The sequence below is a fragment of the Stenella coeruleoalba genome (genome assembly GCF_951394435.1).
Source record: "Stenella coeruleoalba genome assembly, chromosome: 2".
Lineage (NCBI taxonomy): Eukaryota > Metazoa > Chordata > Mammalia > Artiodactyla > Delphinidae > Stenella > Stenella coeruleoalba.
Genome location: NC_137147.1, coordinates 121,590,450 through 121,662,538, shown reverse-complemented (window position 1 = coordinate 121,662,538; position 72,089 = coordinate 121,590,450).

Here is a 72,089-nt window from a genome sequence, read left to right as displayed (position 1 = left end):
ATTTGAGTAGATACTTCAGAAAGATATATGGATGGCAAATAAGCACATGAAAGTTGCTCAACATCATCAGTCCTTAGAAAATGCAAACTAAAAACACATTGATCTACTATTACACAACTAATAGAATGGCAAAAATTGAAACCAATCATACCAAATGTGGGTGGGAATTCGAGCAACTAGAACTCTTATATACTGTTGGTCGCAATCTAAGATGAAGCAGCCACTTTAGAAAACAGTGTGGCAGTTTCTTGTGGGAGGCGGGATGAGAGGTAGCAGGAAGAAAATGTGTGGAGGTTAGGGGAAGGGGAGAAAAAGGGGTTACAAAAGGGAGCAAGAAAACTTTTGGAGGCAACAGATCTGTTCATTATCTTGATTGTAGTGATTTTTTCACGTGTATACATATATCACAACCTACCAAGGCTCTGGCTTTTCTAGGGTAGAGGGTCTTGTATGCCATGCTTGGGATCTGGAACTTGATCCTATTAGATGGTAGGATGAAAGGATGTTCAACAGGGAGGTGACATGGTGGTACTGACTTTTTAGATAAAATGCTTTTATGGTCATGAGGTAGTACTTGAAGGAGACAAGGCAGAGAAGCCAAGGTGGGCCTGGGCTAGAGTAGCCATAGTAACCACAGAAAGGAGGAAAGGGTTTGGAGACATGGCAGAAATGCTTTAGGAGTGATGTGCCAAGGAGATTTCCAGGGTTTCAGTGAAGAAGATGGTGGTTGATTGTATTTGTCTTCGGTCTATGTGCATACATGGTGGTAATGAAGGGGCCAGTAGTAGGGTGATGGCAAAACTGTCAGATATTTGTCATTCCTGATTCAAGAAGTCCTCAGGATTGGGGGAACAGCAATGAGGGAGAGAAAGAAATTGGGCAGATTATCTCTTCCCCTCCCACTTCTCCTTCCCTTCCTTCTCCTTTTCCCTCTGGCTCTGAGCAGGCCCCAACCTGTTTCGTAGGTACTAACTGGGCTGCAAGGAAATCCAGGTGCTTCTGGAACTGGAAATAATTGTGAAAGATGATTACTAAGTCATTGATCTTGAACTCCTGGGCATATTTTGTTTTTGTACATGAGCCATGCCCTCTGGGGTTAGGATACTGCCTTCTGCTGATAACAGCACAGGGACACTGATGAGCATCCACTCTCATGGACACATGGGTCCTCCAGAGCCCTTTGAATTCTTCCCATTGTTTGCATTTTGCTCTTCCTGCCACTCAGTTTCTTGGGTGGATAATAATCTTTCCAACATCCAGCCTAAATGACTTTGTTTGAAGGACTTTGTATTTCCATGATGGGCTGAAACCTAAAGGTACTTAGTAGCTCAGTGGAAGATGAAAGGTGCTGAATTTTAATCAAGGGATTTTTTTCTTTCATTTTCCACATCGCCAGATATAGTCCTCCTTCTGCCTTTCGTTTTATCAGATATTTACAGCACCAAGTGGCACTTAAACTAGTGTACAGTGTCACTCAGTCTGATTGGAAATGTACAGCATGGGAGACTCCAGTGTTCCTTGGCTCCAGATGTCATTCTCAGAATGGTTAAGCTAAGAGATTGACTCTAGCATGCAAAATGTGTAGATGCAGGCTTGAAAATATCGAAGTGGGTGATTCTTCTGGGAGACTAGCTTTGAATGGCAGGGGGGAGGTGGCCCACAGCTCTTATGAAAGATACCAGCACAACTACTGAGCTTTTCTCCAGAGGTTTAAACAGAGTACTAGGTGTCAACACACACTTCATTTCCATTCACAAGCATTTCTTGTTAAGTGAAAACATTATTTACTAAAGGAAGTAGAATCCCCACATTTCAAGTATCAAAATATGCTGATACTTCTCTCATCCTGAAAAAACCAACCCAAGTCAATTTTTCTTGACACATTTACCCAGCTAACTACCACTTTTTTTCTCTGCCCCACTTAGACCAAATTTCTCAAAATAGTTGTCTGTATGCTCTGTCACTAACCTCTTGCCTCCTCTACTTCCTTATAGGATAGACTCTTATCAAGGTCAAGGGCAACCTCCTTTGGCCAGTTCTCAGTCCTCATCTCAGGTGACCATGATCAGCGTTTGATATGCTCTCCTCACTTGTCTTCTAAGATGCCCAACATTTCCTTGGCTTTTCTTCTGTCTCATGAGCTACTTTTCTTCAGTCTACTCTACTGGTTCTTCTTCTTTTCTCTAAACTCTTGCTTTTGCTTGTACCAAACTCAGTCCTTTGTCCTCTTCTCTATCTAAACTCTGCTTATGGTCAGAATTTCATTTTATGGCCTTTTATACTATCTACATGCATGTGATGGGCAAATTTACATCTCCATCCTAGACCACATTCCTGAATTCCAGGCCTTTATCTTATGCTGCACCCTGGACCACTCACATCTCCCTTCAAGAAAGAACTATCCTTTAACCTGAAGGAGTACAGTTGGCCGTAAGCCTCCAGCTTCTGCCCTTTCAAGATCTGCTGCCTTATTTGAGCTGAAGCCATGCTCTCCAGAGCCAGTCCCCAGCCAATGACTAAAGACAGTAAGGTTATGTAGGCCTGGCCATTTCTGCCCAACGCGGGAATTCTCTAACTGGCAAATAATTCCAGAGCACTCTGCTGGCTTGGCCAAGACTTGTCAGATCTGCCTCGTAATCTGTACCTCTCCTTGCTAAATCCTGCTTCTTCTCTCTTTAATTATAGCAAGTGTTGCTTCCAATAAACTTTGTGGACTCTCAACTCTGTCTCACTGTCTGCATCCTGGAGAACCCCACCTGAAAATAGCCAACTACCTACAACAGATTTGCTAGTTTGTCTGTTAGACACTGAAACATAATATGTCAAAAATCAAACTCCTGTTCTGCCTTACTTAACCTGCTCCATAGCAACCTTTTTTTTTTTTTTTTTTTTTTTTTTTTGCAGTACGCAGGCCTCTCACCGTTGTGGCCTCTCCCATTGCGGAGCACAGGCTCCTGACGCGCAGGCCCAGCGGCCATGGCTCACAGGCCCAGCTGCTCCGTGGTATGTGGGATCTTCCCGGACCGGGGCACAAACCCGTGTCCCCTGCATCAGCAGGCGGACTCCCAACCACTGTGCCACCAGGGAAGCCCCCATAGCAACCTTCTTTATCTCAGGGGATAGCAAGTTTATCCTCCAGAAACTCAGCCAAGAACCTTCTTTCTTTCTCTCATGATCCACCTCTAATCCATCAGAATGTCTTTGATGTGCTGGATCAAAACATATCCAGACCGTGTACATTTCTCCCTGTCCACTGCCTGGACCTTGGATTATGGCAGTACCCACTAACAGGACTCCCTACTTCTTCCCTTGCCCCTGTAGTTGACTCAGCCTGAATATCCTTTGAAACTGTCTTAGGTCAGTTACCCTAAAGCAGACTACAAGATAACAGTTCAGGAACACTTTGGTTATTTAAGGAAAAGCTCCCCAGAGAAACAAATAAGGGAATGAAGAGAGGGTAAGGAAGGGTGTGATTGTGATAAAGTTTCAGCCACAGCCTGATCCAGAGCAGGGGTGCTCTGGAATTCATTTGTCCCCTAGAGTTTGTCTATCTTGAAGGAAAGGTACTGAGCACTAATTAATTACAGGTTCCAGGCTACCCAGAGAGATATAAATCCTCAGGCACTTCTTTTCCTCTGTCCTGGAGTCAAGGCCTCAGTTGTCCAAGGACAATTCTCCAGAGAAAAACCAGAGGTGAGTTTGTGAGAAGAAAAACACTCAGAAGTCACGGGAGGGGTGCACCAGAGGGGCCAAAGAATTGGATAAAGCTACAAATGTTTGTTATAAAAACATAAGTCAGATTATTTCACCTATTTGATCATAACCTGCAAAGATTCCCTATTTCCCATCTAATAAGCTTAAGTCTTTTCATTGGCCTGTTAAGTTCTGACATGCTCTGTACCTCACTCACACTACCTGTCTCCTCTCATCCACTGCTACTTTGCTACTCTTCCTCCCTCATTTCCCTCTGGCCACACTGGGCTCCCACTATATTTCTAACTCTCCAGGCACTTCCTCACCACAGGACCTCTGAACTGGTTGTTCCCTCCCCTGGAATGCTCTTTCTCTAGATAACTGCATTATTATGTCTTCTACTGCTCATATAAATCTTTGTCCAAAGGACATTTCCTCAATGAGGTGAGATTTCCTCAATTTCTTGAGTCCCTTAATTAAACCTGTAATCTACCTTCACTGTGACCCACTGCTTTTTTTTTTAATTGAAGTATAGTAGATTTATAATGTTAGTTTCAGGTGTATAGCAAAGTGATTAAGTTATATATATATGTGTGTATATATACACAATATATATTCTTTTTCAGATTCTTTTCCCTTATAAGTTATTACAAAATACTGAGTATAGTTACCTGTGCTATGCAGTAGGTCCTTGTTGGTTATCTATTTTATATATAATATTGTGTATATGTTTATCCCAACCTCCTAATTTGTCCCTCCCCCACTTCCCCTTTGGTAACCATGTTTGTTTTCTATGTCTGTGGGTCTATTTCTGCTTTGTAAATAAGTTAATTTGTATCATTTGTATCTTTGTTTTAGATTCCACATATAAGCAATCATATGATATTTGTCTTTGACTTATTTAACTTAGTATGATGATCGCTAGGTCCATCCATGTTGCTGCGAATGGCATTATTTCATTTTTTTTATGACTGAGTAACATTACATTGTATATATATATACCACACCTTTATCCATTCCTCTGTCAGTGGACATTTAGGTTGCTTCCGTGTCTTGGCTGTTGTAAATAGTGCTGCAATGAACGTTAGGGCCCATGCATCTTTTCAAATTATAGTTTTCTCTGGATGTATGCCTAGGAGTGGGATTGAAGAATGTGATCCATTGTTTTTCTGATCCCTCTCACTCATCTATTTTTTCTGTAGAATTTACCATCTTATAATACACTATAATAACGTAGTTGTTTATTATGTTTATGGTGTCTCTTCTATGCCATGTCAGCTCCAGGATGTCTGTTTTATTCACTGATGCAGACCAAGAACCTATAATGGTACCTTGCATGTAATAGGTTTCTCAATAAATAATGATTGGATCGACACTAAAAAGTCGAATAAGGATTGATACTCCCTGTTGGACATCCTAACAGCTGCTACTTAAAGTGGTAAATGTTTTTAAACTGCTGTATTTCACTACTTTGTGAACTAAGGTACACACTACACCAAGGGTGATTTCTTAAGGGTGCTTCTTCATGATGCTTAGTTCTGGAGGAATGAGTTAGGACTTTGGATGAATAAAGCAAATGTCCTAGGAAAAAAGAGGTTCACCGTTTTATCCTAAAGGCCAGTGATATGCTGATGCAAGCTGCCTGAGGGTGGAGACATGTGCTTTTTCCTCTGTATATTCAGCTCTTTTCTTCCCTGTATACTTACATGCATTGAGTAAGTATTCAATAATTACATGTTGAATGAATGAATGAATGTATCATCTGTTTGTCTTTTCTTCTCTTATAACTTTCTTTTATCCAAGCTGGGAGAGGTTCATTTGACCAGTGAGACCAGCTCTGACCCAGGTCCAAGTGTCAGTCTTGCACCTGACCAGTAATTTCACTGCTGGTCAGTCTTGGTGTGGTTCTGCTCTGGTTGTGTGCTAGGAACTGTGCTCTTTGCGGTCAAAGCCCTGGTCTTAGAACAAAGCTTCTCCGTGAGTTTCTGGACACTGCTGTTATATCCTCTGCTTCTGTCCTTTGCCTGCATAATACCTTCAAGAATAATGTTGGCTCTTATTCTTTCAAACTGAGCCCCCTTCTTTTTCCTACTATCCAACACACACACACACACACACACACACACACACACACACACACACACACACACACACACACACACACACATCCCAGGACCTCCTCTGAGGACAGAACACAGATGGCTGCTGATGAACTTCCTTCTTGCTTGCTTTATGGTGCCTCCCAGCCTGGTCTCTCCCAAATGACCTATCTCTGGACTTTAAATCCTGTGATGATTGTTTGCCTGGAATGTGACTTGTTTCTGGAAATTTTAGTTTTTGGTTCTGTATCTGGCTGGATGTTCCCTTATTAGCAGCTTCTAAAGCTCATACCCCCAACATCTATCCCTATGTTACTTACAAAGCAGATACATTTTTAGGTTTTAATTTGGTCTACCTTGTCCTATTATAATTAACATTTCTCACCTGGCCAGGCAACCAGAAAGCCTGGCCAGACTTACTTTCTGGCTTACATAGAAAGTAAGCCATACGTTAATTAGAGAAACCCAGATGTAACTTAAAAATCCAGTCTCAAATTTGTGCAGACCCAATGACTAGATAGAAACAGCTTTACCTGTGTTAAAGTATCATTGGGATGACTTGGTTCTGCCTCTGAAGCTCCCTCCATTTGGTCAACATGAATATCTCTAGACACACCATTCACTTTCTGCTTTAGAGTTTGACAGACTTGAGTGGTTGTAATGAACACAATCAGGAATTCTGGAGCTCACATTCCCCTTTGATCAGGATTTCCTGTGACAGTCCCCTGTGTGCTGCATCAGGAGATTCCACATCTATTTCAAGACTGCAGTCAGTTTGTGAGACCCCCCCACCCACCGCTCGCTTCAAAGGATGTTGTTGGTGCAGCACATACAAATGAGGACACCTGCCGTCTGCATTTCAGGAAAATGGATGATAAGGAAGAAAGATGCTGTTTAAGCTAATGATTTGCAATTTCATCAAATCGCTTTGAAATGAGTATTTTGCATTTTTAAAAGGCTCTATTAACAATAGAACCACTGAAATATCCTCATAGTGAAGAAGGTGGGCTAGACTGGCTCGTGTCTAGGTTATAAATACAGCTATTATTGAGTTCAGATTTAATAAAGCTAACATTTCTCTTTTGGTTCCTATTTCATGATGAGGCAAAAAAAAAAAAAAAAAAAAAAAAAAAACTAGAGTCATGAGGTATTTGTATAGGTAAGACCCTAAGAGGTCACTATTCAGGAGTCTTCAAACTATGCACACGGAGTCCCAGAATTCTCACTGTTACTTCCAGGGGTAGGACAGGGTAGAGTACAGACTGTTGAAGTTTGGGACAAAGTTGTTAAATAGCCAAGGCTTTGGGTCAACAGGTCCTCTTTTCCTGGTGTAAATATTAGTGTTGTTATTTCTTTTGAATAAAAAGACTATTATTTTAAATAAACTTTATTTTTAGAGTATTCTAGGTTTATAGAAAAATTGTTTAGAAAATACAGAATTCCCTTAAACCCTCTCACCACTTACAGACGATTTCTCCTATTATTGACAGCTTGCATTAATGTGGTACATTTGTTACAATTGATGACTCAATATTGATACATTATTAGTATTATTTAATTAGAATAAAACTAACCAAAAATAAAATGAACACCTATGAGATTACATTTATTTATTTATTTTTGGATACATTATTATTAACTAAATTCCTAGTTTACATTGGATTCACTTTTTGTGTTGTACATACTGTGGGTTTTGAAGAATGTGTAATGATGTATATCCATCATTACAGTTTCATACAGAATAGTTTCACTGTCTTAATAAAACCCCTGTGCTCCACCTATTCATCCCTCCCCAAAAACCCTGGCAACCACTGACCTTCTTACTATCTCTATAAGCTTGTCTTTTCCAGAATGTCATATATTTGGAATCATACAGTATGTAACCTTTACAGGCTGGCTTCTTTTACTTAGAAACATATATTTAAGGTTCCTCCATGACTTTTGGTCACTCGATAATTAATTTTATTTTATTGCTGAATAATACTCAATTGAATGGATATACCAATTTGTTTATTGATTCATTCAATAAGGAAGGACTTCTTGATTGATTACAGTTTTTGGTAATTTTGAAGAAAGCTGCTATTAACATTCATGTGCAGAGGTGTGTGTGTGTCTGTGTGTGGATATAAGTTTTCAGCTCATTTAGGTAAATATCTAGGAGTGAAATAACTGGATCACATGGTAAGTCTATATTTATTTTTGCAGGAAACTGCCAAACTGACTTCCAAACTGACTGTACCATTTTACATTCCCATCTGCAATGAATGAGAGTTCCTGTTACTCCACATCCTCACAAGCATTTGACATTGCTGGTGTTTGGGATTTTAGCCCTTCTAGCAGGTGTGTGGTACCATGCCATTGTTGTTTTAATGTGAAATCCCCTAATGGCATCTGTATAACTTCTTTAGTAAGGTGTCTGTTCAGATCATTTACCCATTTTTTAAACTACATTGTCCATTTTATCATTGTTGAGTTTTAAGTGTTTAATCAGTTTGAGCTACTAATTTAGAATAAGAAAACTAAGATTTTACCTTCATATGTATTTGGCTTTATAGATTCCTTCTCTAACACTCTTACTTTCTTTGTGTAGATCTGAGTTTATGACCTATATCATTTTACTTCTCTATGAAGAACTTCTTTTAATATTCTTGTAAGGGATATCTACTGACAGCCAATTCCCTGAATTTTTGTTCTTATGAGAAATACTTTATTTCTTTTTCATGTTTGAAGGATAATTTCCCTTGAGTCTTATTTCTGTTTTTGGTTTTTTAAAAAATTCAATATTTTATTTCACTCCTTTCTTTTTGTGTGTTCACAGTTTCTGAAGAAAACTATGATGTAATTCTTGTCCTTGTTCATCTACAAGTAAGGTAATTTTCTCCTCTGGCTTCTTTCTAGATTCTCTTTGATTTTCTCCAGTTTGAATATGATATGCTGAGGTTTAGAATTTTTCCTATTTATTCTGCTTAGTGTTCTCTGAGCTTCCTTAGCTGTGGTTTGCTGTGTAGCATTAATTTTATAAAAATCTCAGATGTTATTTCAAATATTTCTTTAGTTTCTTTCTTCTTTTTTTTTTTATTATTATGTGTGCCAACAAATTAGATGACCTAGGTGAAATGGAAACATTTCTAGAAATACAAAAATTACATAAATTGACTCAAGTATAAATAGAAAATGTCAACAGACTTATAACAAGTAAAGAGTTTCAATAAGTAATCAAAAACCACCCAACAAAGAAATGTACAAGACCAGATGGCTTCACTGGTGAATTATACCAAACATTTAAAGAATAATGAACATTAATCCTTCTCAATCTTTTCCAAAAACAATAAGAGGATGGAACACTTCCTAACTCTTGATTCCAGTACTGTTCTGATTACAAAGCCAGATAAAAACATAACAAGAAAAGGAAACTATATACCAAAATGCCTTATGAAAATAGATGAAAAAACTCTCAACAAAATACTAACAAACAAAATCAACATCATATTAAAAGGATTATTCATTATGACTAAGTGGGGTTTATTCCAGGAATTCAAGGGTGGTTCAACATAAGAAAATAAAAAAAGTGTAATACCTCACACTAATAGGACAAAAGAAAAAAATTCACATGATGATCTCAATTGATTTAAAAGAGGCATTTGAAAATTCAATGCTCTTTCAACAAATTAGGCATAGAAAGGAACTTCTTTAACATGATAAAGGACATTTATGAAAAGCCCAGAGCTAACATATATTCATTGATGAAATGTGGAAAATTTCCTTTCTCCTTAAGGTCAGGAACAAGACAAGGATGCCAATTTCCACTTCTATTATACAATATTGGCCTGGGAATTGTAGACAGAACAATTAGGCAAGAAAAAGAAATAAAAGATGTCCATAATGGAAAGCAGGAAGTAAAAGTATCTCTTTTCAAAGATGACATGATCCTGTACATAGCAAGTCCCAAGAATCCACAAGAAATTTCCAAGACATAATAAACTCAGCAAAACTGCTGGGTACAAGAGTAAGACACCAAAAATCACTTATTTTGCTATATTTCAGTAATGAACAATGTGAATGGAAATTAAGAAAACAATTCCATTTACAGTAGCAACTGAAAGAAGGAAATAACTGGGAATAAATTTAATGAAGGAAGAAAAGGACTTATACACTGAACACTATAAAATATATCTGAAAGAAGAGGCCCTAATAAATGGAAATACATCTCCATGTCATGGATTGGAAGACAAAATTGTGTCAATACTACCCAAAGTGATCTACAGATTGTAATCCAAACAAAATTATGACACTTTTTTTTTAATAAATGGAAAAGCCAGTCTTCAAATTCACATTAAATTTTAAGGAGTTCTTATTAGCCAAAACAATCTTGAAAAAGAAGAACAAAGTTTGAAGAATTACACATTCTGAATTCAAAACTTACTACAAAGCTACAGTAATTAAAACAATGTGGTACAGGCATAATAGATGAAAGGATGAATAAAATCTGGTATATACATGCAATGGGACATTATTCAGCCAGAAAAATGAACAAAATGCTGATTCATGTCACAGAATGGATGAATTTTGAAAAAACTATGTTAAGTGAAATAAGCCAGTTACAAAAGTACAAATATTTTATGATTTCACTCACATGAAATATCTAAAATATGCAAATTCATAGAGACATAAAGTACATTAGAGTTTACCAGGAGCTGAAGGAGGAGAGGATGAGGATTTATTGCTTGATGGGTACAGAGCTTCTGTCTGAGATGATGAACAAGTTTTGTAAATATATGGGGGTGATGGTTGCATATCGTTGTAAATGTAATTCATGACAAGAGTTATACACTTCCTCTTCTTTTTTCTTCCTCCTCCTCCTTTCCCTCCTCCTCTACCTTCTAACAGCTTTATTGAAGTGTAATTTTTATATCATAATATTCATCCATTTTAAGTGTTCAATTCAGTGAATTTTAGTAACTTTACCATGGGGTGTAATCATCACTATAAATAAGTTTTAGAATATTTTCATTCCCCCAATGTGATTGCTCAGACCCATTTATAGTTAACCCCTTCCCCCACACCTACCCAGTTCCTGCCTCCAGTCCCAGGCAACCAATAATCTAGTTTCTATCTCCATAGATTTTCCTTTTTTGGGCATTTGAAATGTAATTTTACAATATTTGGTCTCTTGTGTCTAATTTCTTTCATCTTGGATGATGATGATGTTTGTCCATGACATAGCACGTGTCAGTAATTTGTTTCTTTTTATTATTGAATACTGTTCCATTGGACGGCTATACTACATTACTTCTATCCATTCACCAGTTAATGGACATTTGGATTGTTTCCAGTTTGGATTATTAGGAATCACGTTGCTGTGAACACTTGTGCACATGTTTTCACTTCTTTTGGGTGTATACCTAGAAGTGGAATTGCTGGATCATGTGAAAGTTTTATATTTAACTTTTGGAGACACTGCCAAATTGTTTTACAACCTAGCTGCACCATTTTACAATTCCACCAGCAATGTGTCAAGTTCTCATTTCTCCACATCCTCTCCAACATACGTTATTACCTGTCATTTATTATTGCCATGCTAGTATGCATGAAGTGGTATTTCACTGTAATTTTAATTTGCATTTCTCTAATGACAAATAACGTTGAGCATCTTTTTTTTTTTGTGCTTCTTAGACATTTGTATATATTTGGATAAATGTTCAAATTTTTGCCCACTTTTTGTTTGTCTTCTTACTATTAGGTTGTAGATCTTCTTTGTAAATTCTGGATACAAGTCTTTCATCAGTTGTGTGCTTTGCAACTATTTCTGAGTTGTTTGATGAGAAGTGTGTGGAGGCCACTGAGTGTGGGCTAACAATGGTGGGAAGCACTAGAACATAGAACACCATGCAGCATGGCATCCACAGCTCTTTTTCCACAAACGGCATTTCTTCTAGTAATGTCTATTTATGTGAAAAGTCAAGCTATTTATATTGTCAATTGGATACAGGGAGTGTCTCTTGGATGGCAGGAAACCATGCAGACATTCTTCCCTGCTAGATTTGGAGGTGGGGTGGGCTTGTGGGGGAGGGAAGTGGCTTCTTGTATCAACTGATAACAAAACAAGCTCCCAAATAAATCTTCCAGCTGGTTACAAAGAATTTTATAATACAGGAAAAACATGGCTTTGAATATACATGGATTACTTATTCCTTATTGGTATTTTACTGACATCTCCTGAAGTGTGTGGCCTGTAGGTGTGCAGAGCACAGGTATACAGGCCTGCCTGTTATATACTTCTTTGGAATAGGCCTTCAACATCTGTCAGACAATGTATTTCAAAGTCATGACTTTCTTCATTTTCTCTGATCTGGTTTGAAAACACTTGTCATTTTGTGAAAACAGTATTTTTTAACGTGTGAAAAATGAGAATAGAATCAGTTTTGTAAAATAAATACAATTCACTCTGGCTCTTGGAGAGTGAACAAATGTAGTGTTGACACAATGCTTGGAACTTTCCTTTTACTAATTTCCTTTAAGTACTTACGTCCTTAGTTGGGTATGTAGCTACCCAGAGACTTACAGGGCAGTTTTTCCATAGTGTTCTTCTCTTTCTCACTTTGTTTCAGTTCGTCACCCAAAATAACCTAAAATAAATAGCATCCTAAATGTAATTAGCATCCTAATATGAACAGCACCCTAATATAGTGTCCTAAATTTCTACCTAAATTAAAAGCCTAATGCATTACTTTCCCACTTTTCTGAATCTGCTTCCCCACTTGTTTGACTGTTTCATTTTTCGGTGGGAACATTCCACAGAGTAATACACTTGTGGCTAAAATTCCAGAGAAACCTTGTGGAATCCAGTGAGATGATCCTTGCAAATGTTTTAGCTCCTCAGGGAAAATCTAGGCTATTAGGAAGCATTAGGTCAGTTTAATTCTATTCCATTGGTAAAATTTCCATTGTTTTGTGTGAAAGTTGTGAATTCTTTCTTCCTTCCTCACTGGCAAACTTTAAGCATTCATTAGAGTGGGGCAGTAGGCATGTGCTCCAGCATCATTCCCATGTTAAATTTCCACATTCCAGAGAGGGACAAACAGGTATAATTGTTAAAATTGCAGTCATATTGTTAAATGTATGTGAAAACTCTTAAATATGTTGTGACACATAATTCCGTTTTTTTTCCTCTGGGACAATAGAAGAACTTCATCTTTCATAAAGATAGAAAAATGGAAAATAAAAACAAAGACAGTGAGCATGAGTAGAAGGACCTTTTCCTGCTCAAATTACTACCACACCACAACCCCCCTTTGGGGCCTTCCCATTCCTCTAACTTTTTTTTTTTAAGCATTGATCCCTTGAAACAGGATGCTCATGAAAATCAAATCAAGATGAAACAAAAAAATGGTAGCAATTATTCATACTTCTTTTAGGTATTTGACATTTCTCTTCTTAAAAGAACTCAAAATTGCTTCTACATATTGATTTGCACCAACAATACCCATATGAAGAAGAATGGAGCTAATTAATCACTCAGCATTAGATCCAGGAATACTGAATCACTGAAAAAACTACCATGAAACCCTACCTAAGGCTGAACGTGAAAGAGTTGTTTACTATGTTTAAGTAAACTGAATCACTTTAAATACACTAAGAGGTTTGTATATTTACAAACAGGCTGAACTATAGGAAGTGATCAAGCACAGTATTTCAGTGTCGGTAACTGTTCTGATGGGCTTGTTCTGTGAGTATGGAATTTAGCATGTGTCCCTGCACTTGGAGCATGGCTGCCCCTTTCTGTGCTGCAGGGCATACTCTTCACACCCATGGTAGTGGTGTGGGGGGAAAATAAGGAGGGAAATAGGCTCATGACTTGGAGGTCATCTGTTGGCCCTTTATCCTCTTCACCCAGTGATCCTCAAGGAGCTAGACCCTATAGGTGATCAGAAAAAAGGTCATCCTGTTCCTGAAATCTTACCCAAATTGAGCCCTGTTGGAGATCAACCAAGATGAAAGCAGTATCTGATAAACATCATAAAGAAGGACCAAGTTTTGATTTTATGGAACTAACATATTCCCTCATGCCACACACAATGAAGAAGTTCTCACATTCTTGGTCTTTTGGGGTCCATATATCTAGGTCTATATCTGCATCTAAATCTATATTATATATCTATCTATCTATATATATATCTATATATATATATCTATATATATATCTTCTCCCTCTTTTCTAACGTTTCTTTAATCTCCCGTCTTTCTCTCCAAGAGCCTCTTCATTACCCGATTACTCTCTACTTCCATCTGTCAGTCACCTGCTCCTCTTCAGAGAAAGGAGTCATAATGTACAGAGATGGGTACTTGTTCTTGCTTGTCCTTTCACTTATGTGATGCCACGACCCACTTCAACTACTTAGAGTGTAACAGGTCAGTTTGCTTTAAAGTTTTCAAATTAGCCCCTAGTTAGCCTCCAAGTTCAGATGAGCAGGATCTTCAGCTTATTCAGGCACCAATCATTTGTTTAAGAACTCGGGGACTTAGTCAGTCTGCAGGGACCAGTTCTGTTCATGATCCTTTGTCTATAGATAAGTGCTGAATCGAATCCGTTTGTTATCAGGTCCCAAGGCCCTGGCTGCCACTGTTTTGGGCCTGTGAAGAAGGCACTGTTGATGCAGGTAGCTGCAGAAAACACCAGGGATTTTTTTTGTGAGCAGGTGGTCCATCTCTCTAGTGTCCTTCTTGGCCAGGGTATGCCATCTTGGGCTCTTCCGGTTACAACCCTTCAGGTGATACTTGTATGCTTAGCCAACCCCTGCACATTGTTGATCGACCACCTACTGTGCTTTCCTTCCTCATTAACTATGCTCTTAGCACACTTTCCTTTCTACTCCTTGAACCCCCAAGGCTTATTGGCTCTCTAGAATATCTGTCCAAAAGATTCCTCTGCCTGGAAATGTTTTGCCCCTGCTCTCAGTAGAAGGTAAGCTCCTTGGGTGCCCAGACATAATCTGTCTTTTAAAATTCTGTATTCTCAGTTCAGAGAACATTGCCTGGTATATAGTAGGTAAACATTAGCCATAAAAAAAACCCCAGGGCTTCCCTGGTGGCACAGTGGTTGAGAGTCCGCCTGCCGATGCAGGGGACACGGGTTCGTGCCCCGGTCCGGGAAGATCCCACATGCCGCGGAGCGGCTGGGGCCGTGAGCCATGGCCGCTGAGCCTGCGCATCCGGAGCCTGTGCTCCGCAACGGCAGAGGCCACAACGGTGAGAGGCCCGTGTATCCCAAAACAAAAAAACAAAAACAAAAAACCCCAAAAACACTGGTAGTGAAGAGAGGGGACAGAAAATTGACAGACTTATATCTATAAGAAAATATGTTTGAAAAAATAATTTATCTGAATAAAGGTTCTTTCTTTCCTCCATTGTTCTATTCCCTCTGTCCCACTCCCTCTTTTCTTTCCTCCTTTTCTTAACTTGGTCTTTATTTGTACATTGTTTAAAAATGGAGCCAGGTAGATACCAGAGAATAGCATGTAGAAAATTTAGGCATTGTGATTCATTGTTCTTGGCTTATTCACTTTATGCTTTTTTTTTTTGTTTTTTTTTTTTTTTGAGGTATGCGGGCCTCTCACTGTTATGGCCTCTCCCGTTGCGGAGCACAGGCTCCGGACGCGCAGGCTCAGCCGCCATGGCTCACGGGCCCAGCCGCTCCGCGGCATGTGGGATCTTCCCAGACCAGGGCACGAACCCATATCCCCTGCATCGGCAGGCGGACTCTCAACCACTGCGCCGCCAGGGAAGCCCAGCTTATTCACTTTAAACTGACCTAAACAAATTAATAGAGTTATAATTGTCATCTTGTTGTAAATTAGGTTTTATATTAATCGAACATATATAGTTAACAAAGGCAAATAGTTCTACAAGTCTTAGAATGATAGATGGCTATTTATTCTGATAGTTTCCTCCATATTTCTAAAAATATTTAATATATTGATTTTTCAAATTTTTATATATCATCTATTAATATCCTGCTATGAAGTATTAGTATTTAGTTCTCTTTCACTTTCCCTCTCTCCCTCACTTGCATTAACCTCCTCCAGTGCTTCTAATATTGCTAAATCAATATTAAGTGTTTACATTATTATGCCTATGAAATACTGTTCACAGACAAACTACCTAGAGTTCCACAATTAATATACTCTCTTGTGAAACTTTTGGTTTTCTTGTGAGTTAAAAATTGCATTAGTTGCTTAAATTTCTATGCACCCATCATTTATTTGTTCTTAAATTCTCTAACAAAGCTGTAAAGCTCCTCGTAATAAGAGAAAACACATCCAGTAATATATCAGTTCCAGTTTTTTTTTTTTTTTTCTCTTGAAGACCTTCCTCCATATTCCTGATCCAAATTGGGAAGGTTGCACTCTAAGCCAGTGATCTGCAAACTTTTTCTGTAAAGGACCGGATGGTAAATATTTTAGGTCTTTGTTGTAATAGTTCAATACTATCATTGGAGCAAAAAAACAGCTGCAGACAATAATTGAATGAATGGGCATAGATTTGTCCAAATAAAACTTTATTTAATCAGAGTGTCATCCTGCTACCAGAGTTTTTTGACTCCAGCCCTAGGTTCACTTTCCAGTTATCATCATAGACCTCTTCTCACCATCAATCTCAGAAGGCCATTCATGTCCCTCCTGTATGGGAGTCTCCATTTCTGAAGCTCATTTTTTCCTATTTCTTGGTTTCTTCTCTTGTTTTTTTTTTTTTTTTGCTGTACGCAGGCCTCTCACTGCTGTGGCCTATCCTGTTGCGGAGCACAGGCTCCGGACGCACAGGCTCAGTGGCCATGGCTCACGGGCCCAGCCGCTCCACGGCATGTGGGATCTTCCTGGACCGGGGCACGAACCCGTGACCCCTGCATTGGCAGGTGGATCTCAACCACTACGCCACCAGGGAAGCCCTCTTCTCTTGTTTTAATGAAACTTATCTTTCAGGAGATTTCAGATAAAAGTTGCATGGGATGTAATATTTTAAGACATCAGTTGAATGTAAATGTCTGTATTATCCTCTCGCACCTGCTTAGTGGCTTCTCTGGGTCCAGAATTTTAGGTTGGAATTCACTTTCTCATGATATCAGAAGGCATTGTTCCATGGTATTCTAGCTTCCAGTGCTCATTTTAACAAGTCTGTTGCCGTTCTAGATTCCTAATTTTTTTTGAACCTGGCTTGATTTTTTAATCTTTTTTTTCTTTTCTATGAAATGTTTCAGATATACTAAATGTTACAGATAATAGTATGAAAATATCCATGTTCTTACTACCTAGCTTAAAAAAAAAGAACAAAATAACCCAGAGTGCAAGTTGAAATTCCACATATATCACTACCCGATCTCATTTCCCTATTTTCTTTACAAAGGTAATCCTAGTTGGTGTTTTAATGTTCCATGCCTTTTAACTTTTATTATCTAATAATGCATCCATACACAATATATAGTATTAATTTTCATGTATTCAAACTTTATATAAATAATATAATGTATGATGTTCTGAGACGTGCTTTTTTTCTCATTATGTTTATAATATTTACTTGTGCTGACATATGTAGTTCCACTTACTTTTATTCCTATAATGAAAGGACATGAGTTTTAACATCAAAATAACCCACCAAATAGCTGTTGCAATGAGTACTACACTAAGGCACATCATTATGACATTTTAGAATGCCAGATATGAGATCCTAAAAGTTTCCAGAGGAAAAAAAATAGGTAATCTGGTGTGTTGGACATCTGTTTGCCCTTAAATCCAGTCCTACTTTTCTGTGCTTAGGGAGATAAAAGCCTGCATTTCTTAGACTCTTGACAGGGGTTCTAATCATGTTCTGCAATAGAAAACACTGGCATGAGATTCAAAGAGGAGAGGAAGCAAATAGCCACAGCAGTGCCTCTTTATGGCCCCACCACAAGCTGTGTGGTCCCTCCTGTGATGCAGAGACAGTGCAGGCCAGGGGGTCCAGCAGGGGTGATGGTAGCTTCCTCATCTGCATAATACTTACTTCTCTTTGGAGGATTTCCTTTCTTTCTTTGTTTCTGCACCTCTTCTGTCTCTTTAGTAATCAATTCCCTGTATTCAATATGTCTCTGTTTCCTGACTTTTCCCTGCCTGATACACTTGCTTTATGCAATATGACTGAGGAGCACTTCTAAAAATACTCCTATCAAAGCACCTAGCAGTGCAGATGAAATGTAAATCTTCTTTATTTAATATCTATATATATCTATATCTTCATTTAAATGCTTGATTTAGTAGAAAAGAAGGTAAAGGAAATATTCTCAGGACAAAATCAGAGTAGAAAATGAATTTTAAAAAGTCTGAAAAAAACAAGTGTAAGTGAGGATTTGGAGTAACTGAGCCCCCATTACCTACTGAAGGGAGTGTAAATTGATACAACTATAATGGAAATCAGATAGTAATAACTAGCTAAGTTGCAGGTAAACATTTCTAAGGACTCAGCAATTCTACTTCTAGATACAGACCCTTGAGAAATTCTCTCTTATGTACCCAAGGAGAATATACAATGAAGCTCATAGGAGTGTTGTTTAAACTAGTGAAAACTGGTGTATCTATTAATAGGAGAATTGATAAATAAATTGTGGTATAGTCAAAAAAATGCCAGACAAGTCTTAAAATTAATAAACATGATGTGGGTCAACATTGATAAATCTCAAAAACATAATCTTGAGTGAAAAAAAAGCTACTTGTAAAAGCTTGTGATCATTATATCTTTATATACAAATTTAAAATATGTAAAATAATACTATATCTTGTATGTGGCTATATAGGTACATAGTAAAAATATGAATACATGTAAAAACATACATACAAATTATAAATATCAATTCAGGATACTAAACAGTATGAAGCAAGGAGACCTAGATAGGTTAGAGGTACATAGGGAGAAAAATTTTTTGTTTAAAAAGCTCTGTAATGTTTTATTTATAAAAAGAAAAAAAAGATCTAAAACATATATGGCAAAACAGGTTTGGTAATGCTGGAGAGATGGGGGCTGAGTGTTTATTTTCTCTATTTTTCTGTATATTTGAAATAAAAAAGAAATCAAGTTATTAGACATGGGAATTTAATAGTCCAATTAAGATTTTCTTGGCTTAAAAATCAGTAAGGTATGCTTTTGTTTTAACTGAAAGAATCATAAAGTGATTTGAGAGTATTTATTTTAATTTATTGAATAAGAAATGTTCCCTAAAATCTTACCATTTTAATTTATCTTCATTTTCAGTGTTCAAAATGTTTGAAGTATGTACGGTTATGCCCCAATATTTCTGGAGCCTGGGTGAGAGTACACATTGAATCCACATACTGAATGACTAAATATTTACAATTATAACTCATGCTGAAAAAAAATTCAAAATAAAATATATTGTATGTATATATTCATAGTGACAAATAAAGTAACATTTTTACATGCATAAAATCAGCAAAATTTTAAAGGTGACTTTAGTTACCTTCAGGAACTAATTATTATTACATATGTCTAGGTATTCAGTATGATAAGGTGGTGATATTTGGATGTAAGTAACAAAGACTTACATAATTCACAAATTAATAATTATTATTCTATAAATGTTATTTTGCCTATTTTCAGCAAAATCTCTATTTGTATAATAAAATTTCTCAGATAATTTTTGTTCTCTTGCAATAATGAACCACAAAACTGAAAAATATAATGTAATCATATTCAAAGTGAACAAATTTTTTTTATATTTTCATCAAAACATAATTTAAAACTAAATTTAAAAATGAAAAAGTTCTTTCCTTCTAAAATATCTTAAGATTTCTATTAGAAATAAAAAATACAAATTATAGTATCAAAGACTAAAATTGTATAAATAAACCTGGAATGTTTTATTACTTTTTTTTTTTTTTTTTTTTCTGCAGTACGCAGTCCTCTCACTGTTGTGGCCTCTCCCGTTGCAGAGCGCAGGCTCCGGACGCGCAGGCTCAGCGGCCATAGCTCACGGGCCTAGCCGCGCCATGGCATGTGGGATCTTCTCGGACCGGGGCATGAACGCGTGTCCCCGGCAGGTGGACTCTCAACCACTGCGCCACCAGGGAAGCCCTGTTTTATTACTTTTTGAAAAATTAATTAAATCTTATTAATTACTTTTATAAAAATAAAACTTTTCTCAATTCTAGTGCTCAATGCTCCTTTCTTCCAATATGGAAAAGGGCTTCACACTTCTAGTTAAACTGTATCCACAGCTATTGAAATTTAAGCTTAATATAATTTTTTTAATGCTGCAAAATGATCCTCAGCACCAAGGGCAACTGTTGTGAAAACATTGTTAATTTGTACACGGATTCACTCTAGAAACACAAATTGGAATAGGATGAGAAGCTGGGCACTATGGGGAAACAATGGCAAAATTCTATTACATTCATTTTATCTGAAAATATTGACAAGTTAATTAATTTGTGTATTTACTTTCCCAAGTACTTCTTGCCATTCAAACCCTTTCCTCACTTCCAAGCCATGTGTGTCCTCCAAATGACTTCACAACCTGTAAACCTGTACCCCCTGAGACCAGTCACCTTTTGTAAGGGGACAGGGTTCAAGAGGTATGGCTTCCAGAGATGTTTGTCACCAGCAGGGACATTTAGGGAAGAGGTCATGCTGTTCCCAATCTGAAGCACCTGCATGTTCTTTAATAAATGTATTTCTTTGTGTTTGTGGGCCTAAAACATGATGCCCAATAGAGGGGCACCTCTTGACAGGGTCTAAATGTGGTGTTGTTAAAAATAACGTAAGATAAATAAATTTAAGCCTATTTGATTTCCAAAGATCTGGGAAAATGAGTCACAAGTCTTGAGCTGGTCTTTCTAGGTCATTCCATACAGCCTATCCATGTAAAAAAAGAAAATTAAAATACTTTTTTTTTTTTTTTTTGTAGCATGTATTGGTAGTTTGCTGGGTTTTGTTGCTGAATAATAATCCATTGCATGGGCATACCACATTTGTTTAACCTTTCACCAGTTGATGGACATGGATTGTTTCCAGTTTGGGGCTATTATGAATAACTCTCCTATGAGCCTGAATGTATGTCTTTCTGTGGATGTACATTTGTATTTCTCTTAGATGTGGAAAAACTGAGTTGTAAATACACACTTAACTTTATAAGAAGTCACCAAACTGTTTTCCAAAGTGGCTCTACCATTTTCCATTCCCATGGGTATGAGAGTTCTAATTTCTCCATGTCCTCACCAACATTTGTTATTGTCTGTTTTTTTGATTATAGCCATTCTAGTAGTATCTCACTTTGTTTTTATTTATTTTTAAAATTTAGATATAATTGACATACAACGTATTAGTTTCAGTTATAAAACATAATGATTCCATATGTGTATACATTGCAAAATGATCACCTAGCCTAATTAGCATCCATCACCACAGTCACACTCTTTTATTCTTGTGATGAGAACTTTTAAGATTTATTCTTTTAGCAAATTTCAAATAAACAATACAGTATTAACTAACTATAGTCACCATGCTGTACATTTTATTCCCAGGACTTGTTAATTTTATAACTGAAAATTTGTACCTTAGGATCACCTTCACCCATTTTACCCATTCCTTACTCCCTGCCTCTGGCAAGCACCAATCTGGTCTTTGTTTCTATGATTTCAGTTTTTTGTTTGTTTGTTTTAGATTCTACATAGAAGTGAGATCCTATGGTATTAGTCTTTACAGGTCTGACTTATTTCACTTAGCATAATGCCCTCAAGTTTCATCCATGTTGTCACAAATGGCAAGATTTCATTATTTTTTATGGCTGAATAATATTCTATTTTATATATGTATATATCTATATTTACATAGATAGTTAGATAGATACACCATATTTTCTTTATCCACTCATTCATTGATGGAAACTTAGGTTGTATCCATGTCCATGTCTTGGTTATTGTAAATAATGTTGCAATGAAGTGGGGAGTCATGTATCTATTAAAGTTAGTGCTTTTAATTTCGTTTGGATAAATACCAGAAGTGGAATTCCTGAACCATACGATAGTACCTCCTGTGTTTTCCATAGTGGCTGCACCAATATAAATTTCTACTAAATCAGTTTTTAAAAATTAAAATGAAGGAAGTAAATGTTGAAATAGTAATGGATATTCTTTTCCCCAAATATTATTTTTTAATCCCATTTTTGTGCTTTAGGCAGTTTTAAATAATAACAGTAGTGCATGGTGCCTCAAGGACTCTAATAGGGGTTTTAACATGCTATCTCATTTAGTCCTTGTAATGTTGTTGTCCTTTGGGGCCCAGTGGTTTTTCTGCTGGTGGTCTGTAGAACTGAAGTTCAAATCAGAGATGTGATATTTCAAAGCCCTGTCTCTTAACCACTGTCAAGTTGTGGGTCCTTAAGAACACATGATTTTTATGGTTGAATGAATAAGCAAATGGTGGTATATCTTTACAAAGAAATATTATTAAACCATAAAAAAGAATGAAGTACTGATACATGATACAACATGGATGAACCTTGAAAACATGCTAAATGGAAGAAGCCAGATACAAAAGGCCACATACCATATGATTCCATTTCTATGAATTGTCCAGAATAAGCAAATCCATAGAGACAGAAAGCAGATTAGTGATTGCCAAAGGAAAGGGGGAAGGAAAATGAGGAATGACTGTTTAATGGGTTCTGGGTTTTTTGGGTTTTTTTTGCGGTACGCAGGCCTCTCACTGTTGTGGCCTCTCCCGTTGCGGAGCACAGGCTCCGGATGCACAGCCTCAGCAGCCATGGCTCACGGGCCCAGCTGCTCCGCGGCATGTGGGATCTTTCTGGACCGGGACACGAACCCGTATCCCCTGCATCAGCAGGCAGACTCTCAGCCACTGTGCCACCAGGGAAGCCCGGGTTCTGGGTTTTACTTTGGAATAATGGAAATGTTTCAGAACCAGATAGATTTTTGCAACATTGTGAATGTACTATTGTATATGTCACTGAACTGTACACTCTAAAATGGTTAATTTTGTTAATCACTTGTGAATTTCACTTCAATAAAAAATACAAAATGAATTTCACTTCAATAAAATAAACTTAATTCTCTTTCACTCTTCCATCATTTCTATGCTAAACCGTTATGTCTGCCATGGTATTGTACTTGGGCCCTTTTAATAAAATGATGTGGCATTTTTACACAATTTTGTTATGCAATTTGGAATTGCAAAAAGAAGCAGTTTAGGATATGTGCAAATATATCTGCACTTATGCGTATTTAACCTGCACATTTATACTTTGTGGCTGTATGTGTGGTGGGGAGGTGATGATGGGAATAGGGAGTTATTAGATCGGAAACTAAGAGTCATGTGTGGATTGATTTGTGAATGGCCTCTCCTGGAGGAACCACACTCACCCAGCTATATCCCTACAGGGTCACAGACATGTTTCTATGCTGTTATGCTACTGATGGCTCCAGATTCCAGGCTCTGGTTTCTGAGACTCACTCTGGAGCATGTGACTAAGTGGGAAGAGTGGTTCACGTGCCCCTTGGAGGATGGTGACTGACCAACTTGGTGAGAGCAGGCAAACTGGACCCCTAGGAAAAGCAGATAAGACATGTGGTGACCCTCCCCTTTTGGAAAACATTTGGCACTTGGAACGTATGTTCTTTGGCATTTGAGAACATAGCACAGAATGTGAGTTCTCGTTAATAATTTCAATGTCAGTGTACAGTAAATTATAATTTAATCATGTTGTTTCAAGTATGTTCTGGGACATCTTAAAGAGTACATGTAGTGAGGCATCTTATTTCCCTTACCTAATTTGATTCATTCACCATTTCAACTGGTAGTTTATTGGGCACCAATTATATACTAGATACTTTGGGGAGATTTAAAAAAAATGGATAAAAATTTCATTATACATGGAGCAGGTGCACTTCATCACACAAAGCAATCCTTTCATAGAGGATTGCTTTTCCTTTCCTTTCTGAAAGCTAGAATTATTCAACAAAAATAGCTGTTGTACATAAAATAAAGTTACTCAAATATATGAACTGTTCTTACTCATAGAAAACACAATGTATCCTAGTGAAAACATGTTATCCAACATAATTCACATTGTCATAATAAAATCCCTGGCTTTTTGCACAGATACCACAATACCAAACACACAATTATGGATTAGCAGGAAAAGGCTTATCAGCACTGAATGCAGGTAGCTGCTTGAGAACCTGGAGGACTGGCTACCCCCTTAAATTATCTCACCAGTAGGGAATGACTGGAACCTATGGGTACATTGCTTATGCTTTTCTATAAGCTGGAGTTCAGATTTGCTTATGGCTAACTTCTCCATTAAGTAGACTTAATCCTACCCTTTACACATTGAAGTTTCATCATGTGACTTTGCTTTTTCAACTCCTATGTTAAATATTTAAATATAGAAGAACATGTATACATTGCATATTATTCAAACACACTAGAATTAGACACTAAAACTAACACTTTTCCTTCAGGGAGTAATTTTAATCAGATAATATTTAGTGCTCAGCTAAAATACTCAGTGGCATTTGCAAATGAATTCCCTTTTCGTCAGGGAGATAGATTTTAATTTCCCAGTTCTAACAAGAGAGAATTGTTCGATCACCTGACAGTTTGGGGGTTCATTTTCTCCAGTTGGCTGAGGAGTGAAGGAGAAGGACAGAGGCGTGTGAGGCAGCCGCGTATCACTCCTCCCAATTACAGCTCCTTTAGGATGCCATCAGTATGCACCAGCGCTTTCTCACTACTTTTTTCAGCCAGAAGCAAATGAATATATTATCCGTCAGCAGCCAGACACAGGGCAAATGGATCTATGAGTCGTGGGTGATTGGGATTCCACGCGTGCTTGGAGGTGTGGACTATCCTTCAGAACTCATTTTCACGGATGCTGACATGCGAGACAGTCCTCCGAGACCTGTCTGTCAAACGGCAACACGCTCTGCAGAAAAATTAGGTTACTCACGCTCAGACAGAGGGGGTGACGGCAATTTAGAACGGCCCCTTAAATACCAATTACACTTGTGTTTACAAACCCACGTGAAGGACTTTGTTTCATACTGGCTACTTGGGCTGTGCATGAACGTGGTTCTTCACTGATGTCTGGAAATTCATGAAGAAATACACGCGCACACACAAACGTGCGTGCGCAGTGTGTACAGTTTTTCTCCTCATATTAAATTTAATTTCAACAGCCCTGAAAGGCTCGCTTTATTTATTTTAGTGGCTAGATTTATTGTTTTACTTTTATTGCACTAAGAAGCTTTGCAAAATCCACTGCCTGAGTACCTATCATCCATACCCAAATATCTATTATAAGCAAGAAATTTTCAGGTGAATTCTCTTTGTCAGAGCAGAAGGGGGCAAGGCTCCCTAAACTCATGGTAAAGATATATTTCTGGGTTCTATATTTCATTCACAGTGTTTGCATAGTTACTGAAGGCAGCAGATGTGTCAGAATTCATAAGATGAACCCACTGCCGTTAGGCACAGGCTTGTCCCTAAAATCTATTTTTAAAAAATAAAAATATAAATGAGAAAATCACTTGTAATGAAAAATTATATATCAAAGGGGCAATGAAATCTCACTGAAGGGCAAAGAGAAGAGCTCCGGGAAGAGAAATTTTTAAAGACCCCAGAGAGGTTCACGGTGACTCTTGGCTGGAAATAGACGCTGACGCGTTGGGAGGTGGAGTATTTCCCAGCACCTTCTGGAGGGCTTCCCACCGCACAAGAAAGAGGCTGGTGAGGATAAGATTTGCCTCTTTGTAATGACATGACAGTGCTAGGCTCTTTTAAACTCCCGGAGTATGTTCTGAGATGGTAATTGAGCATTTGGACCTCCATCTAGTGGGGTGTTTATTTGAATTTACTTTCAGCTTCTCAGTGGTAAATTCTGCCTGATTTTTGTGGTCAGAGTAGGAACCGTGGCGGACTTCTCTATCTCCTCTGACTGCGGCACTTGCAGCTTAGACCCAACTTTCTTCATGCCTCCACATTTTGGCATCATTCTGCATATAATGCAGCAAAAAGGTATTTATCCAGCATTCTGTCATCCAGAAAACTCTCTTAAATTTTGCATCTGTTCTTTGCTGCTATTGGGATAATTGGTGTTCATAATAATGACCCTGAAGCAATTCAGTGCCTTGTGAATCATACAGGATTACATTCTATTTTGTAGCGTTGGGAGTGAGGAAGTATCTGGGGTCCTGAAAGAGTTCAGTGGTGTGACAGTTACAGTCATGTTTGGTAGGGCAACCTGCAGCTTGATGGAAGAAGTCCTCCTTGTTCACTAACAATTCTCCATCCTTTATGAATGCATCCAGCAGACGCTTTCTGAGTATGTAGACCTATCAGGCACTCTGCTAGGCACCAGAGATTCAGAGATGGATTAAACTCAGGCCCTGTCTTTAAGAGACCCTCAGGATAGAGTTGAAACAGGCTTATGCCCTGATAGTTGTAACATAGTGATCATGATTCACTGAATGTTTTTGGAGCCCTCAGAATGGGCACCTGAGTCAGAGGCTGGTGGGAATAGTGCTCAAGGTGATTGTAAAAGCTTGAACAGGAGCTGTGAGGGGTGGAGAGGACCAGGCAGAGGGGAAAGGATGAGCAAAATTCCAGGGCCATGACACCAAGCAACATCTGCTGGGAACTGTGAGTGTGGCTGGGAGATGATGTACAAGAGGAAGATGCTGGGGCTTTTGAGGGAGCAGGTAACACAGGTCCTTGCATCACATTAAGACATTGGACTTCATTTTGAGCCTATGGGGACCATTACAAGGCTTTAAGCAGTAGCCTTTTATGGTCAAATTTTTGTTTTCATTTGGAGTTTCCTATAACTTCTCTTTTTGGCTGCAGAACTTGTCTGTTTTGTTTTCCAGGTACAGTCTTAGGAGATCTACCCCATGTAGCAGATAGAAGTGGAGCTTTTGGGTATGAGGCAGAGTTATTGGTGGTTAGCTGCCCAGGTTGCCTTTTCCTTTCCACTAGCCCTTGATGTCCTGGGACACAGTCTGGGGACCTGAGAGGTGTTTGGGTATGAAGAGGTAAAAAGGACCTGGATTGGAGTGGTGAGAGCAGAACCGGGGAGAGGGAATGATCTGAGAAGCATTTAGAAGGAAAAACTGGTAGGTGCAGCAGGGAGCCTTACAAAGACTTTCCCTATGTTTGATTCTATTACTTTAGCAATTGAGAAAAATGTAACCTACTGTTTGACCCTGGGTTGGAGACTTACTGAATAAGGAAGACACATGGTATTTTCTTTCCAGAGATGGTAAAGAAATTTTTAGTGTTCCTGAGTTCTGAACCCTTCTTAGAAGAGCTCAGGCTCTCTCAGGTTTGAAAGGGAGGGAAATAAATGCTTTGAGATTAGAAGGCTGATAAAGAAAGCTATTTCCCAAAGGTGGAAAGAGGGGCCATGACTTCATATGACCCCAGAGTTAAACTCCTAAGACCCTGTTGGCAGAGGGGCCCCAGAGAGGACTTTCTGTGTGTAACTGAAAAAACTCAGCACTTGAGACCAGGGACAGTGTTGGCTTATTCCAGGGTCTCAGCAAGGAAGATTTTGTCAAGGCGTGAACCACTTAGATGGAGGGGATCTGGTGTTCCTGGTTTCATCATTTGACAATGAGTAGCAAAGGCAGTGACTAAATAAGTAGGCTGGCCGACACTAGGGCCTGTTCCTGAATGGAACTGGCCATTGTTTGGGCAGACTTCCCCTCTCAGTGTTCTAGAAGATCCAGAAGGTGGGCAGTGCAGGGGTTGTGATAGTGGATTTCCTACACATGGAACAAATAGAAGTATGCTGGTTTTAATATCATTGATGGAAACAGAAGAGATGCAAATGTGCAAGTGTTTCAAACGTTGTGAACAGTACATGACTGGGTGTTTGATTAGATTCATGAATGAGGATGAGTCAAAGATTACTTTCAGGTTTTTAGCTTGAGTCAATTGTTAGGTGAAATTATATGCCATTGGAGAATAATGCAAAAGAAAACCAGTGAGTGATGAAAGTTCAGTTTGAGAGCATTAAATATGAGGGACACAATGGATTCAAGTATCCCAGAGGCAGTGTAGTTTGGAAGTTAAGAATATCAGGTATGGAACTACATTATTTGATCCTGGGTGAAGAACCCCTCTCTATGCCTCAGTTTCTTCATTTGGAAAATTGATATCCAAAGAGGATGGTGGTTTTCAAATTGGTCAATTAATGCTTTGGCACTCTTTTCATTGACAAGTTGGATATATTTCTCCTATCCTTGAATCTGGGTAAGTCTTTGACTGCTTTGATCAATAGAGTATGGCCCAACTGACAGGATGTGACTTAAGAGGCTACATCATATAAGGCAATGCAGCATCTCTTTTGTCTGCAGGGACACTCACATTTGGAGCCCTGAGACTCCATGGGAGAAGCCAGACAACTCTGAGGCTTCCATGTTGTGAGGAAACCCAGTGCACTTTGAACACATGTAGATGATCTGATTGATAGACTTAACTGAGGTCCCAGACCATGGTCAGCAGCAACTGAAATACATGTTTGTGAAGATGTTTCCAGGTGATTCTAGCCCCCAGCTGTTGAGTTACCCCTTGCTGTCCATCTTCCCGGTTGAGGTCCTAGACATCATGAAGCAGAAAGAAGCCATCTTTACTGTGTTGAGGATTCACAGAATAATGAAATGATTGTTTATCTCAAGAAACTTGAGGTACTTCGTTATACAGCAGTAGTGCATCAGTCTGGGCTAACTGAGAAGCAGACCCCAAGAAGGGATTAAATGTCAAGGTATTTATTAGAGGAAATACCTGAAAGACAAAGTATAAAGGAAGGCAGGAGATACATGGAGAACCGTCAGGCCATGGTGCATGTCTAGCCCCTAATGAAAGAGAAAGGGAAGGAAGAGGGAAGTTTGGACAGATCTGAGCATTTCTAATGAAAGTTCAGCAAGATTTTTGGGGAATCTTCAAGTCAAAGACACCTGTCAGAGGAGCTTCAGATCTCCTAGTATCAGACCTACCCTGGTATCCCACCAGAATTCAAAAGTGTGGCTCTGAAACAAAAGCTACGACAGATTTCAGGACCCAGAAGTTGGGCTGTCAGTCAGTAGCAGAGATCAGAGCGAAGAATTCTCATGGCCATCAAAAATTCTAATGGAAACCAATGGTATCTTCCTCATTTGATTGTTTTGAGAATTAAATTATTATATATTATATATGTGTATACATACTGTACCTGGAGCGTCACCTGATACATTGTAAATCCTCACTAAATATTTACTATTATTAGCAGTCATCTTTGAAATTATGAGAGTGGATAAGATCATCTAAGAAAAGTATAGTAAGAAGAGCCATATATTCTGGATAAAATTATGGGGATATTTATTAACATTCAAGAGGCACTCAGAAGAATGAGAAACATGAATAAATCCAATAGCTGATATTAGTTGACATTTACTATGTGCAGAAACTGTGCACCACTGAACTATAAGCTCCAAGAAAGCAAGGACTTTTTGTCTAAAGAGTTTACTGGTATATCCCGGGTGTCTAGAACAGCCTCTGGTTGGAGGCTGAGGGAGTTCTGTTTCAAGAGAGCGAGAAGTATTTCAGGTGATAAGTAATGATCAAACTAGAATATCATCATTTTGAAGGCTCAGATGAAATAATGGATCAAGGCAATATTCAACAGTATCTGCTAACATCTAAAGTGAGAGACAATCTGGTGTTTATGTATTGGGTTGGCCAAAAAGTTCGTTTGGTTTTCCCGAACGAACTTTTTGGCCAACCCAATACATCCTGATGGAGAGCACATTACAGGTTATGGAGTGTGTGTGTGTGTGTGTGTGTGTGTGTGTGTGTGTGTGTGTGTGTAAAATCAAATGAGGCTGATCAACTCTCTAGATCTTACTACAAAGTTAAAAAATACAAGAAAGAGAAAAGTTAAATGACACAATTTTGCAATCAACAAAATTCGGATTGTAGGAAACTGCAGGACAAATCATCCAGTTTCTTTATTAAATAAATTAGAAAAAAAGGGAGATGTATTTAATTAATTGCAATGTATGGACCCTGTTTGGATCTGACTTGCATAAGTTATTACAAAATATCTCTGTGATTATGAGAATTTGAGCACTACTTGGATATTTGAGGCTATTAAGGACTTAATATTTAGATTTAACAGCAGTATTTAAAAATAATTTTCAAAGGCATTCTTTATCTTTCAAGATATACAATGAAATATTTATTGATGAAATGACCTGAGGTGAAGGTAGTGGGAGAAGGAATAGATGAAACAACACTGACAATGAATTGAGAGTCCTTGAAGCTGGGTGATGTTCATTATACCAGTCTCTCAATTTTTATATATATTTGAATTTTTTGGAATTATCTAACTATAAGTTAAATAGTAAACACTAACATAAGTGCTGTGGCATTAAGTAAAACAAATGAGGGAGTGAGGCAAAGTGTCAAATGTACCAAAGCTCTGGTCAAATGAAAACTAAAAAATGCACCCATTTGGCTTTAGGAAGTTAGTGCCTGTGGCTTGCACAGTTGCGATGTGAATTTGTAGTGAAGGAAGCACATAGAATGTTTAGATTCATCTTTGAGGAAGTTTGAAACAGAAAGAAAAACTTGGGGATGGTAGCTTGAGAGGACCTGGGGTCAAGTGCTAGAAAGGAGGTGGGGAGTTGGATAGGTTGATTTGAAGTAGGTGAACATTGGATGGAAGAGAATAAAACAGGTAGAGGAGTTTGGAGGAATCTGGGTCATGGTCACTGGAGCTGAGAAGGTCAAGGACTGGTGAAGACAGGGTATTGGATGGTCATCTACATGGGGTCTGGAGTTACCCAAGGCAAAGTCTGGGCTGTGGTGGTGAAAGAATGTTGGACAGCAAGATGGCAAAGTCCTCCATGAAAGTGCTATAACCAGATGGGACTGATTGTGATCATTAAGTTTCAAGACCTCCCCAGGGAAGTTCCAGTTTACAAGCCAGATAGAATGACACCTAGTCTGACTGACCCTTTCAAATATTCTTTGAATTTTTTTTGTCTCCATAAAAATAGGTGATTCACTGTGAGCCTTTTCACTTTTTTACTGTTTGCTATAGTTTTTTCTATATCCTCAAACTGTAGTCTTTGTTAGCTTGTCCCACTAGTTCTCTCTCTGAAAAACACAAGTTCAGGCTGTAATGGAATAACTGGATTATTAATATCTTCCCTGTTCTGAGCTGTGGGCCAAGGGAGAAAGCAAGGCGGAGATGAACTTCTATGGCTCAGCTAGAGGAGACATTTTCTGGCAGCTTTATAGTTTCCATGCTGTGGAGAAACAAATTGGTCATTTCTATGCCTCTGTCTTACTTTGTGCTTCTGAATAAAAGAAGTGTTTAGGTTTTTCTGGAAAACCATCCTTTTCTTAGATTTCCAGTAACTTTTCATTTGGGTTTTACTCTTATAAAACAAAATTAAAAATACAAACTAATATCAGAGAACTGACCCATCCCTCCCCATGTCCTAGTTGCTCCAGTCTTTGAGGCCCCATGAATGATGTCTGAGAGGGACATAAACTGGATGGATAGGACAGAACCTAATTGCCAGCCGTGTCCAAGGTGGGCTGGAATGGCTGGTGCCTGGAGGGCAGAGAGCCAACTGAGAGGACCCTGCAGTCATGGAGGCAGGTGAGGACAGGGTCAGGGTGGTTTGTGTCACCCTCTTGGACCATGACTCCTGTGATTAGAGAAGTTTCTTCTCCCTCACAGCTTCTGTCTCCTGTGAGTCTCTGCTGCTGTCCTTTTTGTCATCATCTCTATTATAGCCATGGTGGCTGGGTTGTGTAAACACAGAGATAAGGAAGAGACAAATACCACATGATATCACTTATATGTGGAATCTAAAAAATGATACAAATGAACTTATTTACAAAACAGAAACAGACTTACAGACTTTGAAAACAACATATGGTTACCAAAGTTGAAACCTGGTGGGGAGGGATAAATTAGGAGTTTGGGATTAACAAATACACACTACTATATATAAAGTAGATAACCAACAAGGGCCTACTATATAGCACAAGGAACTCTCCTCAATATTCTGTAATAACCTATATGGGAAAAGAATCTGAAAAAGAATGGATATATGTATATGCAGAAATGAATTATTTTGCTGTACATCTGAAACTAATGCAACATTGTAAATCAACTATACTCTAGTATAAAATAAAATTAAGAAAAAAAAGAGAGAAAACAGGGGGAGACTTTTGGTCTTCCCCAATCTGCCTGCTAGATTGCTTTCTAGAGTCCACAGATAACTCATTCCCTCTTACCTGGACCCAGAACCTCACAATTGCAATTGGATGCTATTATTTCAAGATAAATATTGAATATTGATGCTTATTATTTGAATCATTCACTCCATTATTTTAACCAGAATTTTTTTTTCCTTTTCCCATAATCTTTTTAATCTCAAAGACCCCTACATTTAGAAATAGTATTTTTGAATTTAGATCCAGAATCAGAAAATAATCCCCTATTAATGAAGAGAAAGTATATATGCCAAACCCTAGGTCAAATTGAATGTTGAAAATTCAGGCCTGGACCCAATCTGGAGCAGATAGGAAAATCTACCTACACTTTAGCCTCACCATTTACTTTTCCTTCAAGCAGCTCAATAGGAAGATTAGCACAGTCTTAAAATTACTCTGAAGTCTACCTATATTTACAGGAGAAGACATGTGGTTTGTTAACACAGAATGGAAATACTCAAGGTAACCTCAGTGCAAATGTGATTTGCGTAATGAATTCTCCTGAAAACTGGGACAAGAGGTAGGGAAAAAAAAGAGGCAAGTGGGAGAGACATAAATTATAAACTCTGCAAGTTTTTCATAAAGGAGAATCCTCTCCCTGGGGTTCTTTTACATTGCTATGAAATTCTCTGAACTTTCTAATTTCCAATAAGCTTTCTAATTTTAAGATTTATATGAGTGCACAGATTTCCTTTGTTGATCAAGTAATTGTAAAAGAGTATTATTTAACATTTATTTAAATATATCTTCAGCTGTAGTATATTTTGTTACATGGTGCTTTTTTGAATTTGATAAAACCCCTTATCAATACCAGGAGTTAACATTTCATGTTTACCTATTTTCAATGATAATCAAGTTCCTGGCTATATAACTATAGATTCTCTGAAATCACAGTGTACGTTATTTAGAAAATAAAGAAATGATTTGGGAGAAGCCACGGGCAATGGGGTTCCTCTCTTGGAGGTCCAGCCTCCAAGAATGTTGGAGGCTCTGGGCTGGTTTTGAATAAGATCCACTGGAGAAATGATGGTGGAGAGCCTGGACTTTCCATTCAAGAGACTTAAGTTCTGTTCTTGACTTTGCTGCTAATCAGCTTTGTAACTTTGAGAAATTAAGATTTTTTTCTTTGGGTGCAAAATAAGGGGAATTAATACAATATTTTCTAAGGTCACATCCACTTCTAAGATGTAAAGAATCTAATTTGTGGATACTTTGAGGATTTTTTCTTCTGAAAATCAAATCATCAGGGAGAGATGGGCCTAAATCAGTAACTCTTAAACATGGCTGCAAATGGAAATGATCTGGATAATTTAAAAAAACTGAGATTTTTGAGCTCTGATTAAGAGCTTCTAAATTATGCTGTCTGGTGGAAAGGTCTAGGAATCTGTACCCTAAAACTCCCTCAGGTGATTTTGATGCAACAGATTCAAGGACTTGAGTTTGAAAATCTCTGGTTTAGGTGATCTGCAAGGGTCTGTACAATTTTGAGCATCTCTGACTCTCATCAATATTTATTAAAGTACTGACTGCTTGTCCAGAACTGCATGCAAATGATAGTGCACTAAAATGAAAACAACTTGTCCTCAAGAATCTTAATTTTAAAAAAGTACATATATTATACAAAGATTGTAAATAAATCCACTCCATCATGAAGCTCTTTATACAGGTATAATTAAAAACCTTGCAGTTCTAACAAAACAGGAAAGTAACTTCAGTGGAGTAAAACAACAAAACAAAACAAAAAAACAAAACCAAATGAAATTCATATTATTTTCTCAAGAGCCCAATTTTAAAACTTGTAAATTTAGAATGTGCTGGATATATTCAAAGAGGACAAACAACAACAACAACGACAGAAAACCCAGGGGGAATAAGTACCAAGGGCAATGAACTTATCTGGTGTGACTCTAGGACACCAAATAATGATCTTATTGCAGAACTACAGAAGAAAGACAACTTATCTTGCTCTATTCTCACATTCTCTTACATGATTTCCATTTGATTCAACTGCCATGTGAAATTTCAATTGTTTTTATGCCATCACTCTTTCTAGTCTTTGTTTAAAGCTGGGTGTGTGCCTGGTTGAAATGGGGAAACATTCATTGGAGCACATGTGTTTTGAGGCCAATGTTAATTATGGGTTTGGTAACAAGCATCTAAGAATATGGGAGTTCAGGGACTGGGGCTGCAGTTCAGGGAACTCCATGGGAACTGTTGGGAGGTACACTGAGGGAGACTTTCTCTTCCTTTTCCTCTTGAGTAGATGTACAGAGGCTTTATTCCATCCCAGTCTTTGCCAGGAGAATGAGGCACTGGACTCATTAGGTGATATATAAATTTTACATCTATCTATTTATACATATACACTTTTTCTATCATCTATTTCTCTATATATATTCTGAAATTTATATATATAAATATTATACCTACCTATTTTCTATCATCTATCTTTCTCTCTATATATATTCCAAAATGAAGAAGAATGACTTCGTGTTGCCAAAAAGAAAGAATAGCTTGGAGGAATGAGGTGATTGAGAAAAAAAATTGGTTGACCAGTCATGTGGAAAAGCTTCTTTTAAAAACTCTTTTTTTAATGTCATTTTTTTAAAAAAGAAAAAGTCAGTTAAAAATTCAGTTTAAAAAACTCTTGGCTCTTTAATTTTTAGGATGCTTGAAATAATCTCTACCTTGAATGGAATGATGGTGGTTACAGGGTGTGTATGTATGTAAAAACCCATTTGGTTGTATACTTAAGAACTGAGTGTTTTATACTATAATGTTAAAACTAAAACAATCAAATTGCTCTTAGTTGCATTTCAATACCAAATATAACATCTTAATAATACTACACTTCTAGATCCAGAATGAATATTTACAATTCGATATTCAATATTAGAGGTTCTGGATAGCTCTCTTTAATTGAGATGCATCCGACAGGGCACAGTGGGACCTCTAGGTGATCCATAACATCAAAGTAAACATAGTTTTGAACAAAATGCAAGGAGAAAAACAAACTAAAACTACAACAACAAAACAGTTGAAAACTAAAAAATAAAGGCAAGGGAAATTTCTTATGAATAAATCATCCATCATCTTTGATCTCAGCAAAATGACCGTTGACTTGGCAAACACTTAAAGAACGTTTATTTGTAGAAGTTGAAATGATTCCTCATCATGTAATTGTTGGTGTCAAAGCTGAGGTTATTTTCTCTGGCTCAACATCTGTGGCTACCCTTAGGAACTAATTGGGCAATAAAAGTTTTCAGGCTCATGAAAATGAAGTATTAAAAAGATGACTGATAAATATTAGTTTTATAAGTATAACAATAGGGTTTGGTAACTGATCTCTACCAGTTGTGCGAGGAACAGATTTCAAAATGCCGGAAGTGAAACTGATGTGGCTAAGTGTCAGAGTTGAGGATGTCTGTCTTTGTCTGCACATGAAACAACTTTGATGTGGCTTAAGATGTGTTTTTGTATTTCAAACAGCCCGCAGAAGGGAAACCAAACCAGCAAGGCATCAAATTATTTACCCTTCCCAGGAAAATATTTTAAAAGCTCTACTAGGGCTCCATTTCCTAAAGCCACCTGTCACCTAAAGCATACGTAATCAGCCCCAGATGCTGGATCCCAACCTGCAACCCCATGACTTGCAGAGAAAATATTTCATTCATTCCTTGGCACATCCTTAATTCATTCGAAGCTAAACTTTCAGGCCGTATTTTCTGCTTAAACTTAATAACTCAGCTTTGACATTCCTTCCCAGTGACCCCAAAGTTCCGTTTGGCTGCCTCAACACCTGCTCCCAAATGCATTAGAAGCACTCAGATTTTTTTTTTAAACTATCAGTTTTGGATTCTTTGCTCACCCTGAGGCCATCCTTTGTACGGAAGTAGAGGATACTAGCTTCTATTCCATTGTGAATTTTATTTCTGTCTTAGGTTTCTCTCAAGGTTTTGTTGATGTTGTTTTGGAGACAAAAATCCTTGGTTCATAAGAACTTGGAAATCTGTGAAACTTGTGGATTCACATCTTGATTTTGGAAGGTAATGGGGAAAGATTTCAACTATCCTTGTAGCTATCTACTTATGTAAATGAGTTTTGATAATAAACTTAACTCTGAATATTTTCTGTGCTGATAAAAAAAATCTGTGGCTCTCTAGAAATTCTGGCATAAACACCAACATCCAAGCATGAACTTTTCAAAAATTGAGTTAACGATCTAAAAAAAGTACAGCTAAAATTTTAAAGGGTCACAGTTAAGGCTTTTTGATTTGATTAAGTTTGTTAAAAATCTGAGAACACAGGAAAATTGCAAATCTATTGAAAAATAGATTTTAAATAGGGGGTTATAGCTAATCTTATTGCAGTATGAAAAGGTGGCTAACATTATTCTACCTTCTGTATGAAATAATTCTCCCACATTTCTTTATTTTTAAAACTAAGTATATTTTTATGTTAATGAAATTAAATATCAAAGCACATTCGGGGAGAGTGTATTGATTCTGGAATTGTGTGTGTGTGTGTGTGTGTGTGTGTGTGCATGATTACTGACAATAAATGGCTGTGTTTATGAACAAAAGGAAATTAGAACATGAAAGAAGTTTAAGCCTAAGACCTCCTCAGATGTCTTTATAAAAATATGGAACTTTATCTGGGAATGTTTTAGTGGTAAATGACTGTTTTTGCTTTTATGAAGGCAGCAACACCTATCTGATCTATATCTGAGAAGATTTAGGAAACACAGTTCCCCAAATTGCCATGTGTTTCAGAAAGTAACTGCAAATGGAGGCATTTTATTTTTTGGAGGGGGAGATCAAGAGGTTAAAATAATAATCTCCACCTACAACTTGTTCTGAGCTGCTTTTTTCTTTCAAACTGGGGTGGGCAGATGTAGAGTCTTAGACACTGGTTTCCCTATCGTATTTCCCTCTAACTCCAGGTGACACCAAATAAACCCTTAATCACACAAGAAATCACTCAACTTTTACTACCCCTCCTGCTCCTTCACTAGCCCATTTCATTTCCCATGGTCTGGCCTCTTGGCCTCTTTCTTTAAAAGCTGTATCATCGGGCTTCCCTGATGGCAAAGTGGTTGAAAGTCCGCCTGCCGATGCAGGGGACAGGGGTTCGTGCCCCGGTCCGGGAGGATCCCACATGCCGCGGAGCGGCTGGACCCGTGAGCCATGGCCGCTGAGCCTGCGCATCCGGAGCCTGTGCTCCGTAACGGGAGAGGCCACAACAGTGAGAGGCCCGCGTACCGCAAAAAAAAAAAAAAAAAAAAAAAAAAGCCGTATCACCTGACCATCAAGCAACTTCCAGCCCCTGGATCCTGTCTGGTTTCTGGTTTCCACCAGGTTACCTAGAGTTTACAGACAGGCCATGCTGCCTCTGGTCCTTTTCTGTCCCTGAAATTGCTGTTTCCCCACTCTCCCTGCCACCACCAGGCATAAAGTCTTTCTCTAGCGCTGGGTCCGTTCTTCTACCAGCTACTTAGAGGCCTTGATCCCTTGAAGAAGATGTTTTTTTTCTTTCCTTCCCACTAGAGAAGTGAAACATTGCTTCCCACTCTGAATGATGCCTCACTCGGCAACTTTCCATGTGATTTCCCAGCCACAGGTAGATTGTTTATGAGACCAGGGCATGTTTATGAGACTAGGGCACCTACTTCTAATTCCAAAACCAATCAACCATTCTTCATGAAACAAAATGAATACATGATTTCTAACCCGAAAATTAGTATCAAAGGCTTAAAAAATTATCATCTCCACTTCAACATGTCCCAAATGACCTTCACCTCCATCTGTCCTTTCCCTTTCTTCCCCAGTGCTTAGCTAACCCTTTTTCTTGGTGTGTCCCATCTCTTCCCATGGCACCAAAATTCATCCATCACCAGACTCTAAACTAGGTGGGCCTTTACTCCTCCCTCACTGCCATGGAAGAGACAGAATGTATTAGTGGCGGCCAATCACCCAGAGTTAGACAAACATAGCTTTGAATCAAGTGCCACAACTTTCTAGATTTGTGAACTACTAAGATGATCTCCAGCTGAAAACTATGGATAGCAGGAGCCATTTATAGGGTTATTGCAAGAATCCGTGAGATTATATAAAATACCTGCATAGCACTGGAAAAATGGGAAGTGTTCAATAAATGGCAGCTTTTGGTTTTACTATTGTTAATGCTTATGATTATTACTAGTCTTCAATATCCTATCTCATTACCTTTCTGTATCAGTCAGGGTTAAACAAGAAAAGAAGAACCATTGTGTGTGTGTGTGTGTGTGTGTGTGTTAGAAGGATTTACTGTTATGTAATTGTGGGAGCTGGTTAGCAGGTTCTGTAAGTGTAAGGCTGTTGTGTTATATCTGATGCTAGAGTTTCCAGCCCACAGGGCATGCGGTGAGGAAGGTAAGATGGATGTAAAGTGCAGGACAACAAGAGCAAGATGGAAGCTACAAAAATGAAATAAAGTCTTTGTCAGCTCTTATTGCCTCTGACTTTGGTGGTAGGAGTATCCTACAGAAACTGGCCCAGGAGTTGGAGAAACTGAGGGAAGATCTAGGGGAAGATGGAGCAGTTTGGGGCCCAGATGCTGCTTTACACAAAGGAGGCAAATCAGCAGATCAAGTACACAATATCTACTGCTTCCTTTGCACCCTCCAAATCTGCCCTGAATCTCTTTTGTGGTCTACCAAAACCAGAAGCATACAAGAAAAACCATGTGGCACATATACACAATGGAATATTACTCAGCCACTAAAAGGAACGAAACTGTGCCATTTGCAGAGATGTGGCTGGATCTAGAGACTGTCATACAGAGTGAAGTTAGAAAAAGAAAAACAAATATCGTATAATATTGCTTATATGTGGAATCTAGAAAAAATGATACAGATGAACTTATTTGCAAAGCAGAAATAGAGACACAGAGGTAGAGAAAAAACATATGGATACAAAGCAGGGAAAGGAGGGGTGGGCTGAATTGGGAAATTGGAACTGCAGCATACACACTCCTATGTATAAAATAGATAACTAATGAGGACCTACTGTATAGCACACGAAACTCTACTCAATGCTCTGTGGTGACCTAAACGGGAAGGAAATCCAAAAAAGAGGGTACATACGTAAAGCTGATTCACTTTGCTGTACGGCAGAAACTAACACAACATTGTAAAGCAACTATACTCCAATAAAAATTAATTTAAAAAAAAGGAAGAGGAATCCAGAGACACAAACCCTCCTGGCCTTGTGGATCTACTATGAAGGCACCAAGCCTTCCTTCAAAATGTGTCTTCATGGCCTCCTCTTCCAGTTTCCATTAGAGCATTGGTCTCTAAGTGGTTCTTCAGTTTTTAATTTTTTTCCCTCCCATTTCCAACCATTCTCTTTCTAGATTGCTCTTCAAAGAACTTTGCTTTTATCATACCACCATTCCTAATCTGATGCCACCGAAGCCTCTGCCCAAGGGGAGCACAGTTGTTCCTCCCCTGTTAAGTGCTTGGGATGGCCAGATGGATCTCCTTTCTCTTCCCAAAGCACCCTGGTCTGTTTTTGCAGTGTTCCCACTTGGAGATCACTCCTCATTCCCCCTTTTCCTTTGACTCTTTTGTCTATAATTTAGCCACTTTAGAGCCCAACTTAGTTTCCACTTTCTCTCTCAAGACTCTCTAAGCCCAGGCAGCTCAGATCTTGTGGCAGCTTCTGGGACACAGCAAACATTGCTCCTCATTTGGGCTGGGGCTCTCTCTTATGCGGTATTTTAATTCCCCTTGAAGTCTCTTGCAGAGCTGGGAACCTGGTGGGAACTAATTACAAGCTTTACAGTGAAACAAATAGCATTTTATATGACATATTATGCACAAGTAGAAAACCACATGTGATGTTTCACTGCATGGTAGCAGAGCTCTGTTTCCCAGGGCGATGATGTGGTGTCCATCCCCTGGCTGTTGTGACAAGGTCATACCAAGCTCTCATGACTTAGATGTAATATATGCAGTTACCACTGAGTCTTTGTTTAATCCAATGCACATACTTCAGTTTTTTTTTCTTTTTTCTTTTTTTAACATCTTTATTGGAGTATAATTGCTTTACAATGGTGTGTTAGTTTCTACTTTATAACAAAGTGTATCAGCTGTATGTGTACATATTAATATTCCTCCAGGGAGACACTTTTCTCTTTTTTTTCGTATTTTTTTTCTTAGAGGGAGGAAACTTGGGCTTTGCTCATTGGAGCTGGCATTTCATCTTTGTTCACATTCTACTTCATCAGAAAGGCCCTGACCACTCCCTCTAAAATCACCCCCAATCACTCTCTTGTCCAGCTTTATTTTTTTTTACAACACTTAGCCACGGACCATGGTATACATTTTCATTGTGTAATTACACATGTTGTGTCTGTCCTACTGGAATGCAAGGTCTCTGATTTATTCATTGTGGAATCCCCAGTGTCAGGCACTTAGTAGAACCTTAGTAAATATTTTTCAAATGAATGAATGAAATTGGTTTTTTTGCCTCTTGCTGGTACACCAGATCATTTTACCTCTCTGGATCTCTGTACAATGGCAGAATTAGAAATGGACTGGCTGCCAGTTATTCTACTGCTAGTGCTTGGGGAGTATAGCACATAGGGACAGGACACACACAGGGTGAAAGCCCCGGCTCTGGGGTTAGACACTGCTAGGAATCCTGCCTTAGCCTCTTGCATGCTGTGTAAACCTGGATGGATTCTCACTATGCTGAGCTTCGGTTTTAAAGTGGGGAAAACAATAGTACTTCTCTCAGAGGGATGTTGCAGGACTAAGACAGAAAAGAGCTCAATGCTTCACACATAGTCAGTGCTCATTAGATATAAGGTGGTGTGGTAGACTGAATGATGGCCCTTGAAGATGCCCACACTTGAATCCCTGGCACCTGTGAATCTGTTACCTTATGGCGAAAAGGGACTTGTACGTGTGATTAAATTAAGGATCTTGATCTGGGAAGATCATTGTGGATTATCTGGGTGGTTCTAATATAATCACAAGGGTCTTATAAGAGGGAGGCAGGAGGATCAGAGTTAGAGAGAGAAAATATAAGGACAAAACCAGAGGCTGGAGCCATGTGCTTTGAAGATAGAGGAAGAGGCCACAAGCCAAGGAATGTAGGTGGCGTCCAGAAGCAGGAAAAGGCAAGGAAATGGAGATCCTCTAAGCCTCCAGAGAAACCAGCCCTGCCAGCACCTTAATTTTCATCCTGGAAGACTCATTTCGGACTTCTGAACCCCAGAATGATAATACATTAGTGTTATATTTGGTGGTAATCTGCTATGGTGGCAATAGGAAACTAACGCATATGGTCTCACCATGCATTCACTTGTCACTTGGCCTGTTTCCATCACCTACACACCGAGGTTACTATTTCAACTCCCAACATGGCCAGACACCTCTTCTGGGCTCTCTCTGGGTGGGGACTCAATGTTTGAGTACTGGGGACTGATTTATTTCTATTTCACAGGCCAGGTCAGGATTGTGACGTGATAGCCAATATGATTTTCCTCATTCTCATTCTCTGATGACATTCTTCTTTCCATCATGATGCTTAATTTTAGTGCTCAGAGCCCTCGGATTTCTCTCTGACATGCACCCTGGTCTCCTTTTCAGTGACCTATTGCTACATAAATCACCCCCTCCAACTTCGAAGCTTGAAAGAACAATTACTTTATTATTTCCTATGGCTCAGTGATCTCGTGGGGCAGGTCGCAGGTCTTCTAGTGGCTCCTTGTAGGGTTGTAGTCACATAGCAACCGAGACTAGGGTCATGGAGCCTTGACCAGGAAGCTGGGCCTCTCTCCCTCAAGGTTTAGTCTCAGGGCCTTTCCTTTCCATGTGGCCTTCCCAATAGGGCAGGTGTACTTTTTATGTGGACTCTCAGGACTCCTGTACAAGTTTCCTGGGACTGCCATAACACATTACGACAAACTGGGTGGCTTAAAATGACAACAATTTATTCTCTCACAGTTCTGGAGGCCAGAAGTTGGAATCAAGGTGTAGGCAGGACCAGACTCCCTCCAGAGGCTCTAGGGGAGAATCCTGGTGAAGCTCTTTATAGGATCTGGTGGTTTCAAATGTTCATTTTCTGGTGGCAGCATCACTCCAGTCTCTGCCTCTTTCTCCACATGGACTTTTCCTCCTCTGTGTCTTGAATCTCCCTCTGCCCTCTTTTTGTAAAGACACTGCCATTGGATTTAGGGGTCACCTGGATAAGCCCAGGTGATTTCATCCCAAACCATTAACTGAATTACATTTACAAGAAAGCTTTTTTCAAATAAAGTTACATTCAGAGGTTTTGGGACTTAAGACATGGACATCTTTTTAGGGAAGCATCATTCACCCACCACAACTCCCAAAAGCAAGACTCTGAGAGAGGAAGTAGGAGCTGTCAGGTTTCATTTGACCCAGAACTGGCCTGCAGTGGCCTTTGCCCCATTCTTCTGGTTGTTGGACATCACAGGTCCAGCCAAGATTCAGTGCTCAAGGGGTCTCCATGTGGGCACCAGCCAAGAAGCATGGCTCATTGGAGCAATGGTTGACCACAAGCTACCTCACCTGATGACCTCACTTCTCCCAGAACTATCTTTTTCTGGAGGCATTTTCCCTGCAACCTCACACATGACCCTGCCTTAGTAGTTATGCTTCTCAGAGTGGACTGAAAGGAACATGGCCCCTTAGAATAAACAGATACATGAAAGATAACAATGGTTAGGTGGTTCATTTCCCTCCACGAACAGTTCCCTTTTAGTCAGCCTCTTCAAGCTTTAATTCAAATTCACAACCTGGTATGAAAAATATTTTTGATGGAATGAGGGCAAGGGTGGTTACTGGTACTTTTCAAGTTGCTGCACGAAGGCTGTTTCCTGCTTTGCTATATGTGGCCTAAGCACAGAGCAGATTATGGCCAAGGATATGCAGCTTTGAGGGGTGTGGGCTTTGCAGAAAGATGGACCCACACTCTTGCTCTGTACTTACGGCAGCTCTGAAAACTTGGGGGTAACAAGCTTCCTCCTCTGTAAAATGCAGGGAATAAGGCTAAACTTCCAAGGTGTACTTGAGGATAACATCGATGAAGAGGAAGATGTGATATTGTGAAATCAAGGTGACCTGCCCAGGGGGTATATAAAAAGTATTGAAGTAAAGTTGATTCAAATGAAACAAAACCAAAAAAAATGCGCCTTTTGATGGATATCTAATAGTCAGCTACATTATTAAGATGTAACGCTTAATTCCTTTCATTTATACACATGCTCTCTTTTTCTTTTATTCATTAATAAATGTTCCATACACAGCATCTGCTGGCTTGTGAATACCACGGAAGAACTGGTGATAATCTCACATCTCTGAACTTGGTTCAGAGGTAAGAAAAACAACTGGCTTGATAATTTCCAGAGGACATTGGTTTGGATTTCCCTTGCCTGGGAAGGTCACCTGGTTGCCTCTCCACATGTGCATGTGGTTTCTCCGAGTCTCTTGCACAGAAGTGGTCAACAGAGCAGAAAGTCACACTCTGATGAGAGGAGGGTTCAGTTTTATATTTGGTTTCACTTCTGGTCTGTGCAATGTTCCTCAGAAGTTTCTTAAACTTGCTGGGAAACTGTCTTTTGTCCCTCTAAATAGCCCCACCACCACATGGGGCGCTTTGTTGGTTCACAAACAGGAGATGCAGAAGGACTCCACAGGACACAGAGCTGAGGAAGGGTCCAGATGTCCGTGGTAGTAGTAGACTTGTCCAGGGCTGCTTGCTGGGGTGCTGGGACAGACGGTGGCTTCTGGGGTCCCTCGCCTCTGCCACATTGGTCAGAATTCAGCTCTGTGTTGATGACACTCACTGTCACCCATGGACTACATTTCCTTAACCATCAGGGCTCTTGCTTCTTTCCTCCTCTCTCCTCAGTGCTTTTCTTTCACACTCGCTTCCTGATCAGTAATCTATACAGGTATGGAATTTAGAGTTAGAAAGCCTGGTTTTAAAATCAGCTTAATTGCTATTGCTTCTTCTCAGATCTTTGTCAAAATATTTCACTTCCCTAAGCCTAGAACGTTTTTATCCATAAAAGGGAAAGAGCAACATCTGACCTGGTCCTGGTGTGTGTAAAGACGATGTGATTAAATGAGGTAGTGTCTCTGAAACCTCTTTGTAACTTGTGAGTGCTTCCCAAATGTGAGCAGTCGTTTGTATGTTCCTGGTGGGTCATGAGTGGTCAGATATGTGGACTGGTCAGAGTGTTTCAAGAAAGTGCAGAAAGGAAGTGGACAGATAGATTTAAGCAGTTGGCACTGAGCTATGTGTTCTAGGTGCAGGGGAGGGGACCTTAAAGATTTTCCAGAATCATGCCCATTTTATAGATGAGGACACTGAGACCAGAAGGGTAAAGGGCTAGGCTTAGCTCCCAGACTTCCTTCCCTGCCTTCATGATTTTAACTGAATTTATTGTCACCTGCAACTATTTCATCTATGGGTTTGTTTATTGTTTATCTGCTCTCACCTCCCTCACACCCCACTCCAGTACTACCCAGACTGTCAGGCCCCTGGGAACCAGAACCTGATTGACTGGTTCATCTCTGTGTGCCCAGCGTTGTGGGCAGTGCTGGCACAGAACTGGGCCTGATGGAGAAGTGCCCAATGATGTGATGTGTGATGTGTCCAATCCCTCTGTTGATTCCTAGTCTAGAGGTTCTGCTGGTTCCTCTACCTCTCCCCATTTCAGGGGTGGAATGTGTACCCTGGAAAAGTCCTTCTGGGTTGCCCTCTATTTCTTTTGGCCCTTGGGAATCTCTGAGAAAGAAATCTTCAGTAGAGATTTAGCTGTCATTTCCCACCCACTTCTAGGAAATTAATAGGCACAGAGGTTGCTTGTAGGTAAAGAACCTACTCATATGGAAAGTGTGAGAGAAGTGAACTCCATAATGTCATGGATCGGGCTGTGTGTTTGTGATTAGGTTTCAATGACTGGGTGAGTGACTGCCCCATAGAAGAGCCTGGATAATGTCTGCTGAAAGAGTGAGGGAATGAATGAATGGCTTCTTAAGAATACTGATAAACTGGGAACACGACTGCAAGATGATTGTTGGAATGACACTCGGATTGCCCCTCAATACTCTGAAAGAGGGGGATGAGGGCAGTGAGATGACAACAGGACACGGAGTGCTTTCATCTGTTACTAGAAGTCAGAATATCTGGTTGGGAAGTTTTCATGCAGATGGGGGGTGGGGCAAGGAAGCAAGTGCAGCTGTGGTGGGGATGAACAGGCCATCACTGAAACCATAAATATGCCATGGACCCACGCTGTGATGCTGACAGATGCCCTCCCTGCAAGGTTCAGATGGGAGAGACTGCCAAGTCCAGATTTTAAATTAGATTCACCTGAGCCCAGTCAGGGAACTGTCATCCTTCTGATGGAATGGAAAGGGGAGGGGGCTGAACAGAAGGAAATCTTTGTAGCTGAGCCTACCTGACTTTCCTCAGTGGGAGACATGAATTCTGTTTCATGTCAAGGAGAGGTAGTTAAAATGCAGACTGCTCACTCCTGTTCTCAGAATTCGGGAGGTGTGTTTCATGCCTGTAGACCACTCATCTTCCCTTCCTTTGATCTATCACTTGATGTGGAAAAAGGCTTTTATGTGTGATTCCTATATAATGGGTAATTTAGTCTATCCCATTACGAAAAAGTGGTGAGCCTAGTTCTAGTACATTTGCTTCAGTTATTCTTTAAAGTATCTAGTAACGTATTATTCTCATGTGCTTTAAGTAGCCTGAACACTTTTTCTCAGTTGTTTAGAGTATAATTCGGGGGCTCCTTTTAGCCAGTTTAAAACTAGTAAGTTGCACGTTAAAAAATAAAATAAAACAAGGATGAAGGCATGTACTCTGCCAGTGTGCACATTTGTGTAAGAGAGGGGATGCCAAGGGAATATATTGACACAGCAACCAAATAGGACTTGACTTATGTATCACTGAAATTAGCATATCATCATGTATGCTAACTTTCAGGTCCATTTCTGATCTTTTAATGCAATGACCCATACTTAAAAAAATACCCTCCCTCCGTTCAAAGCCTGAGCATTGTATTTCTGAATTACCTTTCTCAGCTGGTCAAATAAGAGTCCTAAACTAGTTTAAAAGGAGTCAACTGTAGAAGTCTAGCTTTGAGGCTCAGGCACAATCCTGTCTGAATGAAGTGGCTGCCTGTAGAAAAGTTCAAGTTCATCAAATTCATGTGAGCCATAGCAAACCAAGACTAGTAACTCTTGATTCACAAACCACATGTCTGCTCTTTATTTTTAAATGATTTGAAACTTTCAAGGTTGAGGAAAAAGCCTTTCTTCATGCTTGCATTTCTCAGAGGAAATTCTCTTCAAGACTGATATTTCTCCAAGAAAGAATGTACTTAAAAAATAATTGGCCAAATTGCCCTTTAAAATATCATTTCAACCCTTTGAAATAGATACTATGACTTCTCTTGTAGAGGGCTTAAAAAAGTGGAGAATGAAATGCAACACGAACTTTTGAGTTTGGGCTTTGGTTGAAGAAACATGAGGATCTTGGAAGCCCCCCTTGGGAGGGGGCTTCCAAGATCTAACAGGATGGAGGAGATATTGATTTCTTACCTCACTGAGGAAAGGGGGTAACGAGTAATTTCTAAATAATTCAGAGTATAACTGATTCTGTGGTTTATGGGCTTCCTACTCCAAAGTAGAGCTATGCTCAACGAGTCGCTTTATGGACAAATTTGTAGTGGTATTGAGGTGGCAGCATCTGTGAACAGGCCAGAGCTCAGAGTGAACTTAGAATACATGTGCAGGGTATAAAACGTTTGTGGAGCACTGTGGGCTAGAGGAAACCTTAGCTACTGAGAAGAGGCATGGTAAGGCCACCACATAACCTTTTCTGTTTCAATGCTAAAAAGTTCTCTCTCAAAGCAAAATATTTCAAGCTTTCCATATGCCTTCTTCTTCCTTAAAGGATAATAAACACTTTTAAACATTTTCACCTCTTACAACATACCATTCTGTGCTTCCGAATGTCACTTTTTACACTGTAACCTAAAAATATCAGTAACATGGCAGAATACTTGAGACAGGTACACGTCCTTCCTCTGTCTCTCTCTCTTTCTTCCAGGCAGAACATGGATGTTCTTATTTCTAGAGAGGCAGGGCAGAGAGAAGCTCATCAAAGCTATGGTTTTTGGTGTCCCAGAGAGGGAGGGAAGGATGTTTCCCAATCTGGTATAGGTATTCAGGTCAACTGGTGTTGAAGCAGCTGAGACCCTTGAACTGCTCAGTGGTAGGCCTCTGGGAAGGAGACGGAGCTCAGAGAAGGATGAAGGTAGCATCTGACTAGACTCTGGGCTTGCCTGCCTGGTGACCACTCGAGGTCCGCCCCTGAGAGCAGACAGAGGTGGATCGCAGGGCACCTTGCAGGCTTCAGCCATGATGATATTAGTTGTGCTCAATATAGTTTTAGAGATTAGAAGCTTTTCTCCTCTTTCCATGGAGCCAAGTTAGTTCCATGGATTCTGGAGTGAACCTGGGAGAGGGAACATGGCCCAAATAGTGGCAGAATTTCCTTGTAAGCCAGTTATATGGGGGAGAGGATAACTTTTAGGTCCACAAATTCTTTAACATTTCTCCTTTCAAAAAGTACAGTTTATTTCCTTCCTCTTGAGTGCCTCACTTCTAATGAGTAGTCTATGGCAGAAGTGATGGATGTCATTTCCAATGTTAGGTTATAAAAAGACAGTGGCTTCTATCTTGGATGTGTTGCCCCTTGCCTTCTCTCTAGCTGCCAGAGAGGAATTGATGGTGTCTGCCAATAGCCATGTGAGTGCCAATAATCTCCTAAGTTACATAAATCACCTTTGCCATATGCTATTCATTAGAAGTGGGGGCTTCCCTGGTGGCGCTGGGGTTGACAGTCTGCCTGCCGATGCAGGGGACACGGGTTCGCGCCCCAGTCCGGGAAGATGCCAGCCGTGGAGCGGCTGGGCCCATGAGCCATGGCCGCTGAGCCTGCGCGTCCGGAGCCTGTGCTCCACAACGGGAGAGGCCACAACAGTGAGAGACCCGCATACCGCAAAAAAAAAAAAAAAAAAAAAAAAAAGACTCACTAGAGCCAGCCCACACTCAAAGGAAGGGTTTACACAAGGGTGTATATATGAGTTGGGGGACCACTGGAGGCTACCCTATAGGCCACCACAAGTACCAATTTGCTTCAAAACTATATTTTAAGGATGAGGACAACTTTTCCTTCTGTAGATTGGCTTGTTCTAGTATTGAGAGAATTTGCTGAAGAGATATCCTTGGTATAGTGTTTTATGGAAACATCAAAATAAGAAGCAAAGCCCTGATTCCTTGTCAGGTCACAGTATCTGCTGGATGATGTGTGGAGAGCACTGTCCAAAGCCTGATGTGAGTCATTCCTCCCTAACAAACCAGGTCTTATGAATAATCTCTACATCAGAGCTTCTTAAACCTGGGCAGGTCCAGCATTAAGGCACTTCACGTTGACTCCAGAATCAGCACTTTGGCTTGGGAATGTGGCCCGAGGCATGCTTTCCACCGTGATAGGAATGTTCTCAAGAGTCAAGGAAGACACAGATTGCCCAGACTAAAATCATCCACTCAGGGAAATAGTCAGTTTAATGACATCTATAGAACTTAAAAATGAAAACCTAGTATTGATTGTTTTCTGATTTGTAGTACAAACACAGAGAGAGAAAAATAAGATTGAAACAAAACAGTAACACATCAGGAACATTCTGCTACCAGGCTAATGATAACTTTTCAGCACAGAATCCATTCTAGTGCCTATCAGTTAGAGAATGAGAGAGACAGAGAGAGAGAAAGAGAGAGAGAGAGAGAGAGAGAGAGAGAGAGAGAGAGAGAGAGAACCTGACTGATATACTAGGATTCTGCAGTTACCAGCCCTTAGAAACAGCAAAAAGATGAGAGGCTATATGAAGCCAGGTACCGAGCCAGGAGCAGTTTTCTCCCTGTGAGTCCAACCATTTACATTTCCTCTGCATGTCTCCCATTGATGCCTAGCCAAGTGAGGGAACACTTTTCCTGTTGGGTTCTGTCCCTCTAATTTTGTTGGGTTCTCACAGGGCTTCCAATTTCAAAATCCCTGCCTCATGAGTGTGGCTTGTTCTCCTGCTCTTCAGGTCTGCTTCTCAGGACTTCAAAATACAGATTTGTAAAATATGATCTCTTTCTCTTTTTTCAGAAGGAAAGAACTGTGCTAAATGAGATTTTTACACAGATACAATAAACGTGTCTAATGGTAACTCTTGGACTGTGTGACTGACCAGGGTAACAAACTGTCAAGTACCAGGATTGTTCAGGCAGCAGGTGGCGACATTTAGCCAGGCTGCTGCCCCAGGGACGTGGGGCTCACAAGAGGCTGGATTTGCTGAGTCCTTCCGCTCCTGATGGGCAAGGACTCCATAACTATAAAGCTCCTTGGAGACACTGGATGTGTCTTGTTGATGTAAGTTTTTTCCCAGCTCCCTGACTATATAGGGCTTTTTGAATGAATTTATGTATCCCTGAATCAGTGAACAAAACATTCTAACATTGTGCCAGGTTTTGAATGAGCTACTGCAATGTGGGTTAAAGCTTCCTCTTTGTACCAGCCAAGGAAACATAGACATATTAATTAAACTCCCTTCTATACAGTGCATATAAGACTGGTAGTATTGGTTCTGTAGGGTCTAAAATATAAACACAGGAAAGTCATTAGAGACTACTTGGCATTCAGTAGATGCTCAATAAATGTTTGTGCCTCAGGCATGGTAAGCAAATGAATGATATCAACTTCGTTTTTAACATTAAATTTGTATTTTTTTATATAATTTTTAAAGGTTACACTCCCTTTACAGTTATTACAAAATATTGGCTGTATTCCCAGTGTTGTACAGAACATCCTTGTAGCCTATTTTACACCCAATAATTTGTATCTCTTACTTTCCCTATCCCTATATTGCCCCCTCTCCTCTCCCCTATCCACATTGGTAACCACTAGTTTGTTCTCTATATCTGTGAATCTGCTTCTTTTTTGTTATATTCACTGGCTTGTTGTATTTTTTAGATTCCACATATAAGTGATATCATACAGTATTTGTTTTTCTCTGTCTGACTTATATCACTTAGCATAATGACCTCCAAGTTCATCCATGTTGCTGCAAATGGCAAAGTTTCATTCTTTTTTAGAGCTGAGTAATATTCCTCTGTATGTACGTATATATATATATATATATATATATATATATATATATATATGCCACCTCTTCTTTTTTTTTTTAACATCTTTATTGGGGTAGAATTGCTTTACAATGGTGTGTTAATTTCTGCTTTATAACAAAGGGAATCAGCTATACATATACATATGTCTCCATATCTCCTCCCTCTTGCGTCTCCCTCCCAACCCTCCATATCCCACCCCTCTAGGTGGTCACAAAGCACCCAGCTGATCTCCCTGTGCTATGTGGCTGCTTCCCACTAGCTATCTATTTTACATTTGGTAGTGTATATATGTCCATGCCACTCTCTCACTTCGTCCCACCTTACCCTTCCCCCTCCCTGTGTCCTCAAGTCCATTCTCTACGTCTGCATCTTTACTCCTGTCCTGCCCCTAGGATTTTCAGACCGTTTTCTTTTTTTTTTAGATTCTATATATGTTAGCATACATATATGGTATGGTATTTGTTTTTCTCTTTCTGACTTACTTCACTCTGTATGACAGACTCTAGGTCCATCCGCCTCACTACAAACAACTCAGTTTCGTTTCTTTTTATGGCTGAGTAATATTCCATTGTATATATATGCCACATCTTCTTTACCCAGTCATCTGTGGATGGACACTTAGGTTACTTCCATGTCCTGGCTATTGTAAATAGAGCTGCAATGAACATTGTGGTACATGACTCTTTTTTTTTTTTTTTCGGTATGCAGGTCTCTCACTGTTGTGGCCTCTCCCATTGCAGAGCACAGGCTCTGGACGCACAGGCTCAATGGCCATGGCTCACAGGCCCAGTCGCTCCGCGGCATGTGGGATCTTCCCGGACCGGGGCACGAACCCGCGTCCCCTGCATCGGCAGGCGGACTCTCAACCACTGCGCCACCAGGGAAGCCCTACATGACTCTTTTTGAATTATGGTTTTCTCAGAGATACCACCTCTTCTTTATCCATTCATCTATTGATGGACACTTAGGTTGTTTCCATACCTAAGTGGTAATTGTAAATAATGCTGTTCTGAACATTGGGGTGCATATATCCTTTCAAATTAGTGTTTTCGTTATTTATAGGATATATACCCAGGAGTTGAATTGCTGGGTCATGTGGTAAATAGTTCTATTTTTATTTTTTTGAGAAACTTCCATACTGTTTTCCACAGTGGCTGCACCAATTTTCATTCCTACCAACAGTGTACGAGGGTCCCCTTTTCTCCACACCCTCGCCAACACTTGCTATTTGTGTTCTTTTTGGTGGTGGCCATTCTAAGGAGTGTGATGTGATATCTCATTGTGATTTTAATTTCTGTTTCCCTGATAATTAGTGATGTTGAGCATCTTTCCATGTGCCCGTCATTGCATATGGTTTACCCTTTATGACTTTATTGTGCTTGTAGGAGTGCTGCTTTTTCTCTGACTGGAAGCCACTGAAAGCCACTTCCTGTGTCACATCATTCCTGGTACCTCAGTGCCTGGTTGAGTAGTTTGCACAGTGACTATTCAAATTAAAAACAAACAACAAAAAAAGAGTTGATTGAATGAAAGAAGGTCTACATTCAAATCCTGGTTTGAATTCCTCTGTGACCAAGAGGTTTAATACTTCTGGGCCTCCTTTTTCTCACTTATACAGGATTTTGTTTTTTAAATCTGCCTTTCAGGGTTGCAATGGAAAATGAATATGTTGAAGTACTTAGCATGGTGTCTGGCATATAGTAGGTTCATAAGAAATTTTAGTTTCCCTCCTTCCTTTTACGGCAAGAATCCCTCAGCTATGCTCAGGCTCTTGATGGCCCTGGTGATGTCTCTTGTTCAGATAGTCTCTCTAAGTCCCAAGGGGCATGTGAGTGAAGGCAGCAGATTAAATGTACATGAGGCACAAGAGTCAGCCCTGTAAACCCACCTTCCCCTATTTTTCCTTCCTTCTCTCCCGTGTCCCTCCTGCCTGCCTTCCTTCCTCTCAAAGGTACCTACCCAGTTGATTATATCAGCTTATATGTACCCAGACTGAGGGTCATACTTCACCCTGGACTGGCAGAAGAGTCTGCATCAACCAAACATATGGATTGAGAGGACGGTCAAAATCAGGGTGCACGGGTGGGGCTGGAAACAGTGTAAACCAGGGTGACTTTTAGCTAGAAAAGAGAAATGGATGGTGAGCTGGCCTAGGGAGGCATGTCAGTTACAGGTGTGATCCCCTCTAGAAGCAGCTGGAGAAATCAGTAGGGCCCAGTTAGAAAGGGTTTGGGGTTCTGCTTTAGGAAGTTTGGACTCTATCACGCAGCAGTCAGTAAAGCTCAGTTGTTGGAGATGGCAGAGGTGGGATAATGGGAGAGGACACTGGACTAGAAGAAAGAGAGACTATGGGTATTCATCAAGGCATGGATGCTGGTGCATCTATATTTTCACTTTTCAAAAAACACTACATTTGATGGTTATCTATCTTGGGCTGCTGTAACAAAATGCCATAGGCTGGGTGGCTTAAATAGTGAACATTTATTTCTCATAGTCCTAGAGGCTGAGAAGTCCAAGGTCAGGGTATGAGCATGGTTGGGCTCTGGTAACACCTCTCTTAGTGATTTACAGATAGCCCCTTATCCCTGTATCCTCACACGGCCTTTCTTGGGTGCATGCATATGGAGAGAGAGATCTCTCTCTTCCTCTTCTTATAAGGGCACTAATACCATTATGAGGAATCCCTCATGACCTCATCTAAACCTAACAGCTTCTCAAAGGCCCCAGCTCCAAACACCATCACATCATGGGTTAAGGCTTCAAGATAGAAAGGTTAGGCGAACACAGATATTTGGTCCATTACAATGGTGGTACAAAAATGGACTCAGACTCTTCATGTTTTCCCCCTCAATACGGAGGGTCAAATTAGACTACAAAAGTTGTCAATTTTTAAATTTGTTATCATTTGTTAAGTGCAGTTGGAGCCCCATGTAACACAGACTATTTAGTGGGTTTGGGAAAAGACAAGATACAATGTCTGCATTTATAACCCTCAATATTTTGAAGATTAAAATGTTTTTATCCTGGAAAAGGAGTCTTGGGTTCTTATTTTTCACTACAATTTCTTACTGCTATACCATTAAACAGGTAACCCATCTATAAAATATTATACCTGTCAGCATTCCTCAGTATCCATATTGGTGTCTACTATATATCACTATAGAGACCTGAGAATTCTAGAAAAGAAAGACTCATGTTCAAAATACTCTAGTGATTTATGCAACACACGTGCTACTTGAAATCACTCAGAATCTGATCACCGCATTTTTAGAGGTAAGCATCTTCTTTTGAAGTCATTGTCTTTAATTGAAATAAAAAAAGAATGGGTTTTTAAGCACGAAAAAAATGAAAAATGGTGACTTTTCTTCCTGCATTTTCCCAAGAGGTTTAAACATTGTTTTAGGGCTTGGCTTATGGGTCCTGCACATTTTGCAGAGTTCACAGCTGTTTAGGTTTAAAAGGTAATTGCATTTAATTATCAGTGTCAGATAAAATACACACAGCTTCTCTGGCCCACGTGGAAACACAGTGAAGAGGAGAGTGAAGCTGGCCACAGAAAAGCTACACTTGAAGACACAGCTCTAACTCTTTTGAAAAGAAGTTCCTCGCCGTGAGACTTCTCCAAATGTTTACCAGAAGAAATTATGGTAGAGACTCTGGATATGAAGAATATTGGAAGAGTGGAAGATTGATGTGCCAATTCTCAGGTTTATTTTGATAAATTGTACTGTATCAATATGTAAAAATCGAATAAATATAACTCTTTAAAGAGGGGGATGCTCTAATTTTACTGTTTCAGAGAAGAGTTTTGGCAAAAAGTCAGAATGTGCATTAAAAACACACTTTCAAGAAGTCTAATAAATAAAGTCTTTGAATTATGGTTCAAAGTGAAAGTTACTTTAAATCACTTTGATAAAGAATTTAAATTAGACCTTTAAATAAGAAAGGCAACTTTTCCTTAACTTATTATTTATAGATAGTTTGAAAATAAAATCTATGCAAGCTGATTTCTCCTTCCATTCTTTATAAGGCAAATAAATATATTGTCAAATTTTAACAGCACATGTGGTTAGCCAGAGATTGTCTTCATTAAAAGGGAGAGGCGAAGGCTAGCTGGCATTTACTGAGCGCTTAGAGCTGGGTGCTGTGTGAAATGGTTTATGTACACTGTGTCATTTAATCTCTCATGAAGAAGTTAAGCAAACAGGCCCTGGATCCAGAATGCTGTGTGACCTTGAGCAAATTACTTATCCTCACTGTGTCTTAATTGTCTCACCTATCGATGGAGCCAGTAATAGTACCCGACTAATAGGGTTATTGGGAGGTTAATTGAGTTTGGACTTGCAAAGTGCTTAGCCCTGTGCCTGGTACATAGAGAGTGTCAATAAATGCTAACTTCTAGTGTAGTTGTCCTCATTTTTCCTTGGATTAGATGATGAAGAGACTTTCCCTTAAGTACATATCTGGTTAGGGACAGAGCCTGGACTCAAACCCTGGGTGCCAGTTGTATCTGGGGACATCCTCAGAGCTGTGCACATTCAGAATAAGCTCTTCACCACCTTCATTTCAGACTCCGTTGTGCTTTCGTTCATTCATTGCATTATATTTTATATATATGTATGTATGTTATATATCTATAGTATGTAATATATAATATAGTATATACATAAATTATGGTACATTATAATACAGTATATTATATAATAAATTATATGGTAATAGGTAATATGTTCCATATATAATATGATGCATAATATAAAATATATTTTATCTTATAATACACTACTGTATTATATAGTAATATTGTATATTACTATATAATATATTACAAGGTAAAATATATTTTATATTATGTATCATGTATTACATTACATATAATACATATTATATATTTACTATATAATTTTATCATGTACTATATTACAAAATGTAGTATATACACTATATATAATATAATATCCATGCATGCATACGTATACATGCACATACATGTATGCGTGTACAAATATACACACATACACAGATACCTATACATATACGCACTGAGGACTTACCCTATGCCACGCACTGGGCATAAATGTGGCAAGAAAGACCCTGTCCTAGGGGACTGGGTTTCAATTGAACAGGGAAGACAAGATGCACCCACAATTACAAGAAAGCGTGTTAGCTGTTATGATCGAGGGAAATGAAGGTTGCAAATAAGGCACATAATGATGATGGAGTAGGAGCAGCTACTTGCTGTGTGATGAATGACAATCTGGCTCTATTTTCATTAGACTAAGGTAGAATTTCAGTTTACTAGAATACCCCATTTCCTAAATATTTTGGATAATTGAGCTATCACTGAAACAACCACAAAGATCAAAAATGGTCAAGATGATGCTCAAAGCAAAGTTTATGTTGACTGCATGCCGCTTGGTAAAGTAGGACGAAGATGTGCTCCAGTCAGCCACACTTGGGTTAGGATCCTGTCTCTACCGCTTCTCGGTTGAGTGATTTTACTAAGACATTTAACTTGTCTAAAACGCAGTTCTTATCTCTTTAAAAGGGAAACAATGTTTCCTTCATAGAATGTGTGTGTTTCAGTGCTCCCTGCCCCCAGCTTCATGCCTGAGGTAGAGTGTCCTTGTCCCTGACACATGTGCAGGTGAAAACTGTCCAGGCACTGAATAGGTCAGGGGTCAGGATCCTGGTCCCTGGATACTTTAATGCTGAGTAACTTGCCATATCACGAACGACTTGGTGACTGTCCGTTCTTTGCATAGTTTCTTGATGAAAAGTCTAAGCTTTGGGTGGGATAGGAAAACACTCAGGGATTTTAGAATTTGCGATTCATTACTGGGAGTTCATCGGTATAACCTCCCGTAAGTCAACTTGTGGGTAGGCTCTGAACCCTCTGAGGGCTGTAGAGTTTGGGGCCACTTCCTTGGCTAGTTTGGGATCAGTCTGTCCTTCCCTTTGTATGCTCAAAGTGAGTCCCGAGTTCCATCTGTAACCTCCAAATCCTGCTTCTCTCTTTAGAAAATAACACTCTGCCCTGAGGAAACATTTTATGACTTGGTGGCGTTTGGCGGATGACGTTTCAAAATGAATTAGAGTTTAGTTTTGTGCTCAGTGGCTCCCCTAGGTGTTGATTTGAAAGGCACCAGACTCAAAATATTCACTGGGGAGAGGCACATGGGACTTTCCCGTTTCTCTTCTGAATCTATCATCTAAAAAGTCTTGCTGGAGAACTTTTGCAGCCGCTGTACGCCTTCTTCCATCCCTGGATGCCCACAATGGCAGGGAAGGGCGGGCTGGGGATTTATAAATGCTTCTGATATAAACTCTCCACCCTCTCCTATGTAGGCACAGGAACACATATTTAGTGGGAAATGTATTTGCTAAACACTGTTTAAAACTATTTAAATATCAATTTTTATTTACAAAAATGCTGTCTAGTGTCACTGAGGCTTAGAACCAACCCTTTAGTCGTTCAAACATAATAGCAAAATACACCAAAGAAAATGACTTCTCCATTCCTTTCAACATTCATCTTCAGGCAGATGCCAAGGGCCATCATTTTTCATATTAAGGTAATCCACATTTGTTCATATCTCCAGCACCCAAGGAACACGAAACTGCATCCTTGATGAAGAAATTGTATTTCTCTGCAAGAGGAAAGGCACAAAGACAGTTAAATGTCAGGAACAATCACATTCAAAAGCCCATCTGAAATGAAAAATATGCCACAAAATGTGACATTCTTAACTTCATCGCTACCAAGTAGTTTTTAATTAGATTAATTGTCGTTTGGTACACTGAGCTGGAAACTTCATTTTCATGCAGTAAGGTGTGAGGTTGGTTGCTTCTCTTGCCAGGGACTGATCTTGGGGTTTAAGGAGCTGCAGGAAGATGTATAGCCATAAGATTACTGCAGCGGCAGACAAATAAATAAATAAAAAATAAAATCTCAAAAGCCTTCAAGTGTCTGCGCTTCCTCCACAAACCCACTTGTAGATTGAATTAAGACATTCCTCCCAGCTCAGTTCCCCAATCTTCAAATGCTTCTCAATAAACTGTTTGAGATCTTAGCCCTTCTAAGAAATGAATCATATTTTCTCTGTCGTACTTGATTGCTGTTGACTACTAATTCACCCTGTATTGATCTCAAGTCCATATTTCTTACTGTTTAGATGGGGAATTATCTCATGCTTTCAAAATGCTGCCAAGTTTCAGGGGTCCTTACAATGGCAGTGCCCAGAGGCCAAGTTCATCCTGGTGAAGCTTGGAAGGATTGGGCACTTAGGCATAACTCTTTGCTCCTTAATTTCTTGTGTCTTCTTTGGTCTGTGGGTCAAGAGGCCCTGTTATCTGGGGGGAGGGAAAGGAGACATGGTGCTTGAGAAGGAGTGAAAGTAGGTTTATAAAAAGATGCCATCTCTATGGAGAAGCTTGCCAAGTTGCCTTACTCTTACATTTTTCTCTAGTTCTGGAAACTCGAAAGAGAACTTTATGAAAAAGGCTCCCTGGTAGAGAGATATTTTTTTACCTTGTCTGAAATGCAGACAATGTGACAAAGGGAAGACTTAAAATTATCATTTTTTCCTCATTAGAAATATAATATCCATTCATTATAGAGAATGTGGACCAGTTAGGAAAGCATAAATAGGCAAATACAACAGATCCACAGCCTCACCTCTCAGAGGTTGCTGTATTGTTAGCCTCTGTATAGTGTTCAAGAATGCAGGGGCTTCCCTGGTGGCGCAGTGGTTGAGAGTCCGCCTGCCGATGCAGGGGACACGGGTTCGTGCCCTGGTCTGAGAAGATCCCACATGCCGCGGAGCGGCTGGGCCCGTGAGCCATGGCCGCTGAGCCTGCGCGTCCAGAGCCTGTGCTCTACAACGCGAGAGGCCACAACAGTGAGAGGCCCGCGAACTGCAAAAAAAAAAAAAAAAAAAAAAAAAGAATGCAGACTCTGACCCCAGGTGCTTGGAGTGTGAGTTTGGGCACCACTATTTACAGGCTGTGTGACCTTGGGCAGTGTGCTCATCTGTATTATGGGGATCATGTTAGTGATGACTTTGAACCTTTAAATGGAACAAATGAGATGGAACCCCAACCTGTGCCTGGCACATAATATCAGATATGTGCAGCTCTCACCCTGTGATTTTTTGTGCTAGGATTTCCTCCCTGTATAAGCATGCATGTACATGAACACATGCAATAAACGTTTTTAAGCATTAGCTGCTATGTCAAAAACGTGTTGATCAGACATTTTGTATTATTTCATATTGAGCACCTGAATTTAATGCACTTGTTATATGACTTCACTATATTGAATCATAGTAATTTATATTTTTGCATAAATCATAAGTCTGAATAGGAAATGAAGGTCCTTTTTTTCCCCCCGGCAGCTGAGAGAGTGATTCCACTGCAGATCTTGGAAATGAAGCCAGATGCCTTATGGGGCGGTAGAGGGCCAACTTGGCTCTGGATACTGGCCTCATATTAGAATAAGGGAAATGAAAGATAACCTTTCTGTTACCTTTCCCAGTGGGATAGTCATTGAGGCAAAGAAAGGAAAGTGAGGAAAGCGTTCTTGGGGCCATTTCCCATCCTAAGAGAAGTCTTATTTAAAGCAGCTCCTCAACAGGATTTGAACCTGTGACCTATGAAACCTGAAGCAGCCCCACTGCTTAGTCTCCTGGAAAAGCTCTCATTCTGGTGGGTGGGATCAAATTAACCAGAACTGGCAACTGGCCAGGACCCCAGGGACAATACTTACTTTTCCTTGGAGGTGGGAAGGTGTGTCCAAGTTGCTGTAATCACTGTCTTTGCAAGAAATGACTTTGGTAAGCAGAGTGCAATTACCTGGGTTGAAGTATAGCCAAGACCTTTGGGTTAATATCTCTGCTTATGTAAGAAGTGCCAAGGGGTTGTTAATGACCCTTCAGGTTAGGACCTAGGCTTGTAAGAAAGGAGAGACTGAAAGAAGAGAGGTTTTGGATTAGAAAGAAGCAGTTTTTGAGTCCCCAACCTCTTCGTCAGTCATGGCTTCAGCGTTGGCTCAGAGGGACAAAGCAACAGTACTGGGGTTGCCCTGAAGGCCTTTCTGATCTGCTCCATATATCACCCCTTCCGAAGTTATTTACTGGTGTTGAGGTGGGGGCCCTAGTTTAATGGTGTAGTGGAATAATGCCAAGTGGGTTAGGAGCAGGTTGTTCTGCTGACCACAGCTGGAATGGTTTCTAAGTGCCTTAGGGCCAGGCAGCTCTAATGGACCTGGGTCAAAAGTCTTTAGAATAGCAGGGCTGCTACACCCACCCCCAATCCCAGACCTAAATTGTCCCTCCCCACATCCATCGCAGCCCATCATTCCCTTGTACCCACCTTATTTTTCTTGCTTTTTCTCTATCATGCATTTATCGAAATGCTGCATTTATAATACTTAACAGATTTTTGTCAAAATCATGAATATGCATTTGTCTTTTCAATACATCTGTACAGTTTTTATACATACTTTTAGTTCAGTCTGGAAAACTGGCTCACTTTCCTACCATCTACGTTATCCGGAAGGTGAGCAGGCCATGTCATTTCACAGATGAAGAAACTGAGGTCGGAGAGATCAAACAACTTGCCCAAGATAGGCAGCTGGTAAGTGGTGGAGCTGGGGTTCGAACTAGCCTTGACCTCAGAATCCTTCTCTGGTCTTTCTATTTATATTAGGAAGGAAAACACAGAGTAACCTGACTCATTCCCTTTTCCACATTGCCTCTGTAGAAGAAGGGATGGACCTCTCTAGCTATGTCTCTTGGTTTTATATAGTAGATCAGACCGTCACTCAGATTAAGGAGCTCTGTGCTTGCTGTATATAGGAGAGAGGGCTGCATCTCTTTAGCAGGGCTACCCTGAAGGCAATGCCTCCTGCTGGTCTTTCAGCCTCATAGCTCCTGTCCTGTGGCTTTCTGGCTCCTGGACCCTCTCCATCTTCCTTGTCCTGGATTAATCGGTTTCTTTTTTTTCTGATCAACCCTCCCCCATCTGCTCAACTTACCCCATCTCATCAGGATGTCTTTTTGATTTAAGACCAAGCCTCTTCTCCCAGGTCAGAAAGGGACTCTGCTGGGAGCTGCTGCTGCTTTCAGCATTCTCCTCCCCAGCAATCTTTCTCAGGAATGACATGCCTCTCCTCACACCACACCTCATTTTGTGCCTTTGTTTCTCATTTCTTTTCCAAGTCCTGGTAACCAAACAGCACCTCAACATGGTTATAAACTTTCACTGTACTTTGTCACTGATATTTTCCAGGTTCAAAACTGCCTTTTTAAAAAACTTCTTCCATCTGAGGCTCAGTGTCATCCCTGGAACAGCCCAGAAGAGCCCGGTGAAGCATGGAGCGAGTAGAGAAGACTCCATTCTGGCTAGAGAAGGGCAAGTTCTCAGAGCTGTAAAATTGCAGGAGAAACAGAGAGAAGCCAGCCCTCATGGCATACCTTCGCCACTACCCACTCACTCATTTGTTCAACAGACATTTATGAAGCACTGGCTTCTTAGTGCGACAAACATGGTGCTGGGTGCCAGGACTATAATGTACAGTAAGACGTGGCTCCCATCCTGGAGGAGATACTGAAATGAGTGTGGTGAGCACAGGTGCCAGGCAGGCTTCAAAATAAAATGAGAGGCACAGATCGGTGACAATTTTCTGGAAGGGGAGGCACTCTACAAACTTGAGCTCAGTTAAAATTTGAGCTCAGGAGTTCAGAAAAGGAAGGGAAAAGTGTGATTAGGCAGCAGTCACAACATCTGCAAAAGCCCAGGGAAATGAGAGAGCATTGGAGGAACTGCAAAGAAGGGAGCAGGATGGGGTTATAGTGCAAAAGAAGACAGACTACAGGGCTTGGGACTGACTGATGAATGAGTGAGAGGATAGGTTATAAAGAGATTCTATTTCTGTCCAAGGCAATTGTTGCATGGTGGATGGTGCTGTTGGGTGAGATGGGATATGCTGACATAAGTCTGGTGGAGTGGAGAAGATTGGTTTTATTTTGCACATGAATATTAAGGAGTGATTTGGACAGGTTGACATGAGCTTGGTCGATAAATCAGGACCTAGAAATGTATTCTCATGAGAAGGGTGTTTGGTGGTCTGTTGTGTAAATTTCCTATGACCATTCCATTCAAATCCCTTGGAGAAGAACAAATAGCATCAGAAGACTAAAACATGAGGACAAGTTCAACAGGACAAGTTCAACAGGTTATGGACAAGTCCCCAGGATATGGACAAAGAAAGAGAGAGTGGCCAACTCAGGTCCTTTTCTGTGTTCTCCTTCCACAATCTTGTAAGAGGGCAGGAGCTCTGATCTGGCAGTGAGTGAGGTTGGCAAAGCTGTTGACCATGCAGTTGACACAGTTGACAATGCAGTTCTTAGAGAACTTTCAGCATCTGGTTTGATCTTCCTATCAGTAGTGTAGAAAGATATTTTCATTTTTCCTCCTTGACAGGTGAGGAAATCAGCTCAGGGAGGTCAGGAAACTGAGGACCATGCAGCTTGAAATTGGCAGAGCTGAAATGAAAACCAAGGTCTTCTTCATTTCAGTTGCTCATCTGTCCCCACACATGGCCCTCTCACCAGTAATTGGAGAACACCTACAACTGTCAGCTACGAAGCCAGGGCTTTGGAGGCATAACCCTAGTAATTTCTGAGCCCCCTCCTTGTGTTCACGTCTCTGTGTGGCTTCTATGGGAATCACTTCCATGCTACAGTCCTACGGGGAGCAACAGACACCCCATTGAAATGAGGACATTAAGTTTCAAAGATCAAGTAGCCTGCCCAATGGCAGGACAGGAATTTAAATTTAGATCCTTTTAACTCAAAGCTATGATTTTGTAAATGAAGGCTGGAAAGGAAGGAAAGTGCTTGGCCACAGAGAAAGCAAAAACAGAATTACAAGCTGGGAGGTTTTACTCTTATTTTTCTTAACTAAGACTTTTGATTGACCATAAAATAACACATTACACTGTAGAAAATTTTTAAATGCAAAAAACAAGTAAAATCATTAACTCAAGAAAATTGCTCAGCAGTCTGTAAGCTGTCTGGAGGTCAGAATATTTTCTCTTTTGTTTACTGCTGAGTCCGAGCAACTAGAAGACTGAATCATTGGCACATTGAATGAATGGAAAATGACCTGAAATTCCACTACCTAAAGATAGGAACTATTTATATTTTCGTGACTATTCTTCAAGAATTAGATCACTCAATCTATCATCTATCTATTATCTGTCTATCTATGTATCTATCTATGTATCCATCTATCTCTGAGAAAGAGGGAAAACACACAATATAGGATTCAGTGATTGAGTTTATTTCATAACCTACTATTTATTTTTCCTTTCCTAGTAGACTGCTTTTCCTTTTGGGGAGGATTTGATTTCATTCACTCCAGTGAAGGATTATTTCCCTGTGGATTTGGTTGGGTTTGGATTTGGGGGGCCCACTTTATACCTTCCCCTCTTACACCTCCCTCTTCACTTCTCACAGCTTGGGGAGCTCCAGTCAAAGCTCAGAGAGTTTATTCCTACTGTGATGGAGGTCTTGGGTCCATTTTGCTGAGGAGAGTGGCCCTCATGTCAGGATAAAAGCAACTTTGCAGGAAGGGCTGTTGCCCTGAGTGTGGGATGTCTGCATGGATAGCAGGGCACACCCCGTCAGGGCCTGTTTTCTCCCCTGGCCCGGCTCCTCATACTGGGACTTCAGGGGGCCTTTTCTGAATTTAGCAGCCCCTTTGGAGGAAGACTACAGCCTGAGGAAGCTGGCCTATATGCATTATATGCAAACTTTGAAAATGCAGTCTTCTGGCCTGTTGTATTAGAAATTTCCCCAGATTAGAACACTTTCTTTTGATTTCAAATAACCCCCTCCTACATAACAGTGGTGAGCTGTGAACTCTGACACAAATGAAGAATCCAATTTTCTTTGAACTGAAAAAAGGAAAAGCACTGTTAGTGAGTTTTCATCATTAATTTGGCTTTTATAAAATATAAAACACTTGGTTATTGCAGTCCAAACACACATCAACCTTGCAGTGAGGGACTGAGGCTGTGGAATACAAATCATTCTGACCAAGTGCATGGAATAAATTTGCCCTGTTCACATTTTACTAATGTAAACTCCAGTAAAAGACAAGGAACTATTTATAAAATCACAAGATACTGGAGCCCTGGGAAATGTTTTCGACCTTCTTTAAAGGGGAAGGAGCTGAGGCCCAGAGGGCCTAGTGACTTGCCTGAGGATCCCAGAGTCCCAGCCCATGCTCTCTTTCCCAAGCCCAGGAAGTCTGCTGAGCTTCAGATCTACCCCCTCCTTTGCCCAGCACAGGCTTTGGAGTCAAGCCTTTCCCAGGGCCCAGAAGGTCTGGCACCCTCCTTCACAACTCCCCCCAAGGCCTCAAACATAGGCCATCAGCCTCAGACTGGGCATCTCATCCACAGTGTAAGACTCCTCTTTGCCTAGGCAACCACATCCATCTTAAGAAGCCAGGGAGTGTTGCAATGTGCCAAGAGCCCCATGAGATAGATAATGTGGTCATTTTACAGATGAAGAAACTGAGGCTCAGGGGGATGAGATTACTTGCTTAAGGAGAGGGTGGTGGGGATACAAGACCTGTGTTCCATCTCAAGCTTGTGTCAAAGCTCTTTGTTTCTTTACCCGAATGTTCTACAGTCTCCACAAATGATAACGGCTACTGCCATTTACAGTTATATGCCAGGATTTGTGCTAAGAGCTCTACAAGTTGGTGATACTTAATATAATCCTCACAGCCACACTATGAAGTAAGGATTGAAGCAGGGGCAGAGGGCAGAGGGGGCAAGAGAGAGATGCAAGCCTGATCTAGCCTTTTCTGGCTGGGGACCACGCTGAAGTCTGGATGCCTTAATCTTGATGCAGATACCAGCCTCTGTGTGCCTCTGGACACAATTTGAGGATGATGATGCAGGCTTTGGCAGCACGCCAGAGAAAGAGACTTCCTTTCTCTTCCCTCCCTTAGAATGACAAACAAACAAAACTCTTGTTAATAGCTCAGGATGCCTTAGCAAAGTACCACAGACTGGGTGACTTAAACAGCAGACATTTATTTTCTCACAGTGCTGGTGATTGAGAAGTCCAAGATCAAGGTGCTGGCAAATTCTGCTCTGGTGAGAGTCTCGTCCTGGCTTGTAGACAGCTGCCTACTCACTGTGTCATCATATGGCCTTTCCTGTGTGTGCATTCAAAAACAGAGAGAGACAGAGAGACAGAGAGCACTCTGCTGTCTCTTCTTATAAGGGCACTAATCTGACCAGATAAGGCACCCACCCTTTATGACCTCATTTTACCTTAATTGCTTCCTTAGAGGCTTCCTACCTACATACAGACACATTGGGTATTAGGGCTTCAACATACAGATTTTGGAAGGGGCACAAACCTTCTGTCCATAACAACTGTCAACCTGCAAATGCCAACAAACAAGCCCAGCAATGTCCCATGGGTCCTCCTACTACTGTTGGGCTATCAAAGCTTAGGGGGCTTCCAGCTTTGTCTGAATAATTTTTAAAAACATATTATTAAAATTTTGATTTCTTTCAAATTAATTTTCCAAATGTGGCACAGTTAGTCTTCTACTCTGGGTCGAGCCAAATCTGCCCAGGGTGCCTAGCCTGGCTGCCTGGAAGCAATGGTCATGTTCAAGGTCAAGAGTGTTCTTCTCACAGTTGAGGCTTGTGATTGTGCAATGCATTTGCCAAGATCTTAGCAAAAATAGACACTTTCCCATGTCACTATGTTTGGGACTCTTCCTAGCACTTGCATCAGGAGTTACTGTTAACATGACTTCATGAATATCATATGAGTTCATGTACATAAACAGTGCCTTGCCCACAGTAGGCATTTTATAAGCGTGTGATGGTATCACTGGTGTTTTGTTATTATTATTGGTTGTTGAACCTGTTCTCCAGTTTAATTCAATTCCATTTGATTAAAACCTTATTGACTGGCTACACTGTACTATGCTAAGCACTGGGGATGCAGTGTTAGATAACGCAGACATGGCCTCTAAATGCATGTTGTCTGAGGGTTATCAGAATAACACTGGAGCATAGTTGCTTGTGTGGCACTTGCTCCAAAGTGCCACACTGTCTTTGGAGGTAGCAAGGTGGACTAAGGGATGCACTGGGCCTCTCAGAAGGTCTAGGTTCTAGTCCCAGACCAGCTGCTGACCAGCTCTGTCACAGGGAGAAGGAAATCTCTGGCTTTAGTCCTTTCCTCTGTGATGGAAGGGCTTATATATATATATATATATATATATATATATATATATATATATATATATTCTCTAAGGCTTCCTTACTCTGGGTGTTCTCTGAGGTAAAGCATGAAGACATCCATGACAATGGACTTGTCTGTCCCAAAATATCTGCTACAAAATTATTTTTCAGTTCATCAGCTTCTGTAGATTAAATTTAGATTCAATTTGGGTCTATATATCATAAGATACAACATGTAAAAAAAAGGATCAGTTTTCTAAACCATTTGTCATTAGTGAATTCCAAATATCTAGATATTTAACTGATTTTGTTCACATATTTCCCATAATGAAGACAGAGCTGTCACTCACCATCTGGGTCAACTGTGATCCTTTGCCTGCCAACTTACAGTATAATCTTTTTAAGGATCATGCTGGATGGTTCTTAAGAGATAGCCCATCACCTGTAAGTAATCGCCATCTCGAATAGGACATCTTTTAGTTTTGACTTTGTACAATCCCACATGCAGGCAGTTTGAGACGGAATACATGAGAGCTTTCTTCTCGAAGAGGAAGAGCCAAGAACCACATCAAAAGAGCAATGGAAACAGGAACTTCTAAGTGTCAGACTTTAAGTCATCCTGGAAAACTGTTTATTTGCTGGTTTCTTTTCTGGTCCCCCAAGCTTGATGATAGATTACCATTGCAGCTCATGATGTTAACCTAGTTGCTAGAGTGATTAAGGACATGTGTTCTCCACAAATAATAGGTCTTATTCTGAGAGGTTTGACTATGGTAAAGTCTTTTAAGTTTTGATGAAGAACTCCTTGGCTTAGAGGTTCTACCTATACCCCGAATGAATGGAATTGGCTGACTGTTAGAGAAGACGTTTATCAACAGGTAAGAAACACACTCAAAAATGTCTTTTCTCACTTTGTGCACAGGCGTGTTCACTGAGAAGACTTTATAAGTATGTTTGGAATTTGCTGAATTCAGACAAACCTATGATATAATCATGCTGCTGATGAATTATACTCCACATCTCCATTCTTAGGGGTGGATACATCATGTTCTTAGTGGGTAGAGAAAATAGAGTACAGAGATACTTCCCACTTTTCCTAACTTTATTCAGTTATAAGTGACAACATGAGAGCCATAACCCATCATGATTTTCCCTTCTTTGAAGGCATTCTAACAGATACTAAGGGTCCTGAGAACTCGCATCTATGTTAATATCTGCAAAGCTATGACATTTTGCCCCACTTCTAAAGAAGAAATCATTCATTTAACCTATTTTCAGTTGATTCAAAGCAATGAAAAATTTCCCCCAGAACTCTGTTTTACAACATTTCCAGAGAGAAAATAAGAAGAAAACTTCCTTTAATTCTAGGAACTTGGAAAATTCCAATAAAATTCTTTACAGCTGTGTTACCTGGAATCAAATTCTTTACCTTACAATACCATCTTTATATATTTTAGAAACATATTTCTATTTTTCTAAACTTAAATATTTACTAGCTTTCCCTTTCCATCATGAGCATCTGACTAATCTTAAGGAAAAGGCCATTTCATTGAGAACTTCAAAAAAAACAGTGGCATTTGTAATAGAGTTTCTACTTCAGATTATTCCTCTGAGAATTTTGTTTGTGTAATCCCCTTTCCAAATGACTCTGTAGTGACCATCACACTAACATTACCCTAACATAAATTTCATTTTAAATTGTGAATCTTAGCAGTTTATCATCAATTCACAACTGGTACCATTTTGCATATTAAATGAAGAAAAGTAGCGGTGTATTTTTAAATGTGATTTACAAATTGCTTATGGTGTTGTTGATATATGTAACAAATGAAAAGAATCAACTCAAAACAAAAAACACTGAAAAAGTTAAATGGGTGTATGCTTTCTGCCTTGAATAGAAACTTCAAGCTTTTAACTTTTTTTCCATGTTAGTGCTCTAGAGAATTTTTGTTCTTCTTAGGTAAAAGTTAATTCTCTTTAAGGTGGGAAGACCATGTCTTCATTCATTATATGAGTTCAGAAAATCACCAATACGATCAGTGGTTATAAAGTATTGCCTACTGCAGTAACCCTCAGACACTAAACCATGAATTTCCCCCAAATCTTTTTGTTCCATAAGACTAGTTATTTTTTTTCCCTTTCTTTTGTCTTATGACAAGCATCTCACAAGATCATGAGGATTGTACATCATCCATAATAATGTACATCCCTTTCTTTAAAGGTTACCGTAGAATGAACAATTGATTTCTCTTCTTATTTAGCTTAAGTACTGGCAGGAATCAAGACATTTTTGTCATTACATCTTGCCAGCACCTAGCATGGACATTGAACCCAGCGATGCTCAATCAACATAGGCTGAATGTAGTCAACTGGCTGATCAGAGAGAAAGAAAGAGTTTGTAGAGATGACTTTCCTGTCCCATTGCATAGTGTGTTGGGATCCCGACTCACAGGTTGAGGACCAAAATTGTGACAAGGCCACAGGAAGCTGAGTTGAAAAGGACTCTCCTATACTTTCTGGGGTTTTCCAACAATGAATCCTCAGTCTTGTGTTCTCTCTGGTATTTGAAAGTAGAATATAGGAGGGTCTATTTGTTTCAGAACAAACCAATCAGTGATAAAACCATTTAGAAAGCTCTTGGAATGTTAATTTGAACCTGGTCTTTGCTTTGGGGGACTTTCTGGGACCTTACCCAGCATAACAGCCACTAATAGAGATATACTCTAGAGTTGGTTGTATTTGGTTTAGTTTTTAGTTATCTTGGTCTATAAACAGTAAATTAGAAATGAAATCACTTTTATACTGGAGTTTTAAAACTGAGCTGTAGGGCTTCCCTGGTGGTGCAGTGGTTGGGAGTCTGCCTGCCGATGTAGGGGACACGGGTTCATGCCCTGGTCTGGGAGGATTCCACATGCTGCGGAGCGGCTGGACCCATGAGCCATGGCCGCTGGACCTGTGCGTCCGGATCCTCTGCTCCGTGATGGGAGAGGCCACAGCAGTGAGAGGCCCGCATACCGCAAAAACAAAAAGAACAAAAAAAACAAAAAACTGAGCTGTAGATTACACCTTCCATCATGGGTCTCTGGATTAGGGACCACTCAGCTTACACATGGGGACTTGAGCCTTTTTGAACTCTTCTTAAGTGTCAGTTTACCAAATAAGAAAATAGTCTGTAAATATAGCAACCTCCCAGCATGCCAGATACTCCTTCTTATCTAAGTCTCCTTAGAGGAGGTCAATTAAAGACTGCATTGATTTGTTTATGTTTCTGTTAAAAACAAATTTCCAGCCTTTCTTTTGCCACATAAAACATAAAGTTTCATCCATAGAGAAGAACAATAAGGAATGATGAACTGAGTGTTGGATGTAGCCTTGATGTGCAGTTGTCACACCTGAGCCAATGAGACAGACAATGAGAGAGGACTTTGTTAATTGTGTGCTAAGGTGGATTGCCTTTCTTCTGAGGATGGTTTTAGGATAGATCTGAAACAAATAGCCCCTTTGCCTCTTGTGAGGAATCAGGATGCACATATGCGATGCAGTTATTTCCTCTCATAGATCCATAATGCTGACTGCACTTGGAAACATTGCCTGAAGATTGGGAGGAAAAGTAAGAAATTTAGAACTTCTTTCTCTATGTATAGTATATGCACAAAATACATGTTCACTCTTTAGAGTGTGGCAGTATTTTTATACTCACAGAGAAAACCAGCACATTTCCCAACTCTGATTGTTTTGTTGTTGTTGTTTTTCCTGTTTAGAAACTGTTGTGATGTTTATACATACCCCCCAAAATAGCTCGATATGAATTTTTTTTGAATAGCAATTGTTTGAGAAAAAGCAAAAGGAAATATTCACAGTAGAGGCAGTTTGCTTCTTTTACAATGGGGGATTTGCCTAAAGAACATATTTCAGGTGTTGCAGAAACAAGCCCATTTTCTCTCAGCCTCCATCCCACATGCAGGTCAGCCTTCAGCCGCTTATTAATTTTTATGAGCAAGTTACAGACTTGGAGAAAGAGAGGTGGGTGCTTTGGTAATAGAGAAACAGAATGACCCACACTCTGGAAGATCAGGGAGAGTATTCTTTAACTATGAGCAATTGATTTTATTTTCAGTTTTAAGGATTTCGTCTCTAACAAAAAAGATATACTAATTAATGGAGCTTTCTCTGTCACTGGTGGGTTAAGCCCCGCAGACAACATGTGATGGTTCCATAAGATCACAGTTCCCTTTTTATCAGCAGTAGAAGGATTAAAAGCACTTGGGTCATTCATTAACTCCCATCTCTCTTCCATATCACCTTGAAATCAAAGTGGAGAGAAATAGGATTAATAAACATTGGAAGAAGATCTCATCACACCATTCTCTCTTTATATAATATTTCCCTATCAAGCTCTGCTTCATGGTCAAAAATCAGTGCTTCTGTTGGCAATGAAAACTGCAATGCTGAAGTGTCTTTTTAAAATAGCTGGGATCATTGGAACACATAAGGAGAGCAAACCAAACTTGTGGTCAAGAGGCAAGAGGGATACAGGTGTGGATGGTGATACGGGGAGTAAAGTATGCCAGGAATTCAGACCTATGGGTTCCTAGTAGGAGCTTGCTTTCTCTGCTCTTACAATCTATTGCCCCCATCATGGTGAAAGGCTCAGATCTAGCTTGCTAGCGAACAGCAGGGACTTGATAAACTAACTTATACTTTCTCTTACAGGATGCACCGTGCTCTCCTGGATGCAACCACATCTACTCTTTACAATAGACAGTTGGTGTCTGCATCTTACAAGAGAATTAGAGCTCTGGCAGGTGAAGTGAAGTGCCTATAGTCATGCACCTGGACTGTAGCCATTCCCACAGAAGCCAGATCTTTATCTCCAATCCAAGTTCTTTCTAAGATACAGAGGAAAGTGGAAAGAGAATGTCTCCCCTCACCCCCCACCAGCTGCACCACTTTGTCACCATCTGGCTATTCTTGAATCTTTTATCATATCCAATTTGGGGAAATTAGGATTTATAATATAGCCCCTGCTGCCCACTGGCTGAGTCAAGTTATGCTGCCTCTCTACCATATTTAAGTACGCCATAGACAAGACAAGGCTTCAAGTTCAGAGAATCAGGAATAAGGTAGCAAAATGTCTCTCAGTTTTGGGCTGAACCCATCACTCATCTTCCTAAAACTGTATCTTCACCATCCATGGCCTTTTAGTAGTGAAAAGCTTCCATGATTGAAAGCAAAATTCCCGTGAGTTTATTGTCTAAGGTCAGGGGAGTGGCATGATATCATTTTTTATATTAGGAAAGTAAATGATTTTCATTGTAGGCAATCTGTATACTCTAACAATAAAAACAAGCAAATAGTTCACCTGCAATTTCACATTTATCTTATTCACTTTAAATCATTACTTGATGTTTATATCCTATTCATATTTTCTATATCATATGTTAAGAAATCCCATATAGTAGAAATCCTCTCTAATAAGGAAGAATGATTTTATATATTTATGTCTACTTTTTGTGATATATAAGCAGCTTTACTGAGAAATAATTGACAAAAAATAAATTGCATCTATTTAAAGTGTACCATTTGTTAATTTTTGACCCACAAATACATTTGTGGAACCATTGCACTGTAAAGAGAATGAACACATCCATCACTTCCAGAATTGCCTCATGCCTCTTTGAAATCCCTCTCTTCTTGCCTCTCCCACCTTCCATCCCCCATGTAAACATCAAGTTATTTTCTTACTATAGATTTGTTCATATTTTCTAGAATTTTATATAAATGAAGTCCTGTAGTAGGAACTATTTTTTGGTCTCACTTCATTCACTCAGCATAATTTTTTTGATTCATCCATGTTGTGTATACCAAATGTTCATTTCATTCATTTTATGGATATACCACATTTGTTTATATATTCATCTGTTGAATATTTGAGTTGCTTCCAGTTTTTGACTATCAATACAGGCCGTTGTATGAATACATAATTTATCTCAGGAAAATATCAAGGAAGTGAAATTGCTGAATCATGTGGTATATCAATGTTTAACAATTTAAGAACTTGCCAAACTGTTTTTCCAAAGTGATTCCACCATTCTGCATTGTCTCCAGTGTTGTAGGACAGTTCCAATCCTCCACATCATTGCCAAAACTTGAAATGGCCAGTCTTAATTTTAGCCAATCTAATAGGTATAAAAGTGATTTCTAAATGTAGTTTCAATTTTTATTTACCTAAAAACTACTGGTGTTGCGCAAATTTTCTTGTCTTCTCATCCACATGTCTTTTCAAATATTACGTCTATTTTTAAAATGTGGTTATTTCCTATTTATCAAGTTTTGAAAAGTCTTTATATATTCTGGATACAAGTCTTTAGTAGTATGTGGTTTGAAAAATTTCCCCCCATTCTGT